We start from the raw sequence: 72,089 nt of genomic DNA, 5'->3' as shown, positions 1-72,089 counted from the left end.
TAAATAAATAAATAAATAAATAAATAAATAAATAGAATGAGAGGACCTAGTGCAATTTGAAGCTCATTGGTGCTACAAGGCATACATGGCCAATCCTGGGAAGCCAAGCCTGACGTAACAGTCATAGAGACCTAAAAATTCCCCTGTTGGTTCTTCAGGTCACCTGGTCTGGCTGGGATAAGGAGGAGCACACCACTTAGAGAAAGTGACTATTCTGAATGGGGCACACCATAGCATGTGAAAACTCAACCTTCTTAAAAGGTGTAGGAACCAGAGCACCTGGGCCTTTGGCCAGAATCAGTGTTTCAAGACCTCCTGTTAGAATCTCAGCAACTGCAACTTGTCATATAAAGATGTCAAAATGGCCTCTTTCACAAAATTGCTTAGGGCATGGAATCCTTCCTCAAGGTTCTGCAGTCTAGAAACTAAATTTTGCATACAGCCAATCTAGTAAGAGCATTAATGTTGCAAGTGGGAACACCTGGTCCTCAGAGTATGTGCTGATCCAGAAGATTTCTATCAAGAACATATCCACATCAAAAGCCATGCAGGGATGGGCAAGGAACATTATATCATGCTGCATGGTTTCACTATCAAAAGAGATTATCCACATGACCCATCAAAACCTCTTTCATATCACAATCTGACCAAAAATGGAACCATTTAAATGGGAACCTTCTTTCTTTCTTATCCCTCTTGTGAATACAGTACAACACAGGCAACACACTTGGTGTAGTAACCAGGATCCAAATCCCTTGCTCGGACATGAAATTCATTGGATGAGCTTGGGCCAATCACATTTTCTCAGCCTGACCTACTTCACAGTGTTCTTGTGCAAATTGAGAGCAGAGGAGAATGATATATGTTGCCTTGAGTGCAATCAAGGAAAGAGGGCATATAAATGAAACAAAGAAATAAACTGCATTCTCTGGAGCAATGCAACACCTCTGTGCAATTACACAATGCTTTGTAAAATGGAGATCTCATCTCCTGGTGCATCCAAGCTAAAAATTACTATTGCAATGTCAGCATTTGATTCAAGGTCAGGTCTTGCCTTTGGCAGGAAAAAGTAATCTTTTTTTACAATGACAGACAGTAGTTTCCAGAGTTTCTGATGGTTTTTTTCCCAGCCTTACCTTGAGATGCAAGGGACTTAACTGGAGCTTTTGCCTTTAATGTATAAATTTGATAGATAACTCTTGGCCCTTCCTTTTGATGACACTCTGGATCTAATCTACCAAAGGCCAACCTGAGCTGTGCTCAAGATGGAGCATCACCTGAAAGAATGTGGTCATTGATCTCTTCATCAGAGAGCTTATCCCCATGGAGTATTTATTCCTCCCCCTGTGTGTTGCTTTGTGCCAAATGAGCTTAAACATTATTGAAGTTTCTGTCCAAAGATATTTTCAGAATCCCACTTTTCTTTAGGAAATCAGCTTCTCTTTAAAAAAAAAAATTAAAATATTTCAAAAAGCTTGAAATAACTTTTTAAATTATCTTTTTTGCTAGGTGCTTGTTTGTTGTTTAGCTGTTTTGTTTTATTCAGCTGCTCTAAAAAATTTTTTAGGGAAGCTTTGTCCACATGAATGTTTGGTCCTTTGCTTGTTTGCTTAGAAGTTGTTTGCCCTTAAAACTGAAATTTCCATCCCAAGAAGCTTTTGCTACCGAAGCTCACTTCCAGAACAAAGCAAAGCAAAAGTGCCTGCACCTATTCAGTGGGAAGTCAAGATTTTTCTCACTCTTTGCCACAGTAGGTACCAAGACAAGCCTTGCATTATCCAGATGGCAAGAAAAAAAATGTCAGTATGCTCAGCACATAATCAGGTATTTATTTGGAAGCAGTTGATCCACCTGGAAGAAGTATAAGAGAGGTGATAATCAATTATTGTTTGATGAAAGGAAATTACCTTTCAAAAGATTACAAGAGCATATATGTTATGATTGATTCAGTCAATAACACCAGATGAATCTCAGGGATGTTTTAAAATGATAAGCCGTGGCCTGTGATACATAAATGAGCCTGTTTCAAAAGTTCAAAACAAGCTAGTGGTTCACAATACTGTAGTAGAAAAGGGCAAATCCTTTTATTGCATTTCCAGCAGATGAAAAACAGAAGCCCAAAGAGAAATCAGATTGTTCTCGGAATACAATCTGGTTTGTATAATATGATGAGCATGTTACCAAACACACTAATGGTGACCCTACCTTTTGTTCTTTGTTCATTTTAATGATCAAAGATGGCATGGAAAATAAATTCTGAAAAGTTCATGGCAGAAGACACTGAAGTAGCACACTGCAGAAGCAAGAATACATTGCACAGAAGCACATGTGGTTTTTGTAAGCTAGAGATGAAGGAATGAGAAATTGCACCTCAGTTGATTGAGTCTCATATCTTAGCAGGATCCCCCAGTAATAAAAGAAATAAAGCAAATGAACTTTTCAAGTTAATAAGCAATGTTGGCATTTTAAACTCTTAAAAATCTTGGGACCTGGATATTCGAAGTAGTGCCTCTCCCTACATAAACATGTCCAATCAGTATCTGTCAGGAACGCCTTTCCCTGTGTCCCACCATTGAGAACTATACATTATACAGAGACATGGGTAAATAGCTATGACCATTTCTGACTTTATTGGTCATTGTCAACAGCTTGAACTCGGACCTAAGTGTATTGGAAGCAAGGACTACTCTAACTACTGACTGGCAATCCATTAAAACTGGTGTTATGTGGACTCTGAAATATGTTTCTGTTAGCAGTCCAGCTACTCTATATAGCATTTGCTGCAGCATGTGTCATGCAGAGTACATTGCAGTAGTCTAACCTAGAGGTTACCAGGGCCTGTACTACTGTGGCTGGGCTGTCTCTGCCCAGGAACGGCCGTAGCTGATAGACTAGTGGAACCTGGCCCCAGGCACTCCAAGCCACTCACATGGACCTCCATTGATAGAGATGGATCCAGGAATACCCTCAGAGTACTCACCTGCTCCTTTAAGAGGGACAGAGCCATCCAGAGTGCATCTCTTACCCAACTCCTAGACCTGGGAGCCGACAAACCACAGAGCCACCTCCTCATCAGTATTCAGTTCATTTGCCCTCATCCAACCCACTGCAGCATCCAGACATTGTACTCATTGTTTCTTTCATTGTTGGGATTTTTTTAAATTTTTTTAAATTGTTGTTGTAATGATGTTATGCTATCCTGCTATACCTACCAAAAAGGCAGTGGTGGGATTCAAATAAATTAACAACCGGTTCTATGTCCTAATGATTGATCGATAAATAAATAAATAAATAAATAAATAAATAAATAAATAAATAAATAAGTAAGTAAGTAAGTAAGTAAGTAAGTAAGTTAAGTAAGTAAGTAAGTAAGTAAGTAAGTAAGTAAGTAAGTAAGTAAGTAAGTAAGTAAGTAAATAAATAAATAAATAAATAAATAAATAAATAAATAAATAAATAAATAAATAAATAAATAAATAAATAAATAAATAAATAAATAAATGCCCAGGACAGTGGGATCTGATGAGGGTTTCTTCCATAGTGGTCTCCCTACTGCCTATTATCACAACTACCTCTCACATGATTAAGACATCTGGATAACTGTACTGTATCTCTTTGGGCATACCACTGCTGTTACCCTCACCATGGGCTTGTGCCAAAAACGCACACACAAACACACACACCTCACAGTGAGTGCTTATGACCAAGTTTGACAGAGAACTGACACATCTTTCCTTTACCTCCAATTTCGCCCTATAGCTCACCAGTAAAAATTACTTCCCTCCCCTTTCCTGCTCCTGAAATGACTGATAGCTCAGTTTGTTGTTAACTGGAGGCCAGCTTTGCACACCTGCAGAAGTTGCTGCTGACAAATCCATTAAAGCTGTTAATCAAATTTCTATTCCAAAGAACTCGACCTCTCCATTTCTCCCCATATCAAAAATCAAGGAACTGTCATACCCTAGTGACAAACCCTGTCACATCTGCTCTGTGGATCTCTGTACTTCTACTGCAACACACAAAGGAATTTGACCAGAAATTTAAAACTTCAGAAGATTCCTGGTGAAAAGAATGTGAACAACTGCTCTTCCAGGTGTAGGGATTTACTTTTATTTTATTTATTTATTTATTTATTTATTCAATTTCTACCCCTGCCCCTCTAGACAACGTCTACTCGGGGCGGCTTACAAACATTACCTTACAAAATATCTACAGGGCCCTTTGGCATTACTGAGCATGCGCGCGCGCACACACACACACACAAAATAACTCTTTTTGAAAACCAGAATTAGAATTCTAGCCGCTTTGGGAAGAAGAAGGAGGTGGACTTTGCAACTTACAGACTTTGCGGCAAAAATTGAGACCAGGGGCAACAGACGTTGCTCACCCCTGCTGTACATAGATATTATATTTAAATTATTCAAGAGAATTATGCTTCTCATAAGTTTCCTTAAACTGCTGTTGTGCTACACAAAACTTTAATTTGCTAAAACCCAGTCTGTGTCTAAAATATAGAAAATTAGACACATTTTTCTCCCCATATCTGCACACATGGGAAAATAGTAAAAGCGCATAAGAACCTAAGAGGAGCCCTGCTGGATTAGGCCAAGGGCCCATCTCAGTCCAGCATCCTGGATCTCTCAGTGGCCCCATCAGATGCCTCTGGGAGCAAAGAGACAACTAGACGCCTGTCTCCTGATCCCCCCTCCCTGCATCTGGAATTTGAAGGGACCTTCCTTTTAAGCCTGGAGACCTCAGCAACCACTGCCTCAGGGTCAAGCCTGTAGTTATGCAGAGTGTGACAACTACCTCATGTCATGAAATAGCAGGAAATTATTAGTAACTTAGGGTTACTTGTTGTAGCACAAGCAAGAGAGGGCTGCCACCCTGGGATTTGGAACTGGTCTCTGAACAACGTCACAATCATTTAATCCCTCCCCATTCCAGGTTCTGCAGAAAAGCTGGAGGCAACAGGAAAAGAGGAAAACCAAATGTGAGATGGATTGACACCATCAGAGAACCCACAGGGTTGAGTTTGCAGCAGCTGTGCAGGGCTGTTGAGGACAGCACAAAGGGGCAATGTTGATAGCATGTAACAACAACAGAAGCTTAAAACAGCTTGCTGACACAAAGAGGACTGTCCCAATTAACAAAATTACGATCATCTTTGCAGACACCCTTGGCCTGATCAGATCGTATGGCAGATACTCTGGACTGCCAAAAAAGATGAGTAAGTGGGTTCTCGATCCAATTAAGCCTAAATTATCTCCAGAGGCAAAAAGAAAAAAACACACAAACAAACAAACAAACCTGAGGCTGTCCTACTTCGGGCACATCATGAGAAGGCAGGCATAGATTGAAAAAGACCATAATATTTGGAAAGGTGGAAGGCAGCAGGAAAAGAGGAAGGCTAAATGCAAGATAGACCTACTCCCTAAGGAAACCACAAGCTTGAGTTTGCAACAGATGGGCAGGGCTGTTGAGGCCAGGCCATGTTGGAGATTGCTCATTCCTGGGGTCACCCTAAGTAGAAATCACAGGCTTTGTATGGATTCCCTGCATCTAACTGCCAATTCCAAAAAAGTTGAAAGGTTATTCCCTTAATTGGTTGTTGTGAGTTTTTCGGGCTCTTTGGCCATGTTCTGAAGGTTGCTCTTCCCGAAAAACCCACAACAACCATCAGATCCCGGCCATGAAAGCCTTTGCAAATAAATGTCCTTACCAGCTTTTAAATTTTTTAATCATCATCATAATAAAATATAATACCATCCCCTCCTCCTGACCAAGCCTGGTTCCCTATTAGTTTTTCCATAGATCCTAAATACTAGATTTCTGCATACCAATGAAAAAAGTGGCATGTTATGCCCTCCCTCCCTGAAAATCTAAACATAGTGGCCTATATCATAAATGTTCATTTTCCCTTGAAAGGACATCACTGGAGGGAGGCAAATTAACTTCATGTTAAAAAGCATTAACTCATGGTGGCAAAATTTGGTTATGTTTCTTGGGGCACCTGATGAACACAATTAAACTTAAGCATGTGTTAATCACAAATACAGGAATAGTCTGGCATATTAGGACTCTGGAGACCAGGGTTCAAATCCTCACTCAGCCATGGAAATTCACTAGGAGTGGAAATTGTAAAATCACTCTTTAAAAACATATACTTTCTTTGAAAACCTAGTTGCTGTAAGTTAATTTTGCATAACTAATTAATCACCAACAGGCTTCTGAGCGTTTTTCTCCAAAGTTCAGGTATTTATTTATTTCAAAAAATAGAAGTATCAAATTTTCTAAACTCAAACACAATAACAATTACATAAATGCTAAAAGGTCCTAAAGGGAATCCTGTTGAAATAATTTTCAAAATATATTTTACATGATAAAATACCATTTCATTTTCCTCCTTCCATTTCTCAAGACTGCATGGCAAACAGCTAAGGCAGGGAAATATTTAATGAAAAGCGGCTTTATGCTCAGACATAGAAATGTATTATACTTACCTACTTACTTGAATAATCTTAAAAATGAAAGCTTGTGAAAGCAAGTTTGAACAGTCCTCTGAAGATGCTGGTCACAGAGACAAATGCAGCATGCATGCTTGAATTAACATGCTCTGTGTGCCCTTTCCTCCTCTTCCTCTCAGTCCCTCCGGCCCCCACCCCCACCCCCACCCCCAGCCTGAAGGTCTGGATCTGGATAGTTCAGATTTCCCTTTGATATGTTGATCTGCTCTGCTTTAACCCTGGCCTGGTGGTAAATCTTACTAGTGTTAAAAAGCTGATAGCTGTCTTCCTGTTTTTGAGTGAGGATCAATGTGTGCCATTTGTCTCCACAAATTGTCAGAGCAACAGCCTTAGTTACGTTTAACTTGGGAAAAAAAAACATAGCCCCCCTCCCCCCCCCTCCTCGCTGGTCACCTGGCCCTCCTTCATTCATCAGTTTAGGAAACGGTTCGGCGAACTATTATTAGATTTAGGAAACGGATCGTGGGAACCGGTGCGAACCTGCTGAATCCCACCTCTGCAAAAAGGGGTGGAGGGTAGCTTCCCTAGGCTACAAAAAAGTAGAGATGATACTCAAAGACAATCCCCACCACCTTGTTCTACTCCCTCCCTTTGAACTCCTGTGGATCCTGGTAAGCCCCACACTTTTCAGGCTAAAAGCAGGACTTTGAAGAAAAGAACAAAGCTATAGAGGGCAGTACAAATGGCTCTACCGGGCAGATCCCTTACTAACTTCCTGCACTAACCAAGCTAAAAGACAGTCCTTTGATTTAACTGTTTGGCATTTCATTTGGAAGTTTTACTTGTCTGCATTACCTACAAACTACAATGTGTAGTTTGATATGTAGAATTATCTGTTAAAGTTCTGCTAAAGAAGATTCTCATATCCAGTAGTCCCATAATTCAGTAACTGTAGATAATTCTAAAAATTTTAGAGAGGTGATACCAAATTACATTCCTAAGGATGGAGCTATGAGAGTTAAAATGACACCAAACTAATGTAGCTGTGTGGCTTGTTCATTTGCAACAGTTAAAAATCCATATAACAGGGACATATGGGAATAAAGTATGGTATACATTTTTAGGGCACAAATTTGCCTCATAATTTCAGATACAGACTGTTTCTCACTCTCACACATACTCACATTTTTAAATGCAGGGCATTCAAAGTAAATCACAGCAAATAACTGCTGAAGAAGGGCATAACAGAAGGAAAACCAGAGCATGCCCCCAGTATAATACTCCGAAGTCTAGGGTGGGGAGGACTCCTAATTTGACCCTGTATCAGTTTTCAAAAGGGCAGGGGAAGAGGAATGACATAGTACAGTATGATGAGATATCATACTTTTTCTTCAGCGAACATGGTTTTATGTTACTAAGATGTTCATATCCTAGCTGTCTTTTCAGGGCTCAACATTTCAGAAAGGCCATACATTACATGTATTCTCATAACAGGGTAGATGTCACTTCTGTGTTGCATCTTTTAGGTGGCTGGAATAATTTTCAAACATGTGATTGAAACTGGTTACATGAATCTTACCAATGAATTCAGCACCTCTCTTAAGGAAATGGAGACAATCCTGTCCAAAAAGAACGAGTAGTAATAGACCTTCTCTATGTTGTTGTGTCCCCATCAATAAGCAGCTTCTGCTCAAGAAGGAGAATGGCTAAAAAGATAATCAGTTGATAGAGTGGTATTCACCCTATGCTTACTCCTTCAGCTCTTTTTTAAGCCATTCCACTTCTGCTGTCCCATTATTATTCCCACCTTCATCTAGACTTGAAATGTTTCTTGGTTGTCAATAAGAAGCACAGGTCTCAATACGGTATATCAGTGTCTTGCACAATGCAACATTAAGCGAGGAATCACATTTGCTTCTCTGATGACACTTGTTCCCGTGTAGCATAGATTGCTGGGATTTCCCTATGGCTGAGCCAATCAGCTTTCCCTTTGGTTTAGGTGGAAGTCGGGTTTTTCAGAAAGAACTCAAGAAACGTAGGGTCCACCCAGCCTGTATACAGCAGTTCATCTATGTCACACTGTGCTATGCCATTCCAAACCAAACCCATCTTCCCTGTTTTATTCTGTGCATTGCTCTCCACTTTTATGCATTTACCAGCTGATGCTCTGGGGAAGGAAGTTTGGCTAAGGATTTTAGACTGCTCATGGGGTTTCCCCTCATACCAGAGCAATTCACAGGGGTTCTTTATGGTCACATTCACCCTCTCACAGATTACTGTCAGGAAAACTGACCACTAGGCTGGATCCAGTCTGTATGTGAGATACAGAAAGTAGAACTCTACTGTTTAGGAATCCCCTTTAGAGATTTGGGGGTTGGATTCTTCCAGCATCATGCCTACCTCAGAGGAAACCACACAAGGGCAAGTGCTCATGTGGATTCCTGTATTGCATCACTCTGTGGTCCTCACCCCCCAACTAGGGTGTTAAGTCTGGATGGTTCAGGTGGGTTGCCCAATGCCTGGATATGGTGCCACTGCTGAACGTAGGTATTTCAGCAGTGATTGATAAAGTTGTGGTCTGTTTTCATGCCAGCAATGTTTTTATTTTCCTCGCCCTCACATTCCCCATCACTAGGGTCAGAGTTATTTAAAGGTTATTTAAATAGTCCATTAACAATGCTCCCTCCTGAACAAATGTTGTTCAACAATTACTACTGTTTCTTAGCAACAACATCTGTATATCTTTCACACCTCTTTAGGTTTAAATCCATGCACCTATGGGAGACAATTACTGTATGTTTATTTTGCTTCTCTCCAGGCTGAAACTGCATAATGTTCATTAGTGTGGCAAAATTACTGTATCTTGTTCAAGCCTAAACATGCCAACCTTCCAGTGTTAAAACACCTGCTGCATTTGTTGTAGGAACTATTTCTAAAGATTGATTTCCATGGAAAAATCGAAGTTTTATTTGGCAGGATAAAATGGTGTGGCCTTTCTACCATAGCTGAGGTTTTTGTTTTTGTTTTAAAGATGCATACATAAAAATACAAAATAAATAACTTTCCGGGGCATCTACAGAAAGTGTGTGGGATTCTGGTGTTAACTGGACTGAAAAATATCCATCAGCTGACATTGCAATAATGAAATTGACATTGCTATGTTATACAAAGGTTGCTGCTCTCAGAGGTACCACATCTAATCATCTATAATTTGTTAGAAATTTCTGTGGCAGAAGTCCAGGAAAATGTGTATACAAAGGGGAAACTTAAAATTAAACTAGAGTGGGGTTTGTTTTTTATTGCGCCTGCAGTGGCTCATTGCCATTTTCTAGCATTTCCACAAGATGGAATTCATGACCCCTTGTGCTGGCGAAAGGTCTGAGGTTTCCAAGGAGAAGGAGCCTCTGGCTTGTGGACTTGCATGCCAGAGAGCACATGGAGTGCTCCGTTCCTAGGACTGCTATGTCCCACATGTCCTAAAAAAAATTCTGCCCTTTATATTTAAATCTCCCATTGCTCTAAAATAATGATGAGGGGTTAGAAGAGTGAAACTGTTGGTCGCAGGTGGGAAACCTGCCACGCATTCCCTGCTCTGGTTTCTGACTGCACACTGGCAACTTTTCTCTTAATAAACCACCTACACTTTCTAAGGAACTACAGAAACTTCAGCTGATTCTCAGCTTTTGCCCTCCTAATGCCATCCCTGCATTTCCTTAGTACACTTGTCTGTATTCATCCTTGGTGGCCTGGCCTTCTTTTCACTTCCTGTACATGTCTTTTTGTTTTGTTTTGTTTTTAGGTCCTCCATGAACTTTTTGTGAAGCCACACTGGCTTTTTTTTTTTTTTTTGCTGCCTCCCCCCCTTTTTTCTTATTGGAATTGTTGTAGTTGTGCCTTTAGAATTTCTTTTTTAAGAAGCTCCCACCCTTCTTGGACTCCTTTTCTTGTTAGGATCTCCTGCCACGGGACCTTAACTTGTCTTTGTTCTGAGATTATTAAAATTGGCTTTTTAAAAATCCAGCAGAAGTGTGTGACTACACTCTAATTTCGTTTCCTTTGAAATCAAGAATTCTAGAAGGACATGGTCACTCTCACCTAGAGTTCCCCTTACTGCCACTTCCCCCACCAAGTCATCTCTGTTGGTCAGAATCAAGTCAAGGATATCAAGTCCTCTAGTTTCTTTCTCCACTTTTTGTAGGAGAAAATGATCAGCCACACAAGCCAGGAATTTCTTGGAAGGTCCATACTTGGCAGAATTTGTCTCCCAATGTATATCTAGATAACTGAAATCTCCCATCACTACCACATTGTGTCTCTTTGAAAACCCTGCAATTTGTTTTTCAAGAGTTTCATCCACTTCCTCTCTTTGATTGGGCAGTCGGTAGTAGACTCCAGCTACCAAGTTCCTGTTGTTTTTTTGCCCCAACTAGATTGATCCAGATGCTCTCGGTGGGACAGCCACTCTCCTCCTCCTCTATTTCTGTGCAGGCATGTGTATTTTTGACATATACTGCCACTCCACCTCCCTTTTTATTCTCTCTGTTCTTTTTGATCAGTTTACATCCCTCAGTTGCTGTATTCCAGTCATGGGAGTCATCCCAGCAAGTTTCAGTTATTCCTATCAAGTCATAGTTATATATAATTTCCTCATTTTGACTACTCTTTCCAGTTCTGGACACCATACTTTAAGAAGGATGCCAACAAATGGGAAAATTCAGAGGAGGGCAAAAAGGATGATTAGGGGACTGGAAACCAAGCCCGATGAGGAAAGACGGAAAGACCAGTGCATCTTTAGCCTTGAGAAAAGAAGACTGAAAGGAGATATGATAGTACTTTTCAAATATTTTAAAGATAGTCATACAAAGGAAGGCAAGACCTGTTCTCGATAATCCCAGATGCAGGACATGTAAGAATGGTCTCAAGTTACATGAAGTCACATTTTGTTTGAATATCAGGAACAACATATTAACTGTTAGAGCAGTAGAACAATGGAACCAATTACCTCGAGAGGTGATGAGTGCTCCAACACTAGAGGCATTCAAAAGAAAATTAGACAACCATCTCCTAGACATACTTTGATTTGGATTCCTGTGTTGAGCAGGAGGTTGGACCTGATGGCCTCATAGGCCTCTACCAATTCAATTATACTACGATTATATGATTAAGATGCCACCAGCTTCAAAGCTAGTCTCTTTCCACCCCATCTTATTGCAAATTAAATTAATTACCACTTTCAGCTGCAGCCAAAGAGCATTCCTTTTTTTAAATTAACAATTTAGGATAAGGTAGGGGATACAGAAGGCAAAGGGGGAATATGAGGGGAAAAAGTGGGGGGGGGGGTGGGAGAACACAAAATGTACTGCCATCCAGTCTATTCATATTGCCGTATCAGCTCGACCTTCCGCTTTTCTACTATATGATTGCCCTCCAGGTTATAACTTACATTTACATCCTAGTTTTAATATATATTATTCAAGTACTATCTGGTGATTCGAGCCATTTATATAACAAATCCCATCGTTCAGTTGCCTTTTGTATTGGACAGTCCTTCAGCACTTCTGATAAGATATCCATTTCTGCCGCTTCCTGTATCTTCTCAATAAGTTCCTCTTGTTCCGGTATCACCGATTTCTTCCAATTATTGGCATAAAGAATTCTGGCTGCAATGACTATATATATAACTAAGTAGTTCTTTGTCTTATCTATATTGTCTGGTATAATACTCAATAGAAACAGTTCTGGGATTAGTGGAACCTTACAAAGCAATATTTTTTTGTAACAAAGTATGTACACCTATCCAAAATTGCTTCGCTACTCTACAAGTCCACCACATATGATAAAGACTTCCTCATGTGCTTCATACTTCCAACAAACATTTGATACATCTGTATAAATCTTTGATAGTTTTTGCGGAGTCATATACCACCTATAAAACATCTTTTATATAGTCTCCTTGAAATTAACTGATTTTGTGAGCTTTATATTATTTTACCATATTTGCAGCCATTGATCACTATCAATATTATGTCCTATATTTTGTGCCCACCTAATCATGCATTCTTTGATTATCTCATCTTGCATTTTAGTTTCTAAAAAATAATCATACATTTTCTTAATTTATCTTTTGAGCCCAGCAGAAGTTTGTCAAATATTGTTTGTTCTGGGTAAAAACCTTCTATTTTATCTTTTCTATACCTAGATTCCACTTGTGCTCTCAACCACCAGTCTCTCTCTCTCTCTCTCTCTCTCTCTCTCTCTCTCTCTCTCTCTCTCTCTCTCTCTCTCTCTCTCTCTCTCTCTCTCTCTGTGTGTGTGTGTGTGTGTGTGTGTGTGTGTGTGTGTGTGTGTGTGTGTGTGTGTGTGTGTGTGTGTGTGTGTGTGTGTGTGTGTCTAACTCTTCTTTAGACCTTAACTCACAATCCTTTTTTAATAAATCTTGGTATCTTAGAAGTTTTGCTTTCGTCATAAGATTAGGTTGTGTAAAGGCCTCTATAGGTGATACCCATACTGGTGTTTTTTGGTAAATCTATCATTTTCTAAGTTTATCCATTCTTTTATCCAGTCTAATACACAGGATCTATAGTACAAAATGTAAGCAAAGAAGCTTAAATTTGCAAAGAGCATTCCTTTTTTGATGTATCATAACATAACTCTCTCCCATGCAAAACATGGGACCTTTTGCAGTGTCACTCTGCACTATAGTTATCAAAGGAGGCACAGTGGAGAAGAGCAAAAGCAAAAACCCCTGAATATTCAATAATATTCTGGGATCTCACATGACTCTGTACGGGAACTGTGCTTTTTCTTGAGGCAAGGTTCAAACCCAGAGGCAAACATACCAATTCAACAACCACCAGTACAGTTTACCTCAGACCTGAACTGCTCCCTAACAAATTTGTTTTGCTAGAAAGAACATTTTGATGGTCCTGAAGAACTAGTAATCTGTGTTCTTTTCAGTTTAAGGATAGGGCCCTTAACCATTTGTAAGAGAAGAATGGGTTTCAGATTGTAGATATGTTTTACAGTTTTCAAACAAAAAACAAGATGAGAACACATTTTATGGGGACCAACTCCTGGATGATTTTAGGTGATCGTGTATTTCCCATTTCCCCTTTCATGTTATGTCCTGCAGAGTCTGTAACGTAATAGTTAATGCGGCCCTGAATGTAGGGTGTGGGGGAGATAGCGTCTTGCTATCTGCTCTGTAACACAAACATAGAAATCTACAAATGAAGACCATAATATTCCTTTCTGCATTGAAATGTATCTATCTCCCACAGTGATCTTTGGCCCTGCTCACTGACTCCAGAGATGAACACATGCTGAGGTAATGGAAAGAGTCCCTGTTCTCTTGCTTTGCCAATGACTCCATCAGTCTACTTAAAGTGTTTTCCCCCTTGAGCCCTTACAACAGAACATGATGGTGCTTCCTTGCCAATTACTTTCTCATATATTTATTTTCAAATATAAATTGAATTACAGAGCATATGTAATGCAGGGTGGAATTCATGAAAAGGCAGAGAGAAACAGACATAGAACAGATTTCCTTTCCTGATGCTGCTAGTGGAGAAAGCAAGGATAGGTTAGTGTTACATTTAAAATATATATACATTGCAAGAATTGTGTCCTCTGAAGATTGTATCCTTGTGGAATTTTAAAAGCTGCTTTGCTGTTGAAATATGAAGCTCCCTAAGGACTGCCCGATGAAAGAGCAGAAGCACAGAAGGGACCAATACAGCGCCTAGCACTTTCCACTGTGAGGCAGAACTATGTCCTCGCCAGCAGCTTCACCACCTTAGATAATCCTTTGTAATCAGGGCTCCAAGTAGAATATATTTACCCCACCCTTTCTCCTTAAAAAGAACCCAAGGTGACTTACATCAGTAAAAGGCAATATTCAAAAGCGAAAAACAGCAAAGATACAAATATTTTAAAAGATCAAACTGATACACAATAAAACAGTAAGCAAAATCAAAAGCACAAAAATCCATTTTAAAAAAACCCTCCCAAGCTGCCAGTCACTTTGGGAAAGCCTGCCTGAAGAGAAAGATCTTCACCTGCTTGAGGAAGGACAGCAAAGAACGTGAGACGAGTTAGCACCAAATCTGATATTGCAGCAGGGAACTGAACTCCCAACTCTGCAGTCAGATACCTAAGCCACTGAGCTATCCAGTCAGCTATATAATAATGGTGTGCCCTCAAGTCAGTTCCGGCTTACGGCAAACCTTTTCCAGGGTTTAATGTATTCTCGAAGGCTTTCACGGCCAGGATCTGATGGTTGTTGTGGGTTTTTCGGGCTCTTTGGCTGTGTTCTGAAGGATGTTTTTCCTGACATTTCGCCAGTCTCTGTGGCCGGCATCTTCAGAGGACTGGAGTAGGAACTCTGTCCATGCTCTGGACAGGGTTCTCTAGGTAGAGAATACTGAGAAGTGGTTTACCGTTCCGTTCTTCTAATGGTGCATTGGGAACACTGAGCCACTTGCTCAAAGCCAAACGGGCTGGCTTTTCTGGGATGCACAGTGGGAAAATCAAACCCCCCACCTCTGGTTCTGCCTCCAGATATCTAAACCACTGAACTATCCATCCAACCATAGTATAAATATACTGAGAACAAATATCGAGCCCTGATTAGACCTGCTTTCTACCAGCAGCCTGATAGGGTTTGAGCAACAAACCATGTGTGTCACAATTCTAGTCCTTTCTGGCTTGTTTCAAATGGCAGGATGATTCCAGAACCAGTATGCCAAGAAGGCAGGGGCAAGGTAAGAGGACTACAGCCCATCACGTCACATGTACGTTTGCATATGCACAGACCTTCACAGTGGGCCCTGGAGTCACCGTGAAAAAAAAATTTTTAAATCAAAGTGTGTCTTCCTCCAGTGCTGCTCATTGTGAGATTTGTCTCCCTGCTGGGAGACTTCAACCAGAGCGGAGAGAACGGCCCTCCCCAGTTACAGCAATGTGTTTAAGCAACGTGTTATTGCCAGTACCATTTTTAAAGCCAAATAAATACTGTTGGCTGGGCAAGAGGGAGGCAGGAAGCAATAAGGTGTCCTCTGCCCTGTCTTTCTGTACTCCCGACTGTCTCTTAAAGGGCTGCCCTTTTTCAACACTCCCGACTGCTGCTTTGCTGATCTCATTTGTTTGCACTGCTTGAGCATTGGCAGAAAAATCTGCTTGAGCCACAGCCCCTGAGGGGGCGCCTTTCCTTGTTGGGCCTGTCCTCCTAAGAGCCAGCTCTGGCATGCAGGGAGCTGCTGAGTCTGACGCCTTTGCTCGGGTGTCCTGCTTCTCACAACAGCACTCGGAATCTCCTAGCTTCTCTTCAGAAACGATATAATATGATCCGAGCAAGGGCACCCATGAATTCCTGATCTGTTTTGGAGCTCCTCTCCATACAAGTTGTAGCTTCCACTACCACATTTTCCCCCTCATATATAGATATAACCAGGAAAATATAATTTCTATGCTTCATGAGGAATATCTCTTTGAGGCTCAAAGCCCTGTCACTTAGGGTATCCTTTCCCCCGGCAATCGAGTGCAGCCAGCCCACTCTGTGCTGGAGTGGGGTCCCCCTTGTTCCCCCAAATCCCTCATGGTATCTTCACTTTCAAAGCTGGTCTCCAGGGGAAAAAAGCTTAGTAGTCCATTTCACTCCATGCCCTTTATGAGTTAATCTGGTCCAAACTATGTCCATACTGGTATTTGTGCATTGCAAAATATCCTCTTTGAGGAAATGCAAATGGCTATAATAGTTCAAAGGGGGTGTCTCCTTCTTCACATTGATAGGCAGAGACAGACAAAAGGACTTCAGCACTTTGACAGTGGTGTTGTAGCACCACTATAACAACAAGAGGGATTGGGAGAAAGACAGAATCTAAAAGCCTAATGTCTAGCTAACCACTAAAAGCCCACACAAGAATGCAGGCATTTGTACACACATTCAGTCCTAGGATGGATGGATGGATGGATGGATGGATGGATGGATGGATGGATGGATGGATGGATGGATGGATGCAATGGAATGGAATGGAATGGAATGGAATAGAATGGAATAGAATGGAATGGAATGGAATGCAAGCCAGTGATCTCATCAGAAATTCTCCTCAGTGTTTCAGCAATTGAAGGTTTGTGGGTGATCACGGAACAAAGGAAGGCTAATTGCCTTAGAGAGAGAACAAGGGAGTCGACAGCGAAAGTCCGAGCCAGCAGAGCCAACTGACAATGCCCTGAGAGCTTTTATTTATTTAGCATGATTACATAGTATGTTACGAGAGAAACAGATAGGATACTAGTTACCTAATCACAACCAACATGAAATTGACACAACTCCGGGAGGCAGTGGAAGATAGGAGGGCCTGGCGTGCTCTGGTCCATGGGGTCACGAAGAGTCGGACACGACTAAACGACTAGACGACGAATCATAACTAGGATTGGCTAAAATAACCCTTTGATCTTTTGCTCTACCTCTAAGCAAAAGGGCAGAATAAGGGGTTACTCCACCTCCTGACAGCTGCTGCTTCCTGCCAGGAGTGTTTGCACGTCACTGGAACAGAATGCAGCTACAACCTTTAAGCAGAACTTTCCCACAAAGGTACAAGAAGGGTCATAGGCTTCATTTGTGAATGAAGTTGTCACCTTCTTCCTTGGTGCCTACTCAGTATACTCCTTACAAGTGACTGAAACTTTTGATTTCCCTTTCCCAACTTTAAATTGTCACGTCTTCTTGATTTTATTTTATCATTTTAACCCAACAAATGCCAGATTTAACATAAGGGGCCTTTGAAGAGTTCTCTCCTTCAAGGCACTTATCTCCATCCTACAGTGACCATAGGATTGCACAAATAGCCCAGATTCAATTAATGTTTCAGCACAGCCTAATAGGTATCCCTGCAGATATGTATGTATACAGCATTCTTTGTTGTTTGCTTCCTGCCACTGTGACTCAGAATGGGAATTAGTCTCTGTGCCCCATCTGTTCTGCAACAAGCATCCTGGAATTATTTTCCTCATCTGTGGTCCTTGAATTCTTGCTTTCTGCCTTTCTCTTCCCAGAAGTTCTAGAACATAATATTTGCTGAACATCAACCCCTACAATGTCCTGGAACGCAGAGGATCCAACCCATCATACCATGAACAGACGCTGCAATCTGGGCAAAGATCAGAGAAACCTAACAGCCTAATGAGAGCATTCTTTAATTTCCCCCATTCTGAGAGGGAAAAATATGAGATTTCATTTTTTTAAATTTAGTTGTCTGCTTCATATCCTTACCACACATCAGACCTTTTATTAATTGAACCGAGAGGTGATGGTAAAAATGGTGGTGAGTAGCCTTATTGATGTGGAGGTAATGTAATGTAATTTGTATTGTAAGTAATGCAAGAGGTTGGTATATCTTTATTAATGCAAAGGTAATGCAAATGTTTATATTGTAATGGTACTGATTGTTTTAAACAAGGTAAAACAAGCAGGGGCCACAAGGGTAAATGTCAGAGACTTACACTGAAGTAATCATAGTTATGTAAATCATGGCAGCAAATTGCTCCTAATTAACAAGGGGTAGTCTAATCCTTCTGGGAGATTCTACTCCTCCCTTGTTTCCTCTCTCTCTCTCTCTCTCTCTCTCTCTCTCTCTCTCTCTCTCTCTCTCTCTCTCTCTCTCACACACACACACACACACACACACACACACACACACACACACACACACACACACACACACACACACACACACACACACACACACACCGATTTCACTATTCTATTTCACATTTTTCCTTCTGATTGTCCTATCTGGATTCTCCTGGATCAATGTTTCTGCACATTTCCCTGAATCTTCAGGAACCTGTTCCTTGGGGTAGGTAGCTATATGTCTTTCATTCTTAATCTTTAGGCCAAATTACTGTAATTTCATGTGATACTTTAATACAGGTTGTTCTGCTTAACACTTTTCATTTAATTATGCCATTGCATTGCACTGGGAATTTACTGATTTTCCCTTTCTCTTTCTTTTATATTGTGCCTTCACTTCAAGAATCTTATTTCCTGTTTATTTGCTGTGATTTAAATAAATGTTTCCATTAATTACACCTGCAAGCAGCCTAGTGTCATTTCTGGTTATGCCCTCCTAACCCACTGGTGTAACAGGAACCTTATTTTCACCACTCACATTCCTGGTTGTGTGCCAGTTAAGAAATGAGGAATGCAAGCGATAACTCTGTGCTTAGCAGTGATTACTCTTGATGCTGGCATCAATTCCCAGTAAGATTCTAGCCAATATGTTTTCATTTTTCATTTCTTTGCTTCTACACAAGCAACACACCTGAGGGGGGAAAAGGGGCAAAATGTAGGAAACAAGTGACCTCCTTCCATGTCAATGCTTTCTTTGGATCTGCCGTGGCAGAAAGTGGCTTCCACCCAATTTAGGGAGCTAGCCAGACAGCAATGGAACTGGAGTGCAGGGTATAACAAGCATCCCATAGTTTGTATTCGTAACAATACATGATGGGAAAGGGTAGCTGCGGCTGAAATCTCCTGCCTAGTGGATCTCATTGGTAGACAGCAGCACCAATCCTCCTATCGGAAGATTGTATCAAACGTGCTTGGTGTTGTAGCGTGCTCAGAACCAGACGCTGGTGTTGTGATTACATGAATATATTGATATGTCTTTCTTCTCCATGAGTGTGGCATTCAGCACAAACCCTTACAGCACAACTCAAAACAAATAATCACAACCAAGTAAAACTTATATTTAATTAAATGAACAGAATCAAAATGTTTGGCAGTGATCCTAGGTAAGTTGAATATGCATTTTGTCAAAGAGAAAGAAGGATGCTTTTTATTTCCGTTATGTGTCACGGTGTGTGTATGTTAGCATAGAAGATTTTGGCATATTTTGTTCAAATACAGGCAACTGTTGTGCCCTTTATAGTAAACTATTCTCTATTAATTGTTTGCATGGGCACCTAGATTCTTCCCTAGGCTTTGCCTCTTCTATGCACAGATATTTCATTTCCAGAGTTTGCCATTCCACTTTCTGTCCAAAAGTAGAACACTGAACAAACAGGAAGGCTATAAGGCAGACCTTTGTTTCATCATGCGGCTGACTTGAGTGAAAAAGGAAGAGAGAAGATAAAAAGTTATAACAGTATATTTTCTGAAAATGCCAATGGAATGATTTACAGAAACATATGTGTTCTAAAAACATTTCAGCATTCAATCAACTTGAGCCTTATCTGAGGTCAGTGTGCCTTATGTGAGTCATACCCTAAAGCCTCTACAAAATTTGTTGCTTTCCAGAGGAAATTTAATTAAAAAATATGTCTCCTTGCCCCTTGAGCTACCACTTGATCCCACGGGGAAGAGAAAGGAAATGAATTGTTTATTTATGGAGAGGTTTCAAGCACAAAACAGGGAAATAAGCTTTTTGAAAATATGAGATGGAAAAGAGGGGGGGGGCAGTTTTGTCTAGCCAGTCATGGAAAGCAATGGAACTGGCTCCCTATGTCTGTGCCATTTCAGAAAACAGACATGGTTCTTAAGACTGAATGCTCCTTTACCTTAAAGCTCCCTGTCAAAAGATTGCTAATAGTAAAGTGAAGTTAGAGTGCAATCAGACAGCAATTTATCTCTCCTTTGTACCACTTTGGACCACTTTTGGCACGATCAGTTTTGATCTATTTTATAGCAACTACATGACATACAGGCAATTGTGAGCCAGTATGACTCTTTTCCATGGCTCCCATCCTTTTAGATCACTAGCAGTAGCTACTCTTGTTTTAGCAGGAGTAGGACTGCTCTATTTGAATTCGGTTTCCACCATATGTGACTGCCGGTATCAGAGCCTAGCAAATGTTCTTTTTGTAGACGACAGTTGCCTCATTTTCCATAATCAGCATTGGCCATAATGTCTGGGGGCATTTTGGGAATTGTTGTCCAAGCAAGTAACTTCCAAGAGTACTGCCCTCCACCCCACCAACAACCAAATGTTGCTTATGTTCATGAGCAGGACATGGAGTCTTCATGGTCCTTCCTTCTTGACTAGAAGGCTGAATATCCACACCCTGAAGATTATGCTGGCAGCCAGCCTGGTCCACACCTTCAAAGCCTTCCCTTCTCAAGAAGCGGGACTGCATGCAGCAAGGGTAGCTTCCTGGGCTGAGTAACCAGGAGAGATAATAGTCCTGGTGTTCTCTCCTTGTCCTTTTACTCTTCCCTCACATCCTCGCCAGGCACAAAGAAAATGCATGCAGAGTTCTCCTAATTTGAGTTTTATTTCTATTTGCTTCATATTTTTCTCCCCAACTTCAGCATATCTTGATCCTCCTGTGAACATACTGAAAAAGTCCCTCTCATCTGCGGGTGTTGTGCCTCCTCCCCCCACTTTATAAGCATCAGCCCTTTAGCTTCAATAACAGAACCAGAGGCTATGATAACATTGGTAATCAACACCACAGGCGTTTAAGAGACTATTATTTATACACATGAATGATCTAGCATTACGCCAAAACTTCCACGGGCCCATCTTGAAAGCACCTTCCAACCAAAAGTGATGCAACCCTATTTCTATTTAGAGTGTGTTTTTGCTCCAGCCACTTGACTAATTAAGGAACTTGCTTGTCTTTAAGGAAAAGGAGAGGCTTTCAGGAAATTGTGCAGAGAACACTGACATTTCTCATAACCGGCACTTGCATGAAACCATCCAGTTCAAGCCCAGCTACCTGCACATGTTTTGGGTGCTGACAAGCCTAGGGAGCCCTGTCAACCGGATCTTTGAACTTTATTGGCCACTGCACAGAGGCTCCTAATCACCTAACCTAGGAGCAACAACTATGGTATACAAGTTAAAATATACAAAACTCATCACTTATTGAACCTTCATGTCGTAAGGCAGTCTACCTCTACACACCACATGGTTTGGGACACCAACAGTAAGGGGTGATCAGATTTATGTCCATTGTGGGATAGGAGATGTTGGGGCTGGCAGTCCAACAGGTTTTAAGAGTGTTTGAGCTTGGGAAAGTTTGTGCATCCATGTGTTATTGGGAGAGACAATACCAGTTTGGGGGAAAGAATACATCTGAATCAGAGCTTTGAAAATGACTGTGAAATAACTCATTGTAATGCTTCAGATACTTTACTAAAAAGGTTTAATAAGGCTTCTTCCCTTATTAGTTGTTGCTTTAAAAATAGTGAAGGAAGACACTTAGGGCCAGTAAGAAAATGTCCCTCCATCCTCAAACAAATGAAGAAAAAAAAGGAGGAAAAGAAATGAAGAAAAAAACAGAGAGAGAGAGAGAGAGAGAGAGAGAGAGAGAGAGAGAGAGAGAGAGAGAGAGAGAGAATCAAGATTGGGGAAGATTTCTCTAAAATTCCCTTTGAAAATGTAGCAACTGGGAGAGTAACTAGAAAACCATAAAAAAAATAAAAAAATAAAAATAGTGCTATGTCACTTTTGAAATGTAGGTGGATTATACTTTCAGCATCATCAAAGGGTAGGTAACATGTTAATTACGTGACCTATTATGTTCAAGCTGTGACGTAAAGCCGCCTAATTGTGTCCCGGAACTGTGAAAACAGCAGCCACTGGATCCCATTTGTATATCCAAGATTTCTGAACTAGATGTGACAGACACAGACCTCTGCACCGTAAGTGGCTCTGCAACTGAATACCTATAAAGTAGGGATAGAGGCACCTTGATACCTGGGGAAGGGAATGATGAACTCTTCACCATTACTCTTCCCCAAGTAGTTTTAAAATATTTTAGGGTTTTGGAAAACTGCCTGAGATGGAGCTGGGCCCCTAGTCCACTGACCCCAGTATTGTCTCCACAGAGAAATAACAGGTTCCTAACGTTTCAAACCATGTCCTGCTTTTATGCCTAGACAACAGAGATTGAATCCAAGACTTCCTCCAGACAAAGCAAATGCTTTTTGCCACTGAGCTAGTCCCAATGTGCCTCTGAGATATGCAATAACTCCCAGACAACTAAAATCAAAGTCAGAAAATGTTATTTTTGTTGGGACTACAACCCCCAGGGTTCCCACCAGCCAACGTAGGCCACTGATTCCTCATTCTTGTCCATTCTGAAACTCCTGAATACTAGACAGCTACTGGGTGACAAAGGAACTTTCAAAGCTTAGACTGAATACAGGAAATATAAAAATAGCAAACCTTTCCTGTCAGGGTGTGTACCATTTCCTTAAATCTGACCTTTGGGGAGTAAGCTAAAGATGGCAGATGGGAAGGCAGTAGCACTCAGACATCCTGGCTATAAACATTCTTGCATGAAATGAAAGGGAGCTGCAGGGAGGCCATTCTCCTACACTTTCATGGAAGATGAGTTGATAGATGGTGTGTCATGGAGATCACCTTCTTGAACCATCATACAGCAAGCTTGGGCAGAGTGCTACCCCTGAGCTGCATGCAGCCCCCAAGGTCCCAAATATGCGTCCAGCTTACAAATCCAATGCTGATGGTGGTGCCCTGCTTATTTTGGCCACTAGAGAATGTGAAGGGGATTTCTATAACCCCCCCCCAAAGATGACACTTTAGAAAGTAAAATATGTATGTTTTGGGCTGGTGGAGTCTGGAAGCAGGTGCAGTTCTGTAAGGTTAACTATTGGGCAGATATAGCCCTCAGACTTCCAGAGATTGTTCATCCCTGGCACACTGTTGGAGCTTTTGCAACCCTGCATGCTGCCTTTAGTAGGTTTTGCTGGGAGGGACCTTTTCTGGGCCGGGGTGACTATCAATTTATCCAGCACTAACCAGTAATTACATCCCTGCCTCTGAATTCAAAGTGAGTCCCACCTCTCTGCTATGTGCTTTCCCCCCTCTCTATAGTCTGTTGAGGTCTGTTGCTGAAAGCACTCATGTTTGTCAATTTTCTGTTTGATCTGTTCAACTGGTTTTTATTCTTTCTCCTACTCATATCTCAGAGTGGGTTAGTGAGAATGTAACTACCAGTTAATGAGAAAAGGGGTGGACTACTCTGGGGAATTCGAAGCTATTCTGCTCTGTAAATCCCTGTACTTCCACTGCACAGCTAGAAGAATTTAACTAAAAATTCAAAACTCTGCAACGCACACAAGCAAATCCTCTCTCCTGAGACCTACTCCATGCCATAATTTCCTCTCCAAACAATAGTGCTGTTCTTCACCAAACTTGGTGAGAATGTAGAGAAAAGACATGGGAAGCTTCCGTGCAATCTTGGAATTCTCTAGGTGCCATTTGGTGTCTCTGGGGACCATTTTATACACAAACAAATTGATGACTCTAAAATAGCTAAAAATTCATTGATTCATATTAATTGGGGGCATTGATTCATACGAATACAAATCAATGAATTAGTGATTTTTGAATGCATTTTGTGATTCATTTTTTAATCTGTGCCCATCTCAATTTACAAATACTGTATACCAGTGCATCACAAGCAGAAACAAACAACAGACAGTTGTACAATGTAGCTGATTCCCTACCCCAGAAGCTGAGGTAAGAAGATGGGCCAATATTTTCTCCAGATATTAGGGTTATTTGTGAATTTTTTTTAACTGTCTGGCTGCATAGTGCTGACCTTGTGACCACTGAGGATAATAAATGCTTTTGAAAGCAGTAATAAACAAGAAGGTAAACATAATATTGTCCTGGGAAGTTTAATTTAAGGAGAATGCAAGAGAACATGGTTACACTGATTTACAGATGTTACAATTGGCTTCTATGTTTGGAAGCCTACTTTTCTGTTGAGCAAGATGGAAGAGTAAGAAGAAACAGGAAGTGACCTCAGAGGAAGGGAGCAGCAAAGGAAGTTGTAGAATGCCCACTATACAAATTATGAAAGCAGAGGAAACATACCCAGCTATCTCCTACCTCTCTCCCCAGCAAATTATTTGCCACAAGGATTGGGGCACCATTTCAACACCTGCAAGACTTTTCTGTTCTTATGATTTACCAACAAAAGGTTTTCCTGCCCCACCTAAATTAGATTGTTAGAACCGCCAGTCTGTACTGCAGTACAGAAAGATATGTGATTATCTAATCCGATCATCTCAGCATAGGACTTCTCAATTGGTGGGAGATCCTGTCGTTCTCTCCATGTTTGGATGGTCAATTCCTGCAATTTTTTGAATAAAGCTACCCAGCTATTGGGAGACCATCTTCCACCAACTGGCTACCACCAACCAACCATTCTGGGTAAGCAGTTGAAACCTCTCAGAAGGAATGGTCAGTGATGTCTTTCTTATAGTCAATAAAGGATGTTGATCACAGGAACTGTTTACACAAAAGAGATCCCATCCTTAAGACATGCAGTAACCTAATTAAACATTTTGAGTTTTCTGTTAGGCTTGTACTAAATTTAATGCTTAAAACAGATAACCTCTGAACAGCCCTAAGCATCTCCACATTTCCTAGGTAGCCAAGCAGTTTCATTTCTCATCAGCAGAGTCCTATTAACTCAATTTGCTCTGTTTCAGCTTGGAAGGCTTCAGTTTTTCCTATATTTCCACCCACCTTTCATCAGCCTTCTTCGGGCTAGGGCCCTTTAGATACTTTGTATGACAACTGGTTATGCTGCCAAGGTTGAATTGAATTGCAGTCAAGCACATCTGGAAGGCACCTCGTTGGGGCAAACTGGCCTATATTAAATTGAGAGGGCATGGTTTGTAGCTTGAATATTCAGTATGTAAACCATGTGCTCAGTCCTTGAATTATAGTCCAATGAGGTCCAACTAGATGTCAAAAGGGAATGCATATTCCTTGCAATTAGAAGATTAACCCAAAGCTTACCTTAGAATCATAAAACAAAACACGGTAAATGCTACAATGAACAGTTATCTTTCACCACTCAGAAGTACTCCTTCGAAAAATATGCTAAAGATATAGTCTTGTTTAATCACTGGTGAAAAGTGAAAATGTGGTTTCAAGCCATCAGTTTGCTGGTGTTAGAGAAGAGCCACATTCTATTTTATTTTCTGCATGCATCGGTAATAGCTTAAATCACACGGGCACTCTGAGTTGCTCAGAAGGATGTAGAATTTATGTTTCTGGATCTCCCCTTACTCAGATATTGCAGAATGTACTTTTTTGGACAACTGCTCCCAGAATCCTCAGCCAATATGACTACTGGATCTGTAAAACTCAGCTCCTTCTTTGTTGATGTCCAGATCCTTGAAGAAATATTATTTCCTCTGTGGCCTTATGATAAGTATTGTTTTTCTCCTTTTCCAATGTCCTCTTCTTTTCTTTTGCAATCTGCTTCTGTTACTGGCATGATTTCACCCTTAGTCATTTGCCTATCTTATTGGGTTGATTATTTTAGCCTCATCGTGTTTTATTTTATCCCCGGTTTTAAAGGGACTTCCCCCCCCCCCATGGAACCCTTTGCATGTGTCACTCTGACCAGTCCCTTCCTCAGAAAAATGACATAAACAAAAAAGCAAGCATGGGGGTGGGGAGCTTCTTGTCAGAAAACAAAAAAGTGGGAAACCAGCATAACTGGGGGACTTTTCCAGATAGTCTCTAAATATATACAGTATATCAAAAAAGGGTTCAGTCCAAGATTACAAGGTAATTAGTTCCAGGAACAAAGACACAACAAGCACTTTCAAGCACATCGGAGCATAAGACAGCCTTCCCCCAGCTGGCAGAGCTTTGGATATTTTGGACTACAGCCTCCATGGGGACTGTGATCCAAAATACCTGGAGGGATACCAGTTGGTATTCCTCATGTATGCCATTCCCATGTGACCCAAGCTTAACGATGGTGAAGCTAAGGCTCGGGCACCAAAATGTATGATTACAGCTCTCATGACGGGCTTAGTAAACAATCCTGAACACAAAGCAGATGGTAACTGGCTTTCAATAAAGAATCATCAGTGCTGCTTCTTTATTGTTACATAGACTACAGGTCCATCTATTGTCCACTCTGATTGGCAGCACTTCTCTAGGTTCTCAGTTGCTATAACCTTTATAGCATAGGAAAACAAGGGTTTGAACCCAGGCCTTCTGCATGGAAATCACTAGCTCTGCCACTGAGCTACAGCTTCTCAACTTCCCCATTAAACAGTACTGGGTTTTGTTTTGTTTTCTCTTTTGATGCAGCAGAACAGTTCCACAAATGTCTTACTCCAAAGACTTGATCATGAATGACCCCATGCTACAGCAGTATCTCAGTCTTTGTGCAATAGCTCTGCAAATCCCCAAGGACAACACCACAATGTGGCATTGTGGCTAGACAGCCAAGATGAGAATTACAGTACAAGATCTGTGCTCTAACCCCCCACTGAGCCATGAAATCCACAGAGCCTTGGGGCAATCTTTCTCAGCTCAACCTTCCTCACAGGGTTGTCTGTGAGTATAAAGTGGGGAAGATTACCATGTAGTTGAGCTCAGTGTAGGAAAAAGGGAAGATAAATGTAATAAGTGGGTGTGGGGGAACACCAGCCTTGCTATATGACATCATGTCCCAATTATATCAAGGGCACCAGCGAACACTTCCATGTGTGCATGTTCTTCAACTTATGATCTTTACAGAGCAAAAATCTTTAAAGGCGTAATAAAGGTATGATAGCCAATGTGGTGCAGTGGGTAGAGTAACAGGTTAGGACTCAGGAGGCCTGGGTTTGAATCCCCGTTCAGCTATGGAAAGTCACTGGGGGTGTGGAACTAGTAAAACTACTCCTTAAACAGATCACTTACCTTGAAAGCTGTGTGGTTTCGTTTGTTTGTTTAATGTGCCATCAAGTCAATTCTGACTTAAGCAAATCATTCTCAGGGTTTGTTTGGTTTTTTTAGATAGAGTCTACTCAGAGGTTTACCATTCCTTTCTTCTGAAGGCATCTTGGGGCTGCACAGGCTGGCTCTTCTGGGATGCAGATGGGGGAACTGAACCCCCAACTTCTGACTCCACAGCTAGGTACCTAACTCACTGGCCAATCCAGCCAGCTCTGAAAGCCCTGTGAGGGCCAGTAGAAGTTTCAACTTTAAGGCACACAACAACAAAATAGAGGCATATGGGCTCCTTTCTGGTGTAGTGGATAGAGTACTGGATTAGGGCTCAAATCCTCATTCAGCCACAGAACCTCACTGGGAGGGTGGCCGTGCTAAATCTCACACCCCTCAAAACCCGCTAGGGTTGCCATTAGTGAGAAGTGACTTAATGGCATGAAACAAACATTTAAAATTGCCCCAAGTGTCACTACATTTTACTGGAGAGCTGTGGGTTCACATGGGAGACAATGTATATGAATGGGTTTCCAATTTATCAACAGCCACACCCCAACATTGCATTCCTTCAGATAACCACAAACAGCAGTTTACAAAGGCCCGTTATTTGATGCAGAGTTGAGGTTGTTCCCTCTTAAGGTTTATAAGATTCTTTTAGATTTTGATAAGATCTTTCAAACTGTTTTGGTACATTGTTGACATTATTCACAAAATATTTGTTTTGTAGTCCATTCCAATTCTAGTCAGAGTGGAAAAAAACAACAAGATGCTACATTTATTTGCCTTCAGTGCCAGATGAAAACTCTGTTTTTATCTGTTCAAGTCTGTTAAAATTTTATACCACAGTGGACTTTTATTATTGCTTTGGCACATTCCATTGTTTTGTATTTTATTGCATTCTTTGTAAGTAGTTATTAAAGGTTGACTGGAAGAAGAGCTGCCAATAAATAGATAGATAGATAAATAAATAAATAATAAGCAAGCATGCAAGCAAGCCACTGCCAACCCAAAATGAATTGACCAATGGTGTAATAAATGAGAATTGCAAATTAATTTCCTTGTTTCACTGGAAAACTACCAAGCTGTGCCATTACAGTAAGTAATCAAAACTGTACTATAATGACATCTGTTAGACACTTAACATGTAAAGTGATTAATAACATCTTACCTGAGTTTTGGAATTCTGAATTACCTATAAAAGTTCATTTTAAAAAATCTATCTCAAGTGTCATCCCAGCATGTTTTTTAGGAACCAGACAACACTTTGTAGTATAACTAGGTAGCTGCTGAAGTTACTGTATTAGATGTGGCCCATAAACAGGACCATTTTGTACGGATGAAAGGTAACTCTGCTCATGACCTGATTTGATCCCAGCGAATTCAAGTAACTGGCTCAAGGATGACTCCCATCCTTCCGAGGCCAGTAAAATGAGTACTCAGCACATGGGGAGGAGGGGAATGTGTAGCCCGCATAATTAAATTGTAAACTGCCCAGAGAGTGCCTTAAGCACTGTGGGGAGGCATATAAGTGGATCTCTAGCATGAGATGGAATTTAACAAGAACATGGATGGAATATTTTTTAAAACGTCACTTGGAAAAATGTATACAAATCAAATTCTGTCTTCTGAAAGAAAAATACAATAGATATTCAGTTGGATTCAGATACGTTACACTCAGAGCAGCTTCACTGAGATCAAGGGGGTTTCATTTAGTCATGATTACCTTGTCCCACTGACTCCAATCAGTCCATTCTCAGCATGACTAGGTTTGCAGAGGGTGAGGATGAAGGGAAAGGACAGAAACTGAATGTGATGAAGCACTCGTGTGAGAGGGTAAAACTCTTAATCATAACTGACTGCCATTGCAGTTAATCATATAACCTTTCCAAGAATGACCATATTGTGAGACTCACAACCTCAAAGGAATTTTTGCAAGGAAAGATGCCTCCAAGTGACTGTAAGGTCTATTAGTCTACATAACATTTTCAGATAGTCACGCCAACTGCCCTTTGTCCTTTTTTCCTTGTTCTGCACTTCATGCATCCTCACAGCAGTGTAATGCTTCTTTCTTCAATATGGTGATTGAGAAAACAAAGCATTGGTTGTTCTATCAATTTCTCTTAACAGATGGCAGTGAACTGAGTAGTAGCGACATTGCCTAGCATGAAGCATAATACTAGGTAGATGCCACCTATTTCCTTTGGAGTGTTTGTGGTTACTACAGTCACAGAGGGACTTCTTTATCTGTGTGGCCTGCTGCTTCATTGAGAGATAAACATAGGAACTCTTGGTTTAAGAAGGGAAACCACAAACTAAAAAAAAAGTGCACACGAACATACACGCACATACACACAGGCCAGTGACAGACTGGACTGCATGAACATACAAACTGTCCAGGAAATCTGGCTAAGCACTTGCCGCTATTCTTAGTAGAATAACAACAAAGTTGACCTGGAAGTGTCACTGTGATATAAGTATAGTTGGAACATTGTTTTATTACAATGTGCTGTCCACCAGATGAAGGAATTGCATGGGGTGTTTCAAGGGAACACAACATAAAATCTTGCATAAAACAGCATTCTCTTAAATTGTATGTGACCCTCTCAATCAAAATAGTGGGTTTAATGAATTTTTAAAGCACTAGAGAACCAGCCTGTTGACTATCAATATAAGGCAACCAGCAAGTTCAAAGGAAAATGCATATTTAATCATTTTCAATTGCAGTTTACAACAGGGTGCTTTGATCCTAAACAAAGAACAACAAAGCATGGAGATATGGAACCGATGTGATGTTGAAGAAGGTTATACTACCATATTCCAGATACTTTCAGAGAGGTTACACTTGATTGGTAGAGCATTACCTGCTGCAGAAAACTGAACTGGATTCCTGTACAATGATCTCTAAATAAATAATAAATAAATAACTCCAGAAATATGGCATTACCAGCTTACACACACTTCTCATTATGTCTTCAACAGCAGAAATGAGCCAAACTGGGTAAAACTATGCAGTATAATCCCTGGGGAGGGCAAGAATGGGGAGGTCTGAATTCTTGGTTGCTCTTACCTGCAGCTCTTGTGTCTGTTAACATTAGATCACACACCCTATTCTATATAGGGCCACCTCGTCAATGAATAAAGAGGACTGTGGCCACTGTGTATCCTTTCGTGTTCTGCAGCAACTAACTTTAGAAATTCTGCAGCCAAAACATTGAGTCCATCTCCATGTGATTTCTTTCCTCTTTGTGAAAGACAAAGAGAGTGAAGTCTGAAAACTTTTTTGTTTGGTTCAAAGCTTTTCATTTGCAATCTTTTATTTCCCCCTTTTGCTAGACATGCCATTCATGTACAGAAGAATAGCCCCAAAGAGGGGTGTTTTGTTGTTGTTGTTGTTTGTTTGTTTTTGATTTTGGTTTTTTTGTGTTTTTTTGCTTTTGGTTAAAACATTCAGATATTTGTTGTGTCATTGCACATCCAAAGCCTTTTGGGGACATCTGAAAGAGGGAAAGCAGTGTTACCGTGATACCTAATAAGGAGAAGACGAGACAACCTGACTCAGGTGCCCTTGTTAAAACAGCACCCCTGTGAGTCATGGCCAGCATCCAAATTATGTTTCTATTAACTAAAAGCAGTCATACCCAGATGTTCACCACACTACCAAGTTTCAGAACCATAATACATTCTCCAGGCCCCTCCCAATAATAAAATACTCATCAATGCGACTATATTACTAGTAATGAAACTGACTCATAACTAGACAACTATGATTTGATGTAATGTTTTATATGTTCAACTATACCCAGATATAGATTTATAATATATTAAGCCAAACAACAAAATACATATGGCACTTCTTCATTGACATCATTTCTTGACCTTGGACAGAAAAGGGAAAGCCATCTTTTCAGATCAAGAGCCTTTCCAATTTTGTCCTAATATGTAATGAGTTCACACATACATCAACAACAGCAAATATAAATAAAAAGGAAGTTCAACAGTCCATTTACCTGAGCTTCTTTCATAACATTACATGACAATATTTTAAAAACCATTAATTTTAAACAATTAGAAAACATTAAAAACGATAGCTTCATGAATATCTCTAATTTCTGCTTAGAAAAAGAATGTGCCACAAAACACATGCAATATGTAAGTCCTGCTAATCAACGCTTTTGATACATACCCATGAACAAGAGGCATTTAAAAACAGCTTGCACTTCTTAACCCACCTGTTCTGAAGAGGCTCCAGAGAGAATCACTGGACTTCTTCAGAGTAGTTGGCTAGAAAACCAGCAATCTGTATCAAACTCTTTCATCAATGGCAGTAGGACTCATGGGGTGGGCCACACAATCAAAAGATAAACACTCTGTAGGCACAATAAAGCACATGCATTTATGCCCCTCCCAAACACATGTAGATTATGATGTGACCCAGTAAAATATGTAAGCCCAAATCTCACATTCTTCTATATCTGAAAAAAATAACGGAAGCATTACAAAATCTGTGCTGATGCGCATATACAGCTGCAGTCTTGGACCAAAAACAATTCTTCAGTGATATCTAGACATTCATAAAAAAAAAAGCCAGATCAATGTGTGAAGAGTGTAACATGCTCACTCTGCTTCACAGTTGCTTTACTTACACTAAAAGTCAGAAGTAGACAGCTTCATGCACATGTGGAGGCTCACAGTGCAAGCAAAAATGTTGATTTAGATGCATATGCACACATTCATAAAATCAGAAATTGGAAACATTACTTGCTTTGGACTACACTTTCCATAACCCATGAGCATTGACAGGGAGTCTCAGGGGCTTATAGTTTAATGAAGTACAGTAATTTTTCCAAGCTCTGCACATTACATACAAGGAGGAGGGAAAAGCTTCCAGCTAATGATTGTGTGACCTAACCCTTACTCTCATGTAGGTAGGTACAGTGCAGGTAAGCTACACCAGACACACTGGTGTAACCTAATTTTGTTCTGGTTAAGAAAATATTAGAGAGATTTGTAGATTTGTTTTTTGGACCATGACTCCCCAAATTCCTCAGGCAGCATTCTTCATAAACACCAAATCTACACATTGCTAGAAAATATACAGAGCACCCTTTCGCTTTGACCATTTCTTAGCAGATTTCACCTGTGACAAGCAACTATCTGCCACAAGCACTTGTGGTAAAAAGAAAGCATACACCATATTTCGGAATCACAGTTTGTACTGTCCTTTACTGCCTTGGTCCTTAACATATTCTCAGGCTTCTAATCTACAACAGCTAGTTGCAGAATGCTACTGTTACTGATTATACAGACATGTTAAACAGTTTACATTCATTTACAGAACTTTGGTTTATATGGTTAGATTTAGACTTTAAAAAGAATGCCTGTTTTCCACACATTTCTCTAAATCTCAGAGGCATGTGAAGTGCCCTGCTTATGTGAATATTTTAGCTGTCTCACTTCAGCTTCTGATCTGTTTACACATTTAATCTAAGGATGAAGTTTGCTGAAAGAGAATCAAAGGAAGGGAGAGAACTGGCAGAGTTTGGGACGCTTGCTACACTTCTCATCCCCGCACAAGTGGTCGCCTAAACCACTGGTTCTTAACCTTGGGTTACTCAGGAGTTTTGGACTGCAACTCCCAGAAGCCTTCACCACCAACTGTGCTGGCTGGGGTTTCTGGGAGTTGCAGTTCAAAAACATCCGAGTAACAAAGGTTAAGAACCACTGGCCTAAACAAAGGCAGGATTAACTAGAGGGCTCACATGTTATAGATTATAATTTAACAATGGTGCCTGACATACACAATCCACAGAAACTCCACGGAATACTGTATCTACTGAACAGCCTTAAACAAGTTGAATAATCGTTCTCTACCTCAGGGATGTGGAATTACAGGTCTCTTTAGTAACATACTCCCATTATCTTGTGTTTATTTAAATTCTAGGGTCCTTTGGGGAAGTTAAACTGGAATAAGACTGAGAACTGCGTGGAATGCCCCGTGACCTCTGTACGAAGCAATGGATCCTGCAAGAAATCTCAGGCAGTGGCTGCGTGGAACTGAAGTCCACTCAGATTAGATAAACTGAGACAAGATGGCTCAACGGGGTGTGTGTATATTTGCTTCTACTACTGAAATATGTGGGAACATTCTTGTCATGTAACTAAAATGTAGATTTCCCCCCTGTATACTGAATGCTTCTGTTTTGAGAAAGCTGGCACAGATGATAAACCCCAACACTTAGCTCATCATCTAGCAATCTTTAAACGTTACTGTCTGCAGGGTTAAAACAGCATCTCAGCTGTTGTAAGTCTGTATGTGGGGTGGTCTGTACAATGCTACATCTTGACACAGGGGGTGCCTTGGGACACAGAAGGAGGGAAGGAAGGAAGATAGCTTGGCCAGGACTATTCAAAAGCAGTTCCCATTGTAATCTACCCAAAACAACTGGCCTTGTTGGTCAAGAATAATAGGGAAAGGGAGAGATGCTGTGTCGGAAAGCACGAATTCTGCTCACCTCACAACAAAGCCTAGCCAAGCATTCTGTATGTTTTCTTCACACTAAAACAATAGCCTATTGCGACATCATAGGTAACTAGTCACAGCCACTCTGAAGTTTTCAATAGGAAGATGTGTATCTACATTTTTAAAAAATGCATTAAGCATTTCTGCAGAAAATGGACGAACTTAATGGAGTAAATTCAGAATACGTGTCCAAATGGGCACCTATATTACCAAAAGCTAAACGCAGGGGAAGTTTCATCCGCCTTTCCAGATAGGAATGATGTCAGTCAAGCTTGGAACTGCAGAACTGGAAGCGACCCTATGGACTATCGAGTCCAGCCCCCGTGAAGGTAGCACAGTGAGGAATCGAACTCCTGTCCTCTGGCTCCAAACCAGTACCTAAACCACTGAGCTATCTGTGAAGTGTGCATTCTGGGTACAGTATATTTTTATGTAAACCAGATCTCTGGTTTTATATGCTAATTAAGAACTTCAACAAGGAAAAACACTCAATAAATGATTCCACCACTGTAAATGTGGATAAGATCTAAGCATAAAAGAGGATTCTTTGTAATATGATGCAGATTTTGGTGGAAGCCAATCTTGATTGGGTCCAATGGTCTTTTCCCACTGAGCATAAATAGGGTTACAATCTTCGTTCAGAGAGCTCAGGACCTTTCTGAGTTCTGGCAGGGTTTTGCATTATCGTTTGAGGAGTAATGTCACTGAAACAGTTTTATTTGTAAGCTGGCCTCTCCCAAAGTGGATGATAATACAGTACAAATTTCTTTCCTCAGAAATCTAGAACATGATATCTATTTGCAAGAAGCTAACAGTGCCTCAAAAAGAATTCTCAACTCTACACTACATGACTGGTATAAACTATGATACTATGCCAACTTGATACAACTGCACACTACAGCAATCGCACAAGCCGTTCTCTCCTTCACATGATCAGTTGTACACCCTGTTTTCCAACCACTAAACAAAATGGTTGCACAAATCATAGTCTGCTGGCAGTGGAGATGGTGACCAACTACATAATTCCCCTTTTGCTCCATGATTCCTCAAGAAGATCCTGGCCTATTATATACATCTCATGGTGTATTTTTGCCCTCAGAAAATCACTAACTGCATTCATGATAGGATGATCAGATACTTACCTTTGTGAATTCATCCTGAGACCCAATGAATGATTGCAACCTGCAATATTTACAGGTGTGTATTTGGGAACACCAACCCATGGAAGTGAGTAGGGAGATAATAATCTCATGGTATAGCCATTTGTTGGAATGGAAACTGTTAACGCAAGCTCTAATCTACACTGAGATTCCCAAAGATGGAGACACTGGCTCAATATATTTGTTTCTTAAGAAAATTGAATTCTAGTCAAAAGCATAATTTCAGTTTAGACTGCTAGGTCCTTTATAAGCAAGCAATGGCAGCAAAAGTTCTGTAAACCCAGGAGACTCTTTCTTAATCTACAAACAGCAACGAGGAAGCCTCTCTTGTCCATAAGAAGCTGTAAAAACCTGCAAGTAAGAGAAAGATAACATGGAGGACTGGGTGGTGTACAAAGCAGAATGAAATGGATTCCTGTTGCTACTGCAACTATGCATTCATCTACGTACTTAACAATGATCACCTACATCATGGAACTTGAAATATGCTAACCCAATTTTTTAAAAAGGCGGGCATAGACAATTTGATAAGAACCACAGAGGGCCCACAGTGTCATGGCAAAATTAAAAACAAAAATGGCAGGGAAAGGAAGATCAAGTAAAACTTATATAAAAATATGTATACTTATATATATATATATACTTAGTTCAAATATATCCATACAGAAAACTTTGTGTGAACGAACAGAGAATAAACAAGAGATGTTAAAGGCATATTCAGGCTAGCTTGTTACATACAAGGCATTTGACAGAGGCAAATTTCTGTCAAAGTGTAGATAAGTGGACGTTATTCTGCCTTCATCTGTTCCCTAACATCCAAGGGCAATGTTTCAAACAGGGCATCTTCAACCACCAAACCACTTTTCTTCAGAGATCTACATTCACCAAGTTCATGAGGGAGAACTTCTAGATGGTTTCCTTTGATGTCCAAGTAGGAAAGCAACACCAGATTTCCAATCTTAGGGGAGAGAACAGACAAGTTGTTTTTCCCAATCTTCAGCGTCTTAAGTTTTTTGCAAAAGTATAGCTCATCAGGCACGCTCTCCACTTTGTTGCAAGTGATTGAAAAATACTGTAAGCTTTGTAGCACCCCTATCTCAGGGGGGATGAATCGGATGTCATTGTAAGACAAGTCTAAATATCTAATTTTGTTGCATAGGAAAAGGTGGGATGGGAGAACCTCTATCTTGTTATGACTGAACGAAAGTCGTTCCAGACTAGTGAGCTTCTTTATATGCTCAGGGATGTAGGTTATACTGTTGTGCCAGAGCTTTAGGATCGTAAGTTTTCTAAGGTGCTGAAAGCTAACAATTTCTTCTATTGATCTGAGATTGTTTTCTTTCAAGTCTAATTCCTGGAGGCTAACAAGGCTGAAAACAGCATGCGGAATGCGCTCCAAGTCACAATGCACTAACTCCAGTTCTGTCAAGTTCACCATTTTCTTCAGGTTGTTGAGCATCACCAGTTTAGTGCCATCGTTGTGAATGCACATTTTTTGAAGATGACTTGAAACGTCAACCACAGATTGTGGGATTTTGGACAGGTTGCTTTTAATATACAGAACTTTAAGGTTCTTAAGTTCTCGAAAAGACTCCAAAGTTATATTTTTAGAAATGTCGTGGCATAAGGAACCAATTAAGCTCAGTTCTTCCAAATTTCGGAGTCCATACATCCAAGGCGGCAACTCTCGGAAGTCATCAAATTTGACATTCAAGACTTTCAGGTTTTCTTTCAGAAATGCCAAGGCTGCACTGTGGATCTTTGCCGAACACTGGTACAAGGAGAGCTCCTGGAGATTATCCAGTTGTACAATGGTGGCTGGTATCATGACGTTATTTATTATTTCGAATTTCAGTGACTGAAGCTCTGTAATTTCAAAAACAGTGTCAGGAAGCCCAGAAAGCATAAACAGTTGCAGCTCCAAACGGTTATGAGAATTCATCTGCAATCTTTGCCTCAGTTTATCGGCCGTCCATTCATTGTTTAGATTCAGCTGCTTTAGTTTGTTTTCACTGACCTCTGAGAGGAATACAGCAAATCTTTTGGAATAAAGCGGGTCATACTGATCTATCAAATGGAGCATAAAAGCAAAATCATTTCTGACATCCGGGATGTCGTCAATTCCAGTCTCCTGTCTGACGTACTCAAAAGAGTATTCCTTTAGTGAGCGATAGAACAACCAATACAAAGTGTAAAGGCACGTAAATCCATAGATACTTACAAAGCACAAATAGCAGAAGGAAAGTTTAGAAAACAAATGGGCCATAGTGTGATTGCAAGAAAAGTGCTTATATCCTGTCATGTCTTGTATGTCCACATTGCAGTCTACTGTAAACTGAACTTTTGAAACAAGTGCACTGTTATAAGCAATTATTATAAGAAACTTAATCACTTTCAGCACAGTTTGGCGAACATACATAGCATAGAGCAAATCACCTTCCTCTACATGGAGCCGGAACTTTTTCACCTTCTCAAACAATGCTTTGGCCTGTTCACCTTCCTTTTTATCCAATGCCCCCGGAGTCCCCTTATCCACAATGAATTTCTCAGGAATAGACCTCAAAGACTGAGTCTTGACCAAAGTCCCTTCTGGGCTAGGCTGAACAGCATTTGACCTGCTGGTATTGTTTTTCCTGTTGTCCTTCTCTTCGGAATCCTCTCCTGAAACCTCAGACAGAGCGCGTGTTGTCCAAGGAGAGTCAAAACACTTGCCCAAAATAGAGATGAAATGTTCAATTTTTGAGCTCGACCCGGGAAATTTGAACCAGAAGTTGCTACACAGCATGAAAATTAGAGTGTGTATAAGGACAAGGTAAGGGAAGTACTTTGCATACCAGTGCAGGGCACGTTCATAGCACATTTGGTTGATAAAGCTGTACTGCTGGAGGTCTAAGTCAGTCTTTAGGCCCTTCATTTCCACAGTAGCAGGAGGTGTGGATGGCTTTGGTGGAAGAAAAGGGCTTGCACTTGAGTCTAAACCTGATGATGCATTGAGAAGGTGGGAACGATTCTGTGAAGGCTGTACTTGTTTTGGAAGGCATATGATCTTATCCTGCATAACCTGAAAGGAACACAAACAGGAAAACACTTTTTTAAAATATGTACTATGGAAAAAGAAAATAATCCAGTGGTGGACAAAAAAGTCAGTTGCTTGACCTCCAGAAACATCTCCTGCCCTTGAGATCCTTGGACTTGAAATAGGAATCATGCTATCTCAGGCCTACTGTATCATTTTGACTATCCACATATCCATTTATCTCATACAGAGAAAAATTCAGAGCATAATAAATTTTAATTACATTAATCTGTTTGTAATATATTTATCACACTTAAAAGGCAGAGACATCACCTTGCCAACAAAGGTCCGCATAGTCAAAGCTATGGTTTTTCCAGTAGTGATGTATGGAAGCGAGAGCTGGACCATAAAGAAAACTGACTGCCGAAGAATTGATGCTTTTGAATTGTGGTGCTGGAGGAGGCTCTTGTGAGTCCCCTGGACTGCAAGGAGAACAAACGTATCCATTCTAAAGGAAATCAACCCTGAGTGTTCACTGGAAGGACAGATCCTGAAGCTGAGGTTCCAATACTTTGGCCATCTCACGAGAAGAGAAGACTCCCTGGAAAAGACCCTGATGTTGGGAAAGTGTGAGGGCAGGAGGAGAAGGGGACGTCAGAGGACGAGGTGGTTGGACAGTGTGTCATTGAAGCTACGAACATGAATCTGACCAAACTCTGGGAGGCAGTGGAAGACAGGAGGGCCTGGCGTGCTCTGGTCCATGGAGTCACGAAGAGTTGGACACAACTAAACGACTAAACAACAACAACAACAACCCCCTAGGATTCAGAGAAAATTACGGGGCTGGAGTTTCTGCTCCCTCTGCAGAATATATCAACACAAAAAACCAGGAATATATTGAAAGGATTGGATGTAGTTTTTTTAATATAAACTACAGTGTATGTGTGTGTGTGTGTGTGTGCATGCATATAAAAACATAATCTAAATGCACATACATATACACTGAATGTAGTTGAACCTGGCTCTGCTTCTCCACCAGCTGGAGAATGGGGCACTGAAAGAGGCAAATATACAGTGATCTTAGTTTCATTATTAATAAAAAAGTGAAACCCATTAGTAAATCATGACTTTAGATTTTCAGAATATATTCAGAATTATCTAACAAGAACAAACAGCTGGTTCTGCTATACAAGTATAATAGAGTACTACAGAGAATGTTTCAAGGATACCTTTCTGGCATTGTTTTACAAAACTAGAATAAACATGGGAGTATAGATTTATCCAAATTGTTAACACTAAACCACATTACTGTAGGACAGGTGCGGGCAACATGTGGACCACAAGCCACATTTTTATTTTCCACCAAACCCTTCCCCTTCTTTTTTGTTCAATAAATTCCTTTGTGCCTGCCAGGGGATAGGGGGGATTTTTCCACGTCTGGAAGTATGCTTAGCAACCCCTGGAAATCTCCATGCACCAACTCTATTTTAATGTTTTTTTTTTTTTAAAAAAGATCATTAGACCCTTGAAGGTATGGCACCTGATTTAGTTTAATCCTCCTTTTTAGTTAAATCTGTTTTTTCAAATTAAAAAAAATTAATTGTTGCAATGTTTACATGACCACTGCATTTTTTAAAAAATCATATAAAATAATTAAACATGCAGATTAGCATATCTGGCCATGACCTTCCTGTTTAGCCACATCACCTTGGGCTGCGGGCAAATCTGAAAAAGAGCCCCTTGGCTCCGCTGAGATTGCCTACCTCTCTATACAACAAGCATGAACTTAAAACTGGGATCCTTCAGCTTGGATGGCAAACCTGTTAGAAGAGCCCGAAAAATCCACAACAACCTGTTAGAAGCATTGCTCATTCAAATATTCATCTCCCTCTTTGTGAAAGCTGACACTGTAAATGGCAGAAGAGTTACACCTCTTGAGGATGGGGGGGTTGGAACTGTATGCAGATAGCAAAAAGCCTTAAAATATATCTATGCCAGCTCTGCTCTTTCTCTTCTATCGCAGTAGCTGTGTATCCTGCAGTTGCCTAGCAACTGGGATGCTATGTCAGAACAGTCTTCTTCTTGCCAACCCAAACGGCTAAATGGGTGCTGCTGCAGTGGCACTATGGGAATCCATCCAGTCACAACCAAAAATAATAATAATAATCCCACTAATTTTATTAATTAATCGTACATTTTGCACTTCCGCCAAGAGGAGCTTCACGATGGTTATATAAAATTCCCAGGCAGTCTCTCAAAATCTGAAACATTACTCTCTTGGCTTAAAATTCCCAGAAATCCTCTAGCCAGTACAATCCTCAGTTGCAGCCCCTGAAAGTAATGGTTCTGAGCTCTGAGCTCTATTCCAAGTGGCTGAGAAGACTAGACTAGATCCACTAACCTTCATCAAAAGAACTAAATTACTTACTTCTGTGTGACAGTAACAAGTGTGAAGATCCATCATAACTTACCATAACAGTGCTAGTGGTAACAGTCCTGTTGACAGCTACATGAACTTGCCTGCTCAAGGGCATTTCCAGGCTAGTATGCAATAGATAGCCTTGGCAAGGAAAAAAGGCCACACAACAAGGCCAACAAGGCGAGTACTTCCAAGTATCATATGCCTAACATGAAACCAAACACCATGCAGTATTCTAACCAGTGTAGATTATGTATTTAGCACTTTCATCAATAACAATGACACTCCACATGGTGGACTAGTCTCAGCTGCTGTCATTACTTGAGCAACTGTGAATTAACACCAGCAGACTCATCTAAACGTGCTTCAGAGGAAGACCTTGCCTATCATCAAGAAATGCCATTTATAAATAGCAACAGGAAGAAATGCAAATATTTGCATTCCCGCATGCCGTTTCCTTGAGCTTCCTTCACTTGACCATCCTAAGTATGCTTACCTCAGCAAAAAGAACTGGCTGCTGGCTTACTGTGGCCCTCAATAATATTAATGTTCAATAGATCCATGAAACAAATTCAGAATACTATGTATATTAAAAAGCTATGCTAGACATTCACAACAACTCTACCAAAACCATTTGGAAGAGGGGGAAAAGAGGGAATGGTCAAGACCTGCATTTAGAGGCCTGTAACTGAACTGAGGAACTGACAGGTGATTAGAAATATGACAGCAGCTCAGTTTGCACCTGGTAGGCAAGTTGTTCAGAGGTAAGGGAGAGTCAGCAGCTTTACAGACGCACATGGGATTCTATTGGCTCTTTGTGTCACCTGACACCTGCTAAGACTATACTTGCAATACCATCATCTGACCAATCATAGTTGTTCTGCTGGAGGACTGTGGAAAGAAGGCTTGCCCACTGTTCCTCTGGCAAATTGGTGGACCACAAAGTAAGCCACCTAGATCACACAACTGGGGTAAACTGTTCACGGCCGCTGGCACCTTGTTCAGTGTTCACCGTCACCTCCCCTGGTAGGGAGGGCTCAAGTCTGAATTTTCATAAGGAGGTTCCCATTCTGGCATTCTGAACATTCCATCCAATTTTTCTCCTTCCAGTCTCTCTTCCACAAAAGAAAGTCCAAACACATCTGATGGTCTATGCATACACGGACTGGAATAAGACTAAACACTAGCTAGGCTGGAAACAAACGCAGGAGGTCTGTGGCCAAGAATATAGGCTTCCAGAGTCCAAAATTTCAGGCTTGCACTCTTTGTTGACTGCCAGTTTCGAGGAAGACAGATAATTCCTCTGAATACAGCATGTGCCGAAGGAGGGGGAGACTCAGAACAGCTTAGTGCCATATATAGTATTTGGGTACTGTTTATGAAACAGAAATTAAAAATAATTTGCGATGTCCCATATTTTTCGGCTTTCATATTTCTATCCCACAGAGGCTAGTCTTTGCAGAAAGAGGGAGACACTCCTGAACATGTAGAGAACTATGTTTTCATCCTCCCCACAGACACACACTGTGCCCAGGCATAGGGAAAAATCATCAGCGACAGCCAGTGACACACTCCAAACCTAGCCCTTATTATTTATGGGGAGAAAATAAAGAGTGGGAATTATGTGACATACAGTATGTTCCCCAGTGTGGCTCCTAGGACTTCTGGCGGGGGGGGCTGTTGATGAATAAAGCTTCTCGCTCAAAACTGGGGAATTACACCCTCAGAAGCCTCCAAAGATTGCAACTCTCAGTGTAAAAACTATTTTAGTACTTTCCCCATTTTGGCAGCCTGAATTTGCCTTATTTTTTACCAAGACCAGAAGTCACCAATAGGTCAGTACTCATACTGTGGGGAAGAGGGGAACTGCCCCGAACCCCCTGCACAGGTGTCCAACCAGTATACGTAATCAGGAGGCTGTACTCTTATGACTTCAATGAATCCATACACTTGCAAATATAAACTTCTGGGCCTCTGCACATACATGCTTGCATATTCAAGAGGCAGATGCAGCCACATGGGTGCCTTCTGCATCACTTTGCATGCTCTCTATATGCAAATGTTTAGATAGGAATAGGGTTTATATATATAAAAATATTAAAATTATATATATATAAAAAGATTAAAATTAAGAATGTTCTCCAAAGACAGTAAGATAGTGGCAAGGCCTGTAAAGTGCTTCAAGGAGAACGGATTTTTAAAAAAATCTATAACGCATTTCTGAAAAATGCCTCCCTCAGGAATAGCACAGTTGCAAGTCCTCCTGTTTCAAAAGAAGCTTCCTTGAACCTGTCATTCAAGAGAATATTCTTTGTATGTTTCTTTAGAGACATCATTGTCCATGCTAAACAATAATTTGACATTCTCAAAAGTTTTGGTTAACCTTGGGGATTTAATACGAAACATTACTTAACAAGTAGCCTTAAAGTTTTCTCTCTTTTCACCTCCGTGACTAACAAATGACATATGGGGATGTGAAATAAAATGTGTTCACACCATCTCCAGCATACACACAAGGAGGGGGGGGGAACACTGTAAATTGCCAATTTGGAGGGGGGGGGAAGCTGAAAGAAATCGATCTCTCCAAATGACTGAAGCCAATTAAGAAAGCTTTAGATAACAAATAATAAAGAAGTGGCAGTGTTTGGAGTAAGGGATAAGGAATTTGATTTGACAGAACAACTGTGAATACCGCAGTAATGCAACATTCAGGTGGGTATTTGTTTCTGAAGTGGGTTAAATTTTAGTCAGGGTCAACTAGGTACAATGTTACCTTGAAAAAAGAAGAAGCATTTATCACATTTTACCTAATTCTACTTTGCCAGCATATTTACTCTATATTGTTAATAACTCAGATTTGGAAAAGTTACTTTTTTGGACCACAACTCCTAGAATCTGCCAGTCAACATAGCCAATGCTAGGTCGTGGGTAGGTTTGAAGTTTAGCCCGGTCCAAACATACTTTACTACTTGGCTTGTTGCACATGCCTTTAAAAGGTTGGTACCACTGGCAGAATGTGTTCTCCAAAGGAAATAAATTCTTTTAGCTAAGGAAATAGAGACGGGGAAATTGGCCTGACCAACTGCCGCCAGCCTCAACATCTCTGCTGGCACTTGGGAATTTAAGGTCCTTGGCTTGACAGCATCTGCTCCTAGATTGTGCTTCTGTTTATTTACCTGTAATGTGCAACCAAACACGCCAATCATCAGCATGGCAACAGAAAGATAGTCCGTAAACACATCCCACCACGGCTTTAGCACCCGGAAGGCTGGCTGTTGCTCAGAGAACTGGCGGAATTCAGTGACTGGAATCATTGTTCTGCAAGACAGTAAAAGGGAAGGGCGTGTGTGAAAGAGTTAGCTATTATTCTCATTTTAAAATTTCATTCGACAAAACCTAATGAGAAAAGGGCATGTTTCCCCTTTCCATTGAGTTAGGTGATAGCCATTTTTTTGGAGCTTGGAAAAGTTATCTTTAGATGGTAATCTCCAGAATTCCCCCACTCAACACTGGAGATTGTTGAAGAAGCTGTGGTCCAAAAATAAACTTTTCCAAAATTTGCGAACAAAGTTCAAACATCACCAGGCTGCCGTCAAGCCAGGGCTAGCCATCAAGGCTGAAAAGAACCTTCCCGTTCTCCAAGATTCCTCCTCACTGTGAGATGAACTATTAAGGCAGCCTGTCTTTCTGATTTGCTGCAAACCATGTGAGAGGTGCACCCAACACTCATCCAACCGCAGTGTTTCTGTCAGTGACTTCTACAGTCAGCAAGCCGGGGTTCCCACACTCCCATTTATCTAAGTAATTTTCTCTTACTGTATTAGCCTCTTCCCATTCTTTGCTTGCCCCTAAGAACCCAACCTCTGCTTTTACTTGACAGTCCCACATGAGCAGAGTTCTTCTCACTCTAAAACAGACTGGACTCGAAGCTCATCTACTCAACCCAGCTAGTAACCCCAGCTGAGGACACTCCTACCCACTAGTCCTCACAACCACCGAGGCTCAATTATGTTACAAGAGCAGTGAGTCTGCTGCTTTCCCATGGTAACCCCACCACTGTGATAGAAGATATAAACCATGTAAAGATTTCCTGGCTGAGCTCTATAAAAGCAGAACATCATTGGCCATTACCCCTTTGCTTGCAACAACAATATAATCATCAGTCCAAACGGGATATTAAATCAAAAGTACAATTTTGCTATCTGCACGAAAGCAGGATGAGGGTTGCGTCTGGCCCCCAGGGTGACAAACTGCCCACCTCTGCTTTAGAATTTTCATTCTCCCAAATTAAATTACTTTGAAACACTGATGATTCCAAGACTAGTGATGAAATCCAGGCACCAGACACCATTAGCTAGCCAAGGACATTATTCTAAAAATGCAGACGTGCCAGTTTCTATTATCATGTGCAAAAATCTGTACTGAGTGAACACATAAGCAAAGTGCTTGATTGGAAAGGTCATGACATACTGTTCACCTGAATTAAAAAGTCCAGCGGAGACTGTTTTGGAATGGAACACTAACCATGGAACAGAAGAGAAAGAGCCACTTAACTTTATCCAGAGAGTAATTTTCTATTTCCATTTAAGCTTTAAATGATCATGAAGTACACTGAAAAATGGAAGAGGGTCTTGCTTTGCTTTTTAAAGAATGATTTGGCAAATCCCTGCCAATAGCAATAAGTGAGACCTTTGTTGGAGCGACTCTTGCACTTTTCCAGCAAACAGCACTCATTCATCAGTACAGTGGTTGTCAACCTTGGGTAACTCAGGCGTTTCTGGACTGCAATTCCCAGAAGCCTTCACCACCAGCTGTGCAGAAATACAGAATGAGGCACACAGACCTTCAATGCTGGAGGTCTCTTGGAACTCGCAGCTCTTGCCAGGCCAAAACCTCTTATCTAAATTCTAGTCTGGGTTGTGCCAACTACTGGTAGGGTAAGGAATTTAGTGCAAGATTCAGAACTATGATCTATGGTTACATGATGGCCAGTTTGTGTTGCTAAAACTCTCTTATTTGCTTTTATCTGAAAACAGAAAACTGGTACTTCTTGTAGCTAACGAGATGGTTGAAAGTATCTTCACAATTCCTTCTATATTGCAGTTTTTTTTCAGCTTCTCCTTAACAAGCTCCTTTCTGTTCACCCATACTTGATAGTGCTCACCTGTTCTCTTCTTATTGCTAATCCCCACTATACCTGTCCAAAACTTCCAGTACCTTAAATTGTTGAAGTATGCTTACGTACTTCAGAAACCAAATTCATGCAGCTATTGGCACAACGTAATTTTCAATACAAAACCAATCCTTTCCAGTCTGTGCTCTAGAAACACCTGTTTTCTCTTGGTACAGAGCATGACCACCTTCCAGTATCTCCAGGACTGTGTTCTGAGCCTCCACAAAATTGTAGCTAGGATTTAAAATGCTTTTTACTGGCTGGCTCTCTCTCTGTGTGCACACGCCCATGTGCTATGCACAGATAGGCAGCCCATGATTGTCCAGATCTTAATAAACACCCATTCCCCTTAGCCATAGCATCACAGCCAATGGTTGAGAACAATGGGTGCTGTAGTTTAACAGTCCTGGAAACCCACAGAATCCCTATCTGTGGTGGAAAAGAGCAGTCTACAGATTGAAGAGAGGCACAGAGAGGAGTATGCTATTAAGCACAAGCCCGGAAGGACCTTGGGTTATAGGATGTCACTCTCTGGAGTTCTGTCACCTGGAGGAAATACATGCTCTGCCTGTGTATTTCTAAATAAAAGGTTTTAACAATACAGTAAGCCTCCAAAAGCTCTCTTCTAAAAGAAAAAGAGAAAAAGCCAAAACCTCGAGTTGCTGCCCATGGCACTTGGAGAAATGGGAAGCATTGGCATGTGCGTAACAAAATGAAAGATTAAAGAAAGAAAAGTTGATTTGCAATCCCATTTATCTATGGGAAGACCAGGAGGAAGGATGAAAAAGCAGGTTTGGAAAATCAAACAAGACCACCTAGTGTTTTCTCTTTCTAAAGCTGTTCAGATGGTTCCAGCTTTAAAAATGGCCCCCAAACAACTGTAAATCAATGAAACCTTTAAGAAGCAATGACAACTGTTAAACAATATAATGAAATGGGTGCTTATAAACAGTGTAGATCTGCCATTACTCTTTTGCCCCTTTTGCTACTTTTTTCCTCTTTGAGATTTGTCTACATCAGTAGCGTTTACAATCACAACAGAGCTGGAAATTTTATTACTAAGTGGCGACTGCCAGAATCCCAGAAATTTATGGCAAAAAGAACCCTGTATTTGTTGCATCACCCTTTAGTCCTGAAGAGGCCTCTTGACATTTGGAACAAAATACTAATGCTGAAAACAAAGGAGGAGGGATTTATAGAGTTATTAAAGTCAACTCGAAATACTGTACTCATTCAACGGATGCCATGCTTTACAGTTGCATCATGCCCATGGAAGCCAACTGACAGCTCATGAGGGGCCTGCTTGATGACAATGACCGCAGCATCCCATCCATGCCCAGAGCCAGCCACAACCCCAGATGGCCACTGGAACAGAAGAAGCCCTGCAGTCAGTTTAATTCAGAACAACTTATTCTCAACCAGAAATGCTAGCTGTATACGAAGAAGACATACGAGAAATACGGAAATAGGCTTGTGGATTAAAGGTATGTGCGGTATGTACTGTATATGGATAAAAAGGGAGGCTGCAAATGCATAGGAGAAAGGAGAGGAAAGGATCCATAGGGGCTGAGAAATCAAAGCATTGCTACTAATGTTTGTGTGGGTAATTATACACGGTGTAATGCCAAAGGTATGGGTGCATGTGGAGATGCAAGAAAAAGTTTCAGGTATAAAGTAAGAAAGAGATACATGAGAGAAGGGAACTTTGCCTTACCACCTTGCACATTCCCAGTTTCATCTGATGTGGGGAACTAAGCAGGTTCAGGCCTGGTTTGTACCTGAGCGGGAGACCATCTGGGGAATACCAGATATCTCCAAACAAGGCTAAGAAACAATCCTACCTGAATCCTAAAGAGCTGCTACCATTCAGAACTGGCAATACTGAACTAAATGAACCGGTTATCTGACCCAAGGCAGGGTCCTACATTCCTCTGTTCTGCCCCATAGCCATCAGGCCTAATCTGGCACACTGTTGATCCCCAGTTCAGCCCAGAGAATTCCCTCAGTCCCCTCTTCCCATCCCCAAGGCCTCTTCCTTGGGAGACAGGGCAGGAGGAAGCTGGGAACACCACTGCTGACTTTGCTCCTCAACATCTCCATGGGGGGGGATGGTAAGGGAGTGGCAAAGCACAATCCATCGGAACTCTGGAAGAAAGTTGATGGGCAGTGGAGGGGGGGGGATGTACTCCACTTTTCCTTACCCTCACATTCTCAGGGCTGGATAGGATATATCTGCGCAACACACATTTCATGTCATTTAAGAAACATCGGCTTTCCTAACTCTGTTTCTGACCTGCCAGTACGGTATGGTTAGAAGACTACTTGATTGAATTCATTTGAAATGGTAGAGCTAAAACATCAGATGACCCCAAGATTCCTCCTTTCTGTAAATCTCCCCATTCTTCTGCATTGGCCACACACTGCATAATGTCAGTTTTCTTATGTGATTTCTCAATCCCTTTCCATTCCATGGAACAAACAGAAGCCCAAACCAATGTAAGGTTTCCTAAATAAATTAAGGAAAAACAAGAAACTGTAATGAGCTTGAGGCAAAATAGGCTACTTGTGGACAAAACGCAGGGGGTAATTCAGGAGCTGGTTCTAATTTGGCTTTGATTTTGAATTCTGTGTTTCTCCAGTTGGTCTTACCAATATAAATATAACCATGGTAAGCAGCAAGGAAGTACTAAGTGTTTTTGCTGATGCAGATTAACATCGACGTCAGACTCCAGGCAGTCCAGATGGCCTGCATTCCAGGATATGAAGGAAATTAATTTATTAATCTACTGCCCAGTGGAAACCATGGGAATTATACAGCATGAAGGATGCTTCAGAAGTGTAACAGGCTATGGCTGCAGTTACAAAAGCCAACTCCCTCAAAGTAGGTCAGAACTATTTTGCGAAGGAGACAGCTATGGGTAAGGAGGGTAGCCAGATAAGAATGTTAGGAACAGAAGTAAGGTCAGGACAGAAACTCACAGATATTCAATTCATTTCAAGCAGCAGCTACAAGATTAACTATTTCTTTGTGTCTCACTCTGGTGGCATAGCAAGCTATTTGTGATGCTTTGCAAAGCCATCACTTCCTAAAGGTTTGGCCTGATGCCCAAAATGACTTCAGGCTGGCAATATGGGAGCAGATTCCCAACTCACAGGACTGGAAATGTTCAGCTTCGTACTGGATGGACAGAGATTCAAGTCATGGCTTTACACATTTTGCCATGAGTGAGACAAATTGCAGCCTTATCTGGCATAGTCAATAGTGATGCTGGACATTGTAGATTGATTTTTCACAATACAGATTCACAAAAAAATAAGCATAAGGAAAAAAGCTTGGTCAAATCCTTTGTTTTTCTGACCTTCTTTTCTATATACAGATACATTCTCTTCTTTATCAGTCTCTCTCTCTCTCTCTCTCTCTCTCTCTCTCTCTCTCTGCCCACAGCTGCAGCCTGAAGTGCTACTGTATGGGACACAGATTTATCGCATCATCATCAACTATTTGGGAGAAGTGGATCAAGGACTATTCTGTGCTTCTGAGAGCCAGCTAATAAAATGGCTGCCAACTACTTCAGAAAAAAATGTAAAACATGTTCATATGCAGTTTTTATTTTCCCACTTACATTTAAAAACTGAAATGAAGCACAGAAATGAATGCACAGAAATTACATTTGCTAAACAAAGCAGAAGAGTTTGTTGAAAACTTAATTAACAAAAGGCATATAGATGAATTATAGTTTGAACAGTGTTGAAGCCAAGGTTTCTTCTTGTAATGGAGGGTTATTCCTCACTCCTAGATGGCACATCCCCAATACTGAAAAAAGAAGGTTGATGGTTAAACAATAAACTATCTATTGCATAAAACAAGAAATTGGAATCATATTATTACAGTTCCAAATTTGCAATTCCAGCAGAACCTTCAATTTGGGCAATGTCTTTCAACACTTGGGAAAATTCCCTCTTCTAATGGCATATCAACTGTAAAGCACAGTTTAAGCCTGAGTTATCCCAGAAACTGCTCACAGAACAGGAGTTCAAATTTAGTTTCTTTATCTCAACCTATTTCCCAAGGGATGCAAAAGTGGCACAAGATAACCACATATTCTGATTTCCTATAGGCAGCCCTGTGCAGCCAATTACAAGTACTACACAAAGATATTTGAAACTAAACAGGTACATCCATGACAATCTATTCAACACAGCAGTGCAAAAGCAGTTCTATGTCTTAAGTACACTGTGTATGCACTGATTTATAATTGATAAGAGTTATGTGGAAAAATCATCAAGAACCGCATTCAAAACTGGTTCCCATATAAATCACAAGCAGTATCCATCTTAATTAAAGAATTAGAGAACATACATTCTTAATTTATAGACTTGGCTGACAGAAGACCTGATGGGTTATGATAGCCAAGAGCTGAAATGTGCCAAAGGCATTTTAAATGGCTTCTATTTAGGGCCTAGTAGTTTACCTCTGCACAAATCAGGATTGAGGAATTTGGGGCTTTCTAGATATTGCTTGGACTTCACCTTCTAGCAGCTTTAGGCAGCAAAGATAATGGCCAACAGTGGTGGGAACTGCACTCCAACAATATCCTATTCTCTGGATCACTCCTCGTACCCAACACTGGACACTTTTGAGACTAAAGCAATTTTCAACTCATGTTGTAGGCTAATTTTTAACATGAGGCACTTTTACTTAGCAAATGCTGGGATACCTTACAGGGAAATAGGATATTATGTGAATATGTGATACAATCCTAACTTGCTAGAAATTAGTATCTAATTTAATTTAATTGGAAGCTATCAAATCCATTTAGGATTACAGTCTCAGCCTGTATACCCCCATGTTGCCTTAAGATACCGCAGAAACCATTCATTACTAAATCCAGTCCCTCTGCTCAGTACTTTAGATCTTCATATATGGCACTGAATGGAACTGGAGAGTACACAGCTTCTGAACCCTTACAGAAAATTCCCATAACTGGGAACTGGGAATAAAACTGGTCTGCAACAGCTCTTACCTCTACTGATTCAATAATTTTGGCTTATTCACCACTCCTAGAACCTCTGCAGAGAAGCAGATCCTAATTTTGTTATGACAACGTGAAAGGATTCTTTGAGAGAGAGAAAAATAGTTTGTTCCCTAATATGTTAGGTGAACACTGATTTCCTACACACCCCACACCCTTTTTTCTCCTTGAAAAGTTTTTGAGCACCAAGTTGGATTTATTTTATTTTGTAAGCCGCCCCGAGTAGACATGGTCTACAGGGGTGGGGTATAAATTAAATAAATAAATAAATTAAATAAATAAATAAATAAATAAATAAATAAATAAATAAATAAATAAATAAATAAATAAATAAATAAATAAATAAATAAATAAATAAATAAATAAAAATTACACTAAAACATGCCCTGACACTGTTACTAAACTGGAATCTCTATTATTAGAGCCTAGTTACCCAATACTCCCAGTTTGTGTTCTTTACCAGACTATCTAGTGACAACACAATTCTAGGAGCCTGTTTAAAAAACAACAACAGATTATCCAGTGTAAATATTCTTAAAGTTAGAAAACCATCTTATATTCTCACAAAGTCCAGATGTCCAAAATGACTGTTTATACGTGAAAGATACGTGAATCATCAACAAATGAGCCCAGTTTTCTTCATCTGTTGCATACTCATTGTTTAGTCAAAGTAAGCCAAACAAACAAACTCTGGCAAAAAAATTTATGACTCAACATTATTTGCAGTTTATCCTACCACATGCCTATATTCAGAGCACTGCCTTGTGGGTTATGGAGTGTGGTTCCTAGGTCAAAGAGGAAAGGGTGCATTGTGAGTAGAAAAATAGCTGTAAAATTCAAAAATCTCCCTTGAGTTGCTCAGTCCCACCTCACCCCAGGTGCAGTCTCAACCCCTTGGGGCTGTGGTTGGTTTTTCAGAAGTCTGTAGGTGGGGTGAAGGAGATACACAAACATCACATCAAGTTTGAGCCTGAAGCATTACAGAGAGGCAAATATCCTTGCTCAAGTGCCACCACACAGGAATAGCTTCCGCGAGGGTCACATCTTGTGGGGTGGGGAAAACAGACACGGAATCAACATTCTGCTTGGGACCTTGTGTTAATATTCTTTGGTGTACACATTGCTTTTTACAAGAAACAACGCACAAGCAGGAACTGCTGTACTCCCAGCACTAACTCCTTGCTTGGAAATACGGGGATCTAAAGATGAACAGTCAGACCAAAAGGCTCATCTTCTACTTGCAGAACTGAATTAACTCTGATTCTTCAATGTACCTCCTGGGAGAAAAACAGCCTGTGTGGCAAAGTCTCAGATCACCACCCAAAAGAAAGGAATAGTAAACCACTCCTCAGTATTCCACACTTAGGAAACCATGGAAAGGGTTGAAATACATCAGAACTGACTTGATAGCACATAATTACGATTATTCATCTATCTAACTGACTGGAAACTAGGTGCCCATGGTTTGAGACTGGGAGTTTTAATAGCCCGACTTGAAAAGGGGTTCCAACAAGGACATTTTGTAATTAAAGCATCTACTTCACAACAAAACTGTGGCCATAGGGTGTGATTTTGCCAGCTTACACCTGCCACATTTCACTTTTTAGAACAGCAAAATTTAGCAAAAATGTTAAGATGAATTTTTGTCTGTGTGATATTTCTGGGCCTTTCTGTAGTCCCACTGAATAATATTTTATGTTGTTGCTGCTGCTGTTGTATGCCATCAGGTTGCTTCCAACTTATGATGACCCTATGAATTAGTGACCTCCACTTTCTATTACACCACTGGAGAAGTCGCTGTGTCGGGAGATGGATACAAGCCAGAATGAAACAACATTTGTTAAATTTTGTAAGTACTTTGCATTCAGAGTAGAATGGGAAATGCTGATATATGCATCTCTTCTTAAAAACTCCTGCACTTCTTGCCAATCTAGCCTTGGTGAGGAATCCATCCTTCTGTTGATTGTAACTAAAACATTTCTGAGCTAAAAACATCAACATTAAGGGACATGGAATCTAAACTCTGAAATCACAGAACTAGTTGGAAAGAACTGGCAATCTTTCAAAAATGTGTTTAAAGACCAGCTTAATGTCCAAAATGACCCTTTTAAAAAAATAAAAAAATATCAACTTGTTTGGTATATTTTTTCCTTCTGTAGACTGCCAAAAACAATATTCCTAATTCTATTTTAACATCAAAATATTTGCAAAATCTCATAACATCATCTCATGTTGCCGACATAGCACCCTATGGTGTCCCAGTGATGTCACATGTTCTTGCCATATTGGCTGTATGAGTAGTTTAATCATATGGTCATTTTCAGAACTTAGAAAAGTTATTTCACTTGAACTGCAAGGATCTTCCAGTCAGCATGATTACTGCTGCAAAAAAGTAAACTTGTGCAAGCTTTTCTGTGCTCTGATTGTTTGCTAGTCCCATACACAGATGAAGCACGTAATTCTACCAAGATGCAGGAATCCAATGAACGGAGAGAATAGCTGGAGAGGAAGAAATGCAGGAAGAGAAAAGTTAAGAAAAGACAAGATCCTGACCAGTGGCATAGAATGTACAGCTGCTCATTGTGACTCATAGCTAACCCATCGCATATATGCAAGCTGCTGGCTTGGAGCATATTAACAATTAAGGAGGAAATTGTTTGCAGAGTTAATGGTTTCCAATTACCCATTCAAGATCAAACTACATTCAAAGATTGGGCACTGCAGTTAAGCTCAGTGGGAACAGAGGAGCCAGATGGGAATGGGGAGTGATGTCATAGTCCTTCCTACTCAGAAAGCCTCAGTGATCCCTTGCTCCACCACAACACTGACCTTATAGGATAGGGATGGTGTTCTCTTACATATCACAGGATGTTCTGGGTAGAGTAATCTAGCATTAAGACCCTACGGATGCTCCTGGATGGTAAGAGTGGAAAATGAGACACAGGTTCTGCTTCATGGTGGGAAAATTATAATTACGAAGAAATTAAGTCGAATTCTGCACGGCAAGTGTACAGAACATGTGCCTTTCCCAGTTGCTACATTAATTTTCACAAACAGATATTCTGGGCTGATAGAAACTTTAGTCCCACCGTATCTGCAGGGCTGCATATTCCCCACCACTTCTGTACATGAATGTTTTTCAAAAGATAATTATAAATTGTATGGTCCTGAGACAGCTCTGGTGGCCCAGATGGATGAATGATCTCCTTTGCTATCTGGAAAAAAAAAACAGGACTGATCCCTGCTGATACTGTTAGATCTTTCAGCATCCTTTGATGCAGTGGATCACGCATTTTGTTGTAGTGGCTTTTATCTTTTGTCACCTCTACTTATATAACCTCCTGCACCACCTAAGGTTATCCAGGGCTGTCCTTCTCATGCTAACCAAGCTCATCTAGGACTGCCTTTCTATTGGGGCCAACCACCGAAGCAGTCCAGCTTATCTGTGGAAAAAAAATCCTTCTGTGTTGTTCCCCCCATGCTGTGGATTTCTTTTTCTGAGTCCCCATGAATTATGGCACTCCTGCAGGGATTCAGGAGGCAATGTAAGATGGAGCTGTTTCAGTGGGCCTTCGGAGGTGGCACACATTTTTATATGTTAATAGTCATACTGCAGATAGATTTTAATGTTGCAGATTTTAATCACTGATATGGAGTATCTTATTGTTATATGTATCGCTTTTGTGTTGCACACTATTCTTGGTCTCTTTGGAGAAAAGAATGGCATATAAATGAAATAAACATACGTGGGTGGAATTTAAATTAAGCTGATTAAATCAATATTTTCCGCTAATGCTTGGGGCTGGCCCTTACTGGCAAAAGGGGTGAAGAGCCTTCATAGTGATCTGCCTCTGACATAGGAAAGGGGAAGTGAATAGCGGAGATGCAGTTCTGTTGTCCCATGGTTGCGGTATCCCTCTGCATGACTTCTCCCAAGGTTTGAGAAGGCAAGAACTTATTGCCCCCTCTGCCTTCTTTCCCATGAGGAGGGATAAGAGAGGTGGTTGACTTCTACCCCAAACCATCAAGTGGCTGGAGAGTGGAATGGACTCCATCAAAGAATGTCTGTATGGTGAGTGGAGAGAGAAAAAGCTAATTATCACTATCCTGGAATATTAAAAAACTGTGTCCCTCTAAGGTCCTGGAAAGATGCCTAACTGGCTCTCTTTCATGAACTCCAAACATCCCCTCCCTTTCCTGTTCTTAGGGATGGGAAATGCCAGGAATATATCTAACTGTTCATGTCTTTGTGATTGTGTAAGGGGGAGGAATAATAATTATTGCATGCCACCAAGTTGGTGACCCTCTCCAGGGCTTTCTACTCAGAAATGATTTTGCCATTCACTTCCTTTGGGACTGTGAAACTTTCCCAAGGCCACAGATTCCTGGAGGTATTAAATGACCAGGATTCTTTTCTGAAGAGGCACTGTGGCAAACTGGATTCCTGACCTCTGTCTCCACAGCCAGGTACACTCAGACATGGTAACTCACTGGAGGATGACAGTAGTAAAAACCACTCCTTAACTACCTCCACACATACCTTGAAAACATATTAGGATCACCTAAGTCAGATGCATATCCATAAAGGGAAGGGAAACAGAATCAAAATAGTTGGGATTCTGCCTTGAAATGAATGAATGAACCAACCAATCATTGTTGTGAATTTCACTTAATTTATTTTCCTTTTTCTGCCAACAAAGTGCAAGGAGGAGTAAATCCTGCAAATGGCAGGGTCTCAGCCAAGTGAGCTTAACTTTGAAAGACAAAACAGCTTGAAAGTGGTGATGCGTGGGTTCACTTTGCTTCTGCTCAAAATCAATTCATAAAGACCTATAGGCTGAATCTTGTTGTTAAGTGTAGTAGGTCACACTAGAGTAAGCTCATTGTATCAGTGGGGATTTGGTGAGTCAACCCCTCTGTGATTTCCATTTATTCAAATGGATCTCCTTCAGTTCTAATTTACTAGGCCAAAGTAAGCCATAACTATTCCATGGAGCTTTTGGAGAAGCTGATTCCCCAAATCCCCACAGATTCAGTGAGCCTACCCTAGTGAAACTTACCGTACTAAGCAACAGTATGCAGTTATTTATACTGTGCCATATTGCCAGATCATTTTCAAACTAAAGGCACATTTCTGCTGCTTCTTGCTTTGTATTTCAAGTGAAGAATTACTCACAGAGATTATGCCTGGTTCTGTAATAAAGTCAGACATGAAGTCAAACAATTTCATATTTCAAATGAGATAACTACAGAGTTCAGCTGCACTGCTACCCAATCAAGGCTTTGCTTCCCACAGTATGTGTACCAATTTCTTTTTTTCAACTGCTGCCTCATCATTTAGGATTTGAGGGAAAATAGAAAACAAGAAACAAACAAAAGAACAAAAACCTTCTACAAAGCATGGAACATATGACATTGTCCCTCTCACACAACCTACATTGATAGTCCACTAATATATTATGGGCAGTATATATTCAAATGGTTGCTATCATAATTGCAGCAACAGAAGATTGGTAGAAGGCTCTCCCATAAAACACCTACAAGCACAGCATTCTAGATGTGCTGTTGGCTCACAAATACAGCTGTTATACTTCTACTGCAGCCCAAAACAAAACAAAACAAAAGATTTTGAGCAGATACTGTTAGCATGGAATTATCTCTCTAGAGCAGTACCAGTTCTGTTCTGTACAATACAGCAGCAATTGTGTGCCTGAGTGTGGCTTCAAGTACTTCATTCTCTGCAGCCACTCACTCAGATAAAGAAGGGTTATGGAATGGGTGCCCAGAGTGAAGATAGCAAGAATGAAATGCATAGAGACAGGCATTACTTTCAGGCATTTTGGTGTACATGTTGCATCATATTCTAGTGCAAGAGACATCACAGCTGAACCTCTCATATTTTGGGTTCATCTGTAGCTTGAGTTCAGTTTCCACTTCCAGTTTCTTTATGAATCAGATTTCTTTCTGGAAGGAAAAAAGAAACACCATAGTATCTTTGAAAATGTCCAAACTTGCAAAACGAAGAAGCAAACAAAACCACAAACTGCATTGCATACCCCAAACCAGATCAAAACAGTAACGGCAACAATGCCACACTGTTGTTTATCTGAGTCTATCCAACTCTTCTCTTTAAGACTTCAGGCTGACATAAAGTATCCCCCTTTTATCCCCAACAACAACCCTGTAAAATAGCTGAGAGCCAGTAAATAATCCTTGGTCACATAGTAAGTTCTGTGATGAACAAGAAAGAAAAACCCAAATTTCTACAGTCCCTGCCCAACAATCTAACTACTACACCATGCCAGCTTACATTAATTGGCACCTGACTCTAGGGTAATTCTTCACTTTCTGTAAGTAAGAAACCAAACGAACTGCACAGGTGACTGCTTTATACAGACTTTCCCAAGTTCTGCTGCAATTCAACACTGAGCATATAGAAAACTCTGTATCTATAAAGGGGTTCATTCTGAGTCCTAGGCCCTTCCCCCCTCACAACTGTTGGTTTAAAATCACACCACCGTGGAACCAGAGAGAGAGAGAGAGAGAGAGAGAGAGGAAGGAGTGGCTGCTTCCATGATTTGTGGCTTCTGAGTATAAAGGACTTATTCTACCTTATGCCTGCCTGCCAAACAAGGAGGCTTTTAATGACCTGCAGTGTTTCTTAGCAGACATCAGCCTTAGTACACCTGGATGAATGGAATTATATGTTCTGCTCCAAATTCATATCTGGCACTTGTATTATTAGAAGGATATTAAGACAGGACTTCAGAGTTATTAGACAAATGGTAGAATAACAGTGCAACCCTTTCTGCTTGGAAATATACCTCAGGCAAGCATGCAAAGCACTGCAGCCTAAATCTCCAGAATATAGAAAAGCGTTATTTGGCATCACATCTCTGATTCAGTTATCCAAAAGGACAGCCCACTTCGGCTGTTCTTCCTAGGGCATAGTACTGATGATTACATAGGTGGCCCAGATTCATTGATCTGTTACTCTGCAGTGCTACACTTAGAAGGATATTAGTGTAGTGCTATACTTTCTAAGGAATCTGTAGCCATTCAACTATTCTGAATTACAAGTCCCACCATGCTGGACCATACAATGGACAGGACTAGTCAGAACTGAAATCCAATGACATCTGGAGTGCTAAAAGCTTCCCATTTTCTTTAATAGGGAAACTGAATGGAGGGAGCAAGGGAAACCTTCCCTTCCTGTGTTAAGCCCAGACACAGCTATCACGTTCTTTCTTTTTCCTTGCTCTTCTGGATTTTGATGCTGGATCTGAAGGTCTGTCCACCAACACCATTATGCCACACTAGTTTTTTTTTTTAAACCAATAGACTCACATCCCTTTATGGAATTAGCAGTTGACTTCTTTGAGAACTGTAGCCTACCACATACCACCAAAAAGAGGTAACTGGACCTAAGTGTTCAAAACTTGGTGTTAAATAGCCTTTGGCCTATTAACTTGTTGTCTTGCTATTAATACATGTGTAGCACATGTCATCTCCTCAAGCTAAAGATGATTTAAAACAGCAGTGATGCTCCAATCAACTGCCACAGTCTTGCTTTAATTTTTTTTTTAATTCAACATTTGCTTTTAAGAACCCATTGATATGTACTGTGGTTGATGGGGAGAATGCACAGGAGATGACACACATATAACAGAACCAGAGACCGACCACACACACACACACACACACACACACACACACACACACACAAAAGGTGGACATGCATTTGCTCAGATGCCCTTTCATCCCCACCCCATTGAACCATCAAAATGATACATCAGTAGGGTGGGGATGACAGAGAAATGATTCAAAATGTAAAATATTCATACCTGCTGCTGATTCCTTTCTTCTCCCTTCCCTCAATCAATATATATACAAACAGCAAGTGTTAAGGCTAGGAGTTTGAAAAGAGCAGAACACAAGCACAGCCCTGGTGAGAAGGCAGACAGGAGTATTGTTGTTTTAAGCATTAAAAGAAAGAGGAAACCAAAGCGGGGGGGGGGGGGGAATGGTAGAAAAGGAGAGGAGAGATGGAAAAGATGGTAATTAAAAAAGGGGTAAAACAGAAGTTGAAGGACAGTGGACAACTTGTTACCCTTCAAACGTTGGGACAATGCCCATCAGCCATAGCCAACATATAGCAACGGTGAAGGTTGGTGACCATTCCCAACTTAATGGAACTTGAAATATTAGCTATTTCACCATATCACCCACTGATTTATTTCTGAGCAAACAGAGGCAGGATTGTTCTATTAGGGACTGAGACGCTTCCACCCACTTTCATCATAACAAACCACACACCTTGTGGGCAGTTAAAGCTACAGTCCTGGGCAACTTTTCCTGCTAGGAACTCCTACTAAAATCAATGAGGCTTACTTCCAAGTATAGGATTGCACTGTTAAATGCCTTTTCTGACCTCATTTGACAATTCAAGCACGCATTCACTCCGTGCATTACTTTGGAGCCAAATAGCAACAAAATCAGATACACTATGAAGATTGCTCTAAGCAGAGGATGAAAACATTTCTGAGGTGGGGAGTGGGGCGGGTGGAGAACACAATTTAACTAAACTGGCCTCCCTATCCAACAGATTACCTAAAGAATTATTCTCTTTGCTGATTAAAAATCCCTCGGGTAACCAATCGAAATGGCAAATGAAAGATGAATCAAGCATGTGTGTCCTCAACATAAGCGAGAGTCTAATGGCCAAAGCTTAAACCTGTTTATTCAGAAGCACAGCTGGTTGATTTCAGTGAGACTTATTTCCAGTTGAGTACTGTTAGGAGCTGTGCAAATCTGTGCATGCTGTGGTTCAGTGAGGTTAACTCCCAGGGTGAATGGGACTGTTGCCTCATAGGGCAATCTATGAATGTTTACTCAGATAAAAACCATACAGTATTCAATGGGATTTAATCCCAAGTAAATTTACATAGACTGCAGTCTCAACCCTCTGGCAGTTTTAAACGAATTCACTTCCAATAATTTGTCACAGATCAGACAATGAAAATCTGGAAGAAGTTTCTCTCTCGCACACACACACACACAAACACACACAGAGAAAGAAACAGCCTTTTCCACCCTCCATCCAATAATGAACGCACACTCCTGGAGGAATATTTCTGCTTCCTGCAAAAATGGCAACAGCAATATTTGAATATTTTAGTTGCAATCTTGCCTGAGCTGTGAAACAGCATAACTGTAATGACTGCCTGCAATGAGAGCTTAACAGAGCTGATAAACTTTACATCTTTGAAACACAGCTCTTCAAATCATCTAAAAATGTAATCTTTCCCATACTCTGGATGTTAAGATATCTACCTATGGGCAAGACTGGGGAACTGCCAAACATCTAATAAAAGCAGCAACACTGCATTGCCAGATACCTCGACAAAAGAGCTAAAGACAGGCACCAGAAAGAAACCCTTTAGTATATCACTTTGCAATGAATTACACCATTTGTATCTATTTGGAAAGAGCACATTTTACTTCTTGTCTGTTCAGCAAAATGTCCATGCCTAATATTCAAGTGGAATATGCTAAGCTACTAATTATACAGGCCTGATCACCATGATGCAAAGCACCTCCATGCATTGCTGACCAAGTGACGAAAGTACCTCTAACTGCCTGCATACCTGTGACCAGATGCAACTGGTTAGTTTGGAGGTGATATCCTCTAAACCAGAGGTTCTCAGCCTTGGGTCCCCCAGATATTCTTGGACTAGAATTCCCAGAAGACTCCACCACTAGCTCTGCTGGCCAGAATTTCTGGGAATTGTAGTCCAAGAACATCTGGGGATGCAAGGTTGGAAGTCACTGCCCTAAATCTTTCCCAACCTGTCAAATCTCCGAATGTTGTTGGACTGCAAGTCCCAGTATCCTCTATCAATGGCAATACTGGCTGAACTCGATTCACATCCAAGGCCCCAAGGCAAGGAACAAGTGGTCTAAACCAGTGGTCCCCAACATTGGGCCTCCAGATGTTCTTAGACTACAGCTCCCAGAAGCCTTCACCACCACCTCTGCTGGCCAGGATTTCTGGGAGTTGAAGTCCACGAACATCGGTTGGGGACCACTGGTCTAAACAATGGTGGCAAGGGCTGGGAACAGGTCACAGGATGACGCTGACTTCCTCCTCAAGCAAACGAATAAATAAACAACCATTTCAGTACCAGACAAAACTCTTTGGGCAAGACATCTCCGGACCAAGCACCGTTGCCAGCGGAGCTCTCTCCAACCACCACAAATAATTTATGCCTCTGATGGAAAACACATTGATAAAGCCCTCAGCAGATGACCCTACAAATTGGAAGGATGGTGGAAGAGCAGATATTTTCTCTGCTATTTGAAATAAAAGCTGCTTCAGATTATAAAGTAGGACCCATATGTTGAGTTCAGCCCAGAAATAAACAAGCAGCCAATTAAGCTGACTTAAAATTGACAAGCTGGGTTGAACTAGTCAATATCCTGGCGGTCCGATTTTGCACTAACTGAACCTTCCAAACAGCCTTTGATGGTAGTTCTAAGTAATGGCAAACTATGATTGGTTGAACAAAGAATGCATGAAGGGATTCAAGACACAGAAGAGAAACCAGGAGATATTGGAATTAAAGATGCATTCCCAATATCTTAAACCATGACATGGAGAAATGTAAACAATGCATCTAAACTCAGCCATAGCACATTACTGCCTGGCATGGAACAGGCATATCATTTGAGCTACGAATCAGAAAATGCTGGTTCTGAATCTTGCCTCTGCCACAAATTCACTAGATTTCCTTAGAAAAGTCACTCTACCTTAGTCTACTTCTCTATGGAATGAGGGACTGTAATACTGTAAAAAAAGCAATGCACTTTAATACTGACTAGAGAGTGTGATGCAGTGGATAGAGGACCCAGGACACATGGGTTAAAATTCCCACTTGGCCATGGAATTTCAGTGGAGAGAGCAGTGGTAAACCATTCCTTGGACTTCTGGTCACAAAGCATACAAAGTGCTTTGGATCCTTGAAAGTACTATAAAGTGCTATACAAATGTTAAGAATTATAACTCTAGGAAAGAGATCTTTCACAAGATGGTTTTACCAGTTGCAAAGAAATGGCAGTCAATCTAAAGGACTGGGTAGCTAAGCAGGCAGAAGGATTCTGAACATTGTTGTCTGAAAAAAAACTACGTTTTCAAACTCAAAACATAACATGCCATGCTCAAACAATCATGCTTTAAGGACTAAGCCCATCAAAAACACATTTTAAAAAAATCATTTTCCAGGCACAATTCAAAGTGTTGATTATAACCTATAAAGCCTGAAACAGCTTGTGTCCAAGCCATCTCAAAGACTGTATCTCCCTTTAAGAGCCTACTTGGGTGTTCAGAACATCAGGAGAGAGCTTTCTCTCAGTCCCACCACTTTCGCTAATGTGTTTGCTGGGGACCTACAAGAGGGCCTTCTCTGTTGTTGCTCCCAGACTTTGGAACTCCCTCCCACAGGAGGACAACAGCCCAATCCCATCTTTGCTGCCCTTCTGCATACAGGCAAAGACCTTTCTCCTCAGGAAAGTTTTCCCTCAGTGACTGGTTGCTTGAGTGGGTTTTTTTAATGGATTGTTGTGCCTTATTGCTTTGGAATGTGGTTTTGATGTTGCTTTTGTTTACTGTTTTTTAGCGTAGTATTGCTTAATTCTTTTTAGTATTTGTATACTTACTGCTTTTAGCTTTAATATTGCCTTTTAATGATGTAAGCAGCTTTGGGACCTTTGTAAAAAGAAAGACAAGGTAAAATATGTTTACCAGCCTTTCTTCTTAAAAAGGACCCAATTAATTAACAATGGAACCAGGCCATCATACAACTCTCTTCTAGTCTTCAGAAATGTGAAAGAGCTTAACCCAGACTAAGCATGTGAAACTGTCACTCTGCATTTGGCAAATCTTAACACTTGAATCAGATCTTTATGCCAATTTCTTCATTGCCCAAGAATAAAAATAAATAATTTGCAGAATAAATAGGATATTCATTCTGTACGTTTGTACGAATGTATGAATCTTATGATTCAGGAAGTAGACTTGTTCACAAAAACTTACATTAAAACACAGCAGTTCATCTTTAAAGTGTCACAACATTTTTGTCTTCTCTATTTTTGCTTGTTGCCTGATAAGCAAAAAAGAATATTTCTTTCTGAACTAAGATGACTCTGAAAACACACAGCCATATTTTTGAACTTTCATGCCTCTTTTTATCCTACTCAACCTTTCTTCACAAGTTACGAATAATCCTAGAGGATTCAAAAGCTGAGGAATGACAATTATCCTAATGAAATTAATGTATTGCTCCCCTGTAGATTTTCTTTTGTACTTATGGAATAATCTCTGTTTTTGACTATTAACAGTAACAGATCAGCGGTACTTTATAGATACTGTACTTGTATAGAAGAACTATTACACAGTGGTATGTATAGCACATGACTGGTGTCTGTAGCTCAGTGGTAAAGCTCATGTTTCAGATGTAAAAGACCCCTGGCTCTAACCCTTCCTTCTTCAGTTAGGGCTGGGAAAGGCTCCTACCTCAGATTTGGGCATCTGATGTCAATTGGCGCAGGTAATAGTGAGCTAAATGAGACAATGGTTTGATTCAGTATAAGACAGCGATCTACATACAGCCTACCTGGATTAAGGAAGAAAAGTGATCACATTTAAAACCACACAAAAACCAGTGAGGTGCTGGCTGTAAACCAGCAGACACGAAGGAAGTACTGTACAGAAATAGAAGCATGCTTCAACAGAGAACAAAACAGCAAAAAGAGAGGAAATGATTCATGAACTACAGGTGCTTTTTTAAAAAAAGTCATTTTTCCAATTCCATGTAAACTTGAAAACAGCTCTCAGCATTAGATATGCCTATAGTTCCAATACCAGATGTGCTGGTACAAAATAAAGCAATCTGATTAATTAATAAAGAAACAAACCTATTTTGTGTACTGTGATAGAAAATAGATAATGCAGATAAATTAGCAGGCTGTGCTGGGTACATATTCTAGAAGTTGTAGTTCAGAAAGCAACTTTTCCAAGCTCTGGGAATTAAATATAAGATAAAGTACTGTATAATTAATTATGAGAATTTTTATCTGTATTTACATGTGCAGTGCTGTAGATAACTGGAAATGCCGAGGATTAATTGTTCTGAAACTCTCAACTTTCTAAAATACATTCTTTCCTCGCTGCATGACACCATGGCATCATCATGTTCCTATGGGTGTGGCTAGCTGTACACAGCTAACAAATAAAAATTTCCACAAGGAAGCATGTAATTAAGCCTATAAAACCTATAGTGACCAGCAGAACAAGTCACATCTGATGTGCAGTCCAAGAACAAGCAACTTGATGCCCTCCTATATTTTTAATAACAACAACTATCAATCCCACACAGCATGAGGAATGTTCAGGGATGATGGGAATTGTACTTCAAAATATCAGAAGGTTACCACGTTACCTATTTCTGAAGTCACCCATTCCTAAGAGCCTGTGCTGTTAGGTTTTTCTATACATTTTCAATGAATTCTAAAAGACATAACAAATTAAGGGTCCAAATATAAACGTACAGTACTACAAAAAAAAGAAAAGAAAAAAGAATCCTTCTCATTCACAAGCAAATGCTTTTTACTACAGTGACTAAGCTTACCCTCAAACAAGGCCAACATGTAAGAGTTGTTCAGATTTCAAAGAATGCTTAGTTTCTTTTTTCAATTACAGGCAATGTAGAGAAATTGGCACAGTCCACTGTCTCACATCACCAAGAATGAGAAATAAAGACAATCCATTAGACTACCTGACAACAAACTTTTATTTTTGAATCTTCAAGAGACTAACCATTTTTAAGAGAACACAAATCAGTTGGGTGTGCTTCTCCTTTGCTCCACTCAGCCATGTTTCACTATTCATTATGGTTTCACTTTCTCATATACTGGTCAACCACATAAGCAAAAAACCCTCTTGCCAGACGTTCTTTCAAAAGTCCCAACATGCAACCAAGGCTATGAAAACCAAGTAGTTCAAGACTGAACATGAAGTCTATTCTGACAGTGCAACCCTATGTCTGTCTCATCAGAAATAAGACCTGCTTATTTTAAATCTTACTCCCAGGTAAGAGTATGCACCGTGTAAGGCTGCTGGAGGGGGGGGGAATACCAAGGGGGCCACATGTGGCCTGCAGAATCCATGTTGCTTACCTCCATATTGCAGATAGGTAGAGGAATCCTAAGCGGCAGGCAGCAGAGTGAAGCAGCTGCTCCTCAAAGGTCTACCGGCTCAGACTCACCAGAATGGGAAAGTAAGGTGAATAACTGCAATATCCTTGAGTCTGTCTAGAAGTAACTGTGGTGAACATGTCGGTCTAACCTAGTGAATGGCATCTTGTGCCAGTGACTTCACTTGAGCATCTAGAGGGTTGAATATGAAAGCATCTCAAACTGCAAAAATCCAAAAAAGAAAATAGTACCCACATCATAACAATAATGATGATGTGCCTTCAAGTCAATTCTGAATTATGGCAACCCTTTCCAGGGTCTTCCAGGTAGAGAATCCTCAGAAGTGGTTTCCCAGTCTTCTAGGGTTGTCCTGGGACTGTGCAGCTTGCTCAAGGCCACACAGGCTGCCTCTACTCACAGGAGGCCCAGTGGGGAATCAAACTCCCAACCTCTGGCTCCATAGTCAGATACCCAAACCAGTGAGTTACTTGAGCCAGTGTTACCCACATCTTCGCTCAATTTCTTAATCCAGGCCCGGCGTCTTTCCCAAGCCATTTGATTGCTTCGCCTGGTTCTGATATAAATGGGAAATAGAACAATAGATTTCCCCCAAATCAGAATTTGGAAATGTTACTTTTTGGGGTCTAACAATGTTCAGAATCTCTATAACCATTCAAAAAAATGGTTCTAGGGTCTGCTCCAAATATCTGGAAACTCTCAAGTAAAGTGGCGGTATAAATTTAAGAAATAATAACAAAGGGAGAAGAGAAAATCCTGCAGGAACCCATATCATAAATGTCACACAGTATTCAACAAAGCTCCAAGCCCTATCTTCTGGAATGAGGTGCCAAAAGTGTGCCCTCAGAAACAACTCAGAGATCTTTTTATAATACTTACAAGGATGCAAAAACATTCACTAGCCCTTCTGTGCCTGGATAACTTACGTTATGTATCAGCCACACATCTCCAAGAAGCACAGACATAGCACTTTCCCCCCAAAGCTCCATTGTTTAGCCGCCTAGAGTGGTCCTGACCCGACCAGATAGGCAGGATATTAAATAAATAAATAAATAAATAAATAAATAAATACATACATACTCACTTGGCGGCCTTTATGAGTATTTTTAATTTCCTGCATATTGTTCCTATATGGCTCTCAAGAAGCTCCCGACAGCACACTTCATGCCCCTATGGCATTATGTCCCTAACAACAATCCTGAAAGGTCGGTCAGGCAAAGTGATAGCGAACCGCCCAATGTCTCCCAGTGAACTTCATGCCTCAGCAGGGACCTGATTTTGGTTTTTCCCAAGCCTCTCCCAGGACTCCAGCCACTAGTAGCTAGCAGAGAGTGGTGGGTGCCACCATCTCCCTGTCAAGGTGTAGTGGATGAACAAACAGCAGAATGTCTGTGACCCTCCAGATGCTGCTGGACTACAACTCCCATCGCCACCAGCCATTTATTTGCTGAGCTGCCCAGGGCCCAGCCTTCCAAGATTGGTTAAATGAGTACCCAGCTGGTGGGCCGTAGTGGTGGTGGAGTTGCCGACAGAATTATTGTTGTAAACCTCCCAGAGAGTGTGCCAACGACTACAGAGCGGGTCTATACGTGGAAACAACAATGGCTGGAGAACTAAAGGCTCACTAAGCTTTGTGTCCAGGTTTCCTTACCCACTTGCTCTTGGACCGGGAAGGAAAGTGTAGATAACGCCACACAGCAGTTTCTCCACCATTACATGGTTTGGGTGGCACCGACCGCAGTGGGCTGGTGCTTGCTTGTCCACACAAATTGCACTTTGGGCCTCACCAGAGGAGAAGGAGCCTGGCATGGTCCCCGTTACCTCAGCCTCAAGTGCATTCAAAGTTAAAAATGGGGTACCTCTTTACTTATAACAACGCAAGACTGAAGTGATCCATTCAGCAGCAAGATCTTCACTCCCCCGCTCGACATTTCCGTGTTTCCCCAGCCAGCTCCCCCCCCCCCCGCTGCCGGCCGTCTGTCGGACTTTTTTCACGAGGGGGGGTGGAGGCCAGTCCTAAAACCGCTAACTGTGCTCCGTTGGCTCGCTCGCCTCCCGCTTCTCTTCCAAAAAACGGCCGAAGCTCTAAGCGGAAAGGCGCGCCCCGTCCCGGGGATCTTCCCAACTTTTAGGAAAAGGCTGATCGTTTTTTTCGAGCTCAGCAACTTTTCAACCTCTCCTTGGAGAACAGTCGCGATCAAGTGGACGCGGAGATCTGTTTTTTTCTTGGGGAGGGCGCGGGGGGGGGGGAGAAGCCTTTTTTCGAGGGAAGGACACAGACGGCTCCTCAGGAAGCCAAGCCGGGACAAGGCAACAAAAGCATAGCGGAGCCAGAGGCATTTCGCGCTGCAAACCAACGGCTCGCTAATTGTCCGTCGTCGTCGTCTTCCCCCCCCCCCCGCCAGCCCCAGCGCCGCGCTCGCGGGAGACAAAAGGCGCCGCTAATTAATTGCTCGGAGCCGATCGCCTTCCCGCGCCCGGGAGGACCGAAGGGGACGCAGGAAGGAGGGAGGGAAGGGGGCAGCAACATTCAGATCACGCCACCCCAAGGAGCCAGGGTGGCCCCTCCCGCACCCTGACCCCGCTCCCGGCTCCTGTGCCCGAGAAGGGGGTCCAGCGATCAGCTCCCCTACGCGGAGGCGCGAAGAGTGTGAAGACCTCCCTGGCAGAGAGGCTCCATCCTGACTTTGGGGGCTCAGCCTCCACTCCTTCCAGCCCCTCAACCAAGCCACTGCTTGGACACACTTCTTTCTCACGCCTGCCCGACACCCCCCACACACACACACATATCTCAATCCCAGGGTAAACAGAGGGTTCCGATGGACAAGCCCCCAAGGTAGGCGCCCCCAGCGTGGCCGGGGCCGGGCAGCGGCCAGGGGCGCCAGGCGGGCGACGCGCCGGCGACGGGGCTGCTCCATCCTGCCTCGGCGGGCGCGCTCACCTCGCGGGGAAAGGAGAGCGGGGCGCGGCGACCGCGGCGCTGAGGTGGGTGGCGCTGGCGGCGGGAATCACGGGCGGCCAGGCGCGGCGGGTTCGGCGGCGACAGCGGCGTCCTCTTCCATGGTCGATGCGCCCCGCCAAAATCCGCCCGGAGAGTGCGAGGCCGCGGTGCTCTCGCCCTCCTCCAGCAGCAGCAGCAGCAGCAGCACCAGCCCGCCTCTCCTCCTCCTCCTCCTCCTGCCGCCGGCCGCCACCTCCGGGCCACTCCCTGCTCCGACGCGGACGCGCACGTGGCTTCCCGAGGCTGCCGGCCGCTGCGGAGGCACAGACATGGCCCGGAGGTTTCCGCTGTGGGCGGCTGGCCGGCCTGGGCACTTGGCCCCGCCGAGGGCGGATGGGGGGGGCGGGAGAGAGAGGCGCCTCCTGGCGCCCTAGCTGGGTTTCCCGCGCTCCGCCCCGCCTGGCCGAGTGAGGGAGAGCGAAGGCGCAATAATGGAAGCCTTGGACTCTCAGCGCAACCCCTAGGCAGGTTTCCTCAGATTGAAGAAGCCCCTCTACGGAACTCGCCGGAGGTTGCAGCCTAACTGTTCATCTCTCCCCGAGATATTTTGCTGCCTGAAATGAAGACTCAAGAGGGGGACGAGGTGTGGAGTATTCCCCCCCTCCCTACTGGCTCTGGAGCGGCGTTCTTCACGTCGCCCACGGGCTGGTTTAGGGGATTCCACCTCAGTGAGCCTAAGAGAAGGCCCAGCCCTGGGCTACTCACAAGGAATTCCCACTGGAAGAAGTGGTCGCCAGACTCTGGATTTCATATACTGATTAGTTTAGGCCAAAAAAAGCCGTGTCAGGATAGTTGGCAGTTAAGTTGTTGATCTAGGAGCAAAAGGACCCAATTCCAGAGTCACATTCAGCCATGAAACTCCCTAGGTGAGCTTGGCCCCATTGTGTTCTGTCAGGCCAACCTACCTCACAGGGTCACTGTGTGCTTAAAAGGCAGGGAGAATTATGCTCTAAGGCTGAAACTTGTTGCAGAGTTTTGAATTTCTGGTAAAATTATTTTATTTGCTACACAGTAGAAGTACAGAGATCCACAAAGCTACAAGTTCTCCAGAGTCCACCCTTTTCTTATTAACTGGGATGTAAAGTCTCAATAACATTTGTAGTAGCAAGACTAAAAAAACACTTCTTATAATTGCTTTACATTGCAAACTTGTATATTTATTTATTTATTTATTTATTTGATTTATATCCCACCCATCTGGTCTGGTCGACCACTCTGGGCGGCATATACTGCTTTCTTCACTGGACACATACTAGCAACCAACTGACTAGATCAACTGCAACAAAACAAAGGCCACCAACCAATAGAAGAGGGACAGAACACTCTCAACAGAGAGGCAGGGCTCTCTTTGAATTTCAAAAGTTGGAAGGAATGATTGGTTAGTGCGGGCAGATGGACAATCACCCCAGCCCAGAAATGTCCCTCCCAGTTATTCAAACTACTGTACAGACAGAATGCAAGATTGTAAAGAGAACTTGCAACATCCCTTCTCAGACTCACATGCAGACACCCTCTTGAAGTCCCATCTTGCTAACACAAGTTCAAACATTGTCTCTTGGATGAGACTTGGTCATGAGGTTTACTGTCATCTCTATGGTGTTAGAGTAGATAATCCCAATTACACCTTTCTTGGTCATGGCACACACCAAATAGTATCTCACACTAGTGTGTTTGGTGTGTACATTCATTTTCTCATTTTGTGACACTTTGATGCAGCTCTGGTTGTCTTCCATCAATTGGATCAGCATCCCTTCCTTGACCCCAAAGTGATTCAGCAATTTCTGCAGCCATAGCAGTTCTCTGCATGCTTCAGCTGCAGCAGTGAATTCAAATTCTGCAAGACAAAGCTACATCAACTTGTTTGTGACTAGACCATGAAATAGAATCATTATCATACATGAACAGGAAGCCACTAGTGGACCTAAGCTCTATACTATCCTCTGCATCAGCGTACTCTACAAGCTTCGGGTTTTTACTACCTTGCAGTCTTAAAGTCCATGGTACCTTTCAAATTGCTACTCTTTTTACAGCTGTCCAATCTTTCTGTGCTGGCAAACTAACTTTTCTGCTTAGTATACCTACAAGTAAAAGCTATGCAGTGTCTGGTCTGGTAGTGGTTGTAAAGTACAAAAGCTTGCCTATAGCTGTTCTCTATTTACTATTATTCGGTAGAGGCTCATTTTCCTTCTTGTTCTTCAGAAAATCTCAGTGCATGGGTGTTGTAACACTGTTGGGCATCTTGAAGACCTAATGTCTCCAGGAGCCCAAATGTCTTTTGTTTCTGATTTAGCAAATATGACCCATCTGCCTCCCTTTCAGTTTTAATGCCCAAATAATATTGTGCATTCCCTAACTCTTTGATTTCTATTTCTTTGTTAAAATTATGCACAATCTCTTTGCACTCCGGCTCCCTTTGACTTGCTACAATTAAGTCATCTACATAGGCAAAAATTAAAATTAAATGTCAATTTCTGCTTCTGGTATGCAAGAACTGATCTGCATTACCTTGGTTGAAGCCTTGTTGATCTAACATTTTCTTCAGTTTCTCATTCCAGCTTGCTTCAGTCCATATAGACCTTTCTTTAGTTAGCATATGAAAGTGTGATGTTGCTGGTTGGTGCAGCCCAGTGGCTGCTCCGTATACAACTCCTCTGTAATCTCTCCATTTAGAAATTCAGTCTTGGCATCTAGGTGCTTGACTCACATCTTTCTGGAAGCTGCCACACCCAGGAGCATTCTTATAGTGCTGTGCTAGCAACAGGCGCAAAAGTTTCATCAAAGTCTTCTTATTTCTTTAGGAACCCTTTTGCCACTAGTCTTGCCTTGTAGCACTCCTCTTCTCCATTTGCACCTTGTTCCAGCTCGAATACCCACTTGCACCCGATGGCTTTCTTCCCTGGTGGTAGCTTAATCAGTGTCCATGTCTCATTCTTGTGCAGTCCCTCTACCCCTTCCTTTGCAGCTTTTCAACATCTGATGGCTTCAGCTGCTGACATCTGCTCAGTCTCCTTCCAGATCACAGGCTTGTTCATCTGTGACAACCTTGCAGGTGAGGAGCTGGTATAGTTTGTTGGGTCACAATAAGTTTCTGATAGCTGACTCGGGAGCATCTTGTGGCAGTTCAACAGCCTCAATATCTCCATCTGTGTCCACGGCTCTTGATGTATTGCTCTCTGTTTATGTTATAATTTTCCTGCTTCATATCTCAGCTTGTGAGGGGATTGGTACTCAGTAGAGAGACAGGACACTCTTTGAATTTCAAAAGCTAGAAGGAACAATTGGTTAGTACTGGAAAGATAGACACCTCGGCCCAGAAAAGTCCTTCCTCGTCATTAAAACCAGAGACAGCATATGGAGATTGTAAACAAATATTCAAGAAAACAAATAAATAAATATTTTTCATTAATTTCTGTATTTGCTTGTGGTACTCATTTTCCACAAGGTACAGTACATTATAATCATTCTGTAACACAGTGCTTAACTTTGCATGCTGTATTTTCTCAGAGGTTTGAGCTGTATCTTTTTATGGGTTCAGTGCCCTACTTGGGGAAATCTGTCTACCCATCCCAAACTGGAGACCAAATCTGGGCTCTGTCTCCCACATGACAATCAATCTTAAATTAAAATCCTCTAATCCAGTGGTTCCCAACCTTGAGTAACCCAGATGTTATTGAACTGCAACTCTGAGAAACCTCAGCCACCACAACTAGTGGTGAAGGCTTTCTGGAAGGCTTCAAGAACACCTGGGTTACTCAAGGTTGGGTGGGAATCACTGCTCTGACCTAAGTGATTTACATAAGTCAAGTGTGCAGTGTATTGTAGGAGACACATCGTTTGTAGTAATTACACAGCAAGTCAGTTTTCATAGTTCAACAAAAAAGAAAGGCTGTGTGGTCCATGTGCACAACTGAAAGACAAGGTAATACTTAAATTAGATCTCTAAAATATTGCAAGCTATCATTTGACTCTACAAGAGTCTTCATCAGGCTGGGCATTGCATGGCTAGGGATGATGCAGAAGAAACATACACATTCAAAAAAAATCACGCCTAGATGGACATGCTAGGTTACTCTGTTCACATTCAAAGGTAGCAAGTTTCAGATTTCACCTCTAAGATTTAGATTAGAATGCCTTTCCCAATCTTGTTAGACAAACTGCTGGATAGCACAGTGGTTTAGCCAGACGTTGGGAGCTCAGTTCCCTCTGTGCCTCCTTGACAGAGGCTGGACTCAATGATCGATAGGGTCTTTTCCAGCTCTGCAGTTCTAAGATTATGATGATAATTATGATAATCATGACGATGACG

At 41.4% G+C, this 72,089-nt stretch overlaps 1 protein-coding gene across 2 annotated transcripts; it reads right to left on the bottom strand.

The window, feature by feature from the left end:
• Window positions 1-12,698: 12,698 nt before the first annotated feature.
• Window positions 12,699-68,063, bottom strand: LRRC8C (leucine rich repeat containing 8 VRAC subunit C). Of its 2 annotated transcripts, XR_012086495.2 has the most exons (4): window positions 67,724-68,063; window positions 43,485-43,626; window positions 31,423-37,934; window positions 12,699-30,687 (listed from the first exon to the last, which is right to left on the bottom strand). XR_012086495.2 is itself a non-coding variant. In XM_072997917.2 (3 exons), exons 2-3 carry the CDS (start codon window positions 43,620-43,622, stop codon window positions 35,661-35,663), a joined length of 2,412 nt encoding a protein of 803 aa, XP_072854018.2. In that variant the 5' UTR covers window positions 43,623-43,626; window positions 67,724-68,063; the 3' UTR covers window positions 12,699-35,660. The 2 variants fall into 2 exon arrangements, 1 of the variants encoding a protein (XP_072854018.2); XM_072997917.2 differs by having other exon boundaries at window positions 12,699-37,934.
• Window positions 68,064-72,089: the final 4,026 nt, after the last annotated feature.

This window comes from Pogona vitticeps, chromosome 4 (genome assembly GCF_051106095.1).
Source record: "Pogona vitticeps strain Pit_001003342236 chromosome 4, PviZW2.1, whole genome shotgun sequence".
Classification (NCBI taxonomy): Eukaryota; Metazoa; Chordata; class Lepidosauria; order Squamata; family Agamidae; genus Pogona; species Pogona vitticeps.
This window is presented reverse-complemented; position numbering and strand designations above follow the sequence as displayed.

Coding starts and splice junctions, on each gene's coding strand:
- LRRC8C (XM_072997917.2), bottom strand. CDS start 43,622: ATGATTCCAGTCACTGAATTCCGCCAGTTCTCTGAGCAACAGCCAGCC. Junction 37,935..43,484: donor TGTTTGGTTGCACATTACAG/GTAAATAAACAG, acceptor TGTTCCTTTCAG/GTTATGCAGGATAAGATCAT.